Raw genomic sequence first — 72,089 nt, 5'->3', positions numbered from 1 at the left:
GTTTTTGAAATGGTGGGAAAACGCTCTTAGTTGGGGGGGGGGGAATACTAATGAAAATTTCATCATCAGTTTTGTACATTAAGCAATACTGCTGTAGAGGTTTCGAAATCCCATATATAAAAAGGTTGAATTTTTTTTTTCGAGAAGAAAGATTTTGGATCCACGTTTATTTGGTTTCTCTCGTGTTTATTTTCAAGGGTTATTATTTCTAACCAAAAGTTGTTGAAAATCAGGAGAAGGTTCACTCAAACGAAAATAAAATAAATTCTACTACTCCATTTAAGTAGCCAAAACTATGGTGCCTTAGAAAAGTGGTGCTATCTGCCACTTTGTGGCACCGAACTACAGTGTTAACTCAAAGAGGACAAAAGTTGCTATTGGTTTTAAATTTTGAGATAGGCAATCGACTTAACCCTACTCCATTTAAAAACAGTTAATATTAATAATGGCCAAGTTGATTCACGCGCTGTCTGATAAACCTATGACAGTGATCTATAATTTTGTATCAGTTATTGTAGAAGAGGGCGTAGGGGGTGGGGGGTTGCTTGATGTTTTGAACAGTATAACTGATATATAGATTTTCCAACTTTCCATAAATGTTAAGGTATATATAGAAGATAGTCTAGAGGAGGAAGTGGATATAATCCTCCATTTATTAAGCATGAACATAGTTGTTGGGGGGTGTTTATTCCCTCCTTATTACAGAAACGTATATTCTTTGTAATATAAAAGATTATATTCATATCCTTACCGGTACGCAAGATGGAGAGGCAGAGGGGCAGTGTTGTCGGGGAGGGGCAATGTTGTTGAGTGTTGTCGGGGATTTTTTTTAGGAGGGGGAGGCATGTGTTATTTTGACGGTTTTTTATTGACAATAAAAACTGTTTAATTGGGAATACTAGGTTGTGAGCTTATTACTAACATATTAAATATTTTTGTATCAAAGAGCTGTTATTAAGGTGCAACTCGAGCGTCTAGTAACCAAAACTTTATAACAGGTTTTGATAGAAAAATATAAATGTAATAATATCAAATGTATAGTGTTCGTTAAGATTAAAGTCACCCAATAAAAGCTACGAGCCTGAAATATTAGACACTTTTGCAACTATTTTCTTTCATTCGCAAATTGGCCTCAATTTCAAATTCCTCTTAGCTAATATACTGCCATATAGTGCATTCAAATGCTTTAGTTACTTCATTGATTAAAACAAAGTTTTTCTACTGGAAGTTAGAAGTACCATTAGGACTTAATACAAACGAAAGTTATTCCGTATATGTGGGTGTTGCCCACTCATAAATCTCTCGCTCGTTGCACTAAAGCTTTTTAGTGTTTTTAAAAGCTCCTTATTCTAACAAAAAGAGAAGTGTTTCAACTGAAAGTAAGGAGTGACATTAAAACTGAAAACGAACAGAAATTATTCCGTATATGAAAAGGATTGTCCCCTCCTCAACGCCTCGCTCTTTACGCTAAAGTTTTTATTGTTTTAAAAAGTAGAGCTGTGACAAAGAGTGAAACTTTAATGTAAAGAAAAAGGCGCTGAGGAGGGGACATCCCCTTTCATATAGGCTACGGAACATTTTCTGTTCGTTTTAAGTTCTAATGTTGCTCCTTACTTTCAGTTAAACTTGTTTTTTATTTAGTTTCTGAACCTTTTTCAATTAATGCAGGTTCGAATTTGGCTCACCGTACATGAAAAATTAAAACAAAAGGTGTATATTAATTAGGCAGATTTATTCCATATATGAAGGTTGCCCCCTCCTCAACACCTTCATCTATACACTAAAGCTGTTAGCACTTTTAAAAAAGCTTCCTATTCTAGTGAAACGACCCTGTGTTTCAGTAGCCGATCTTAAAAATTTGGGACAAAAGTCAAACTTTAGCGTAGAGAGCAAGGTATAAAAGGGGTGAACCCTTCATATATGGAATTATTTCTGTTCGTTTTTCAAATAATGCTGGTAAATCCGGCTCACTCTTTATGATATATACCCCTCCCCCTCACGGTAATCTCCTCCATGGAAATTTCATCCAACGTAAAGTGTATCCCCCCGTCAAATCCCCTCCAGATAGTTCCATCCTCGCTGAGAATCCCCCCTATCTGTAAAATTGCTTGCAGACGATTCAGCCTAAAAAATTCTCCTTAGCATTCTTTCATTTGAATCATACTTTAATCTCTAATTATCTTCTCAATCAATCCAGAAGGGCCCCTTCCTTGGAAACTATTTCCCGGAAATCAAAACAAGCGACAAATATCCCCCAGATAATTCCCCTGGAACATCTTCACATGCAAAATTTGCCAAAGAGAATGTAAGACAATTCAAAAGAATTTCGTATAGTAATTCTGTCGAATTCCTCCTGTTTAACACTTCCCCTGGAAAATTCACTCCTAAGAAATGTCTCTCCCGAAGGTTCTACCTATAGAAATTCACCCCAAGCACAACCCCCCTCCCCGCGAAAAATGTCTGTATACTTACCAATAACAAATACTATACGCAAACGATTGGCGAGCTCCATAACTTACAGGCCTCTCTCCACGGACCGTGGGTGGTCTTTTACACCTAAGGACACAGTTTTTTGATCTTTCAACTATACTGAACAAAATGGCTATCTAAAAAGGTTTATCAGATATTTTAGGTGAAAGAATGGGCATGAGAAGGGGCCCAATACACCTTCAATATTTTTGGGCACTTAAAAAGGGCACTAGAACTTTTAATTTTCCGTTCGAATGCACCCCCTCTCGAGCTTCTTGGACCATTGTTTCAATACGATTACCCCTGGGGATGGAAAAAACAACAAAACAACAAATAAATACGCTCCGTGATGTCTTCTGGCAAAATAGGAAAAATTCTGCATTTTTGCAGATAGGAGCTTTTAACTTCTACACACAGTTCATATATAATCCTGTATGATCATTCTCTATCTCACCCATTATAAAAACCCGGACCGGGGTGCGAGTGCTCCGGAGAACGTTTTTGCAGATGTAAACATAGGCGAAGTCAGATTAGCGGGAATGCAGGTTAGTCTGTTTCCGTCTGTTTCCATCAAAGTGCAATGTAACAATCGGAATCAGACTAACCCGAATTCCCGCTAATGCAGAAATAAGTGGAAGGAGCTTTTTGTTCGCAACGAGAACGAAGACCAGAAATGATCTGCGATAAGCTTACTGGTATATTCTGTCTACTGTGCTTCTACAGTAGGGTTCTCTGGTACATTGAATATGATGGCGTGATTTTCATTAAGATTCCTTAAATCTTAGGGTTCTTTTACCCCCTTTATAAAATCAGACATATTTTCTCAGGCTCGTAAACTCTTGATGGGTAACGCTAAACTTGATGAATTTTAAATATCTGGAATATTATAATAAGTTGATTATTTTGTTGTGTATATTGATGTTTAAATTCCGCTTTTTGAAGTTACGGTTACTTTTGAGCCGAGTCGCTCCTTACTTAGAGTTCGGTATCACGAACTTTTTGATTAAACTTTGGTTTAAACTTTACTGTTTGGTGAAACTTTAGCGTAAAGAGAAATTACCCTCCCCTTAAACTTCCCTCGGAAAATTTCCGCCTCGCAGATAATCCTCTTCAGGAGAACATCCAACCCCGTAGAAAATTCCCCGTGAAAAATTTCTGTTTATTTCTCAATAACAAATGCTTGTCAGAGTATTTATCGGCAGAGGCATAGTTATACTAAATCTTTAATTTATGCTGAACCCAATGACTATTTGAAATTTTTTCCAAATAGTCATTGTAGAGATCGAATGTATTTGGGAAATAGGGGACCTGGGAAAGGGGTCTAGTTGCTGTCTAATCTGTTTGGTCACTGAAAAAGGACACTAGAACTCTTCATTTCTATTCGCATGAACTCTCTCCGAATATTCTAGCATAAATAAAAAGAAATAAGTTTTTTCAGCTAAACATAAGGAACAACATTAAAACTTAAAGCGAACAGAAATTATTACGTATATGAGCGGGGTCGCTCTTCCTCGACGCCTCACTTTTTCTGCCATTAATTTAAACAAAAAAACTTTTTCTGAGGGAAGTAAAGAGCTAAGTTGAAACTTAAAACGAACAAAAATTATTGCTTCACAGAGTATCTAACATATATCAATAAAACAAGTGCAAATAAATCAACTGGTGATATTTTCATATGTTTGTCGGAATACAGAAAACTAGCGCTTTACTGAAAACACAAAACAATTTAAGAGTTTTGAAATAAACATTTAAGGGCACTTTACACAGTACAAAAGTATAGCATTTTTGATTGTTGCTTTATTTAATTATTTTTTCGTTTAATTTGGTATCACTTCTGCACAGTGAGCTCAGTTCAATGATCAGTCATTTTGGATCTGAAAAAGACATTTCATGATTATTTTTTAGACGAGTTCGAAGTGAAGGAATCTTTAAGATAAGATAAGGGTTTATTCTAAAAACAACACAACACAAAAAAAACAAATGACCTTCCATAAGCTAACGCTTGTTCGGAAGTATTAACCCTCTTAAAATTAACACTTATAATAACATACTAAAAAAAAAGAGAAAAAGAAGAAAGAAAGAAAAAGAAAAAAAAGAAGAAAAAATGAAAATCTTACGCTCACTCGACTCCTGGTCGCAATAACCAAAAATCAATGCTTCCCATACTCCAAAACTTCCCGCTGCCATCCCATAAATAATAAATAAACAAAAAAAAAAAAAATAAATAAAAATATATAGGAAAAACGGGTTCCGGGCTAACCTGAGAGTGACTCAACTATACCACCCTTTAAACAAATTCATACCTATGGAGACAAAGGGTTTTAAGGGCCCGACGGAATTCACATAGATTCGCTGACCTTTTTAAAGAAACAGGCAAATTATTCCAGACAACTGGCCCCACATGACGTATTGAAAATAGCGATCTAGTACTAGTAATTTGAGGTGGCCGTATATCTCTAGTATGACGAGTAGAATAATTGTGTACATCATCACCAGAAATAAATAAATTTAAAAAATTTGAAAAACAATTGGGAACCAAATTAGAAAAATATTTAAACGTAAATAACCCATGGTAAAATTATCCAAGACCTGACACAGGGATAATATTTAACTGTACATATTGGGATCTCACCGAGGTTCTCCGATTATCTCCGGACAACACTCGCAGTGCCATATTTTGTATCACATGTAACTGCTGCAAATGCACTGAAAATGTGCTAGACCATATACTCACGCAATATACTAAATACGGGTGAACTAACGAAAAATAAATCAATCTCAAAACAGAATCCTGGAAAATATTTTTTAACTTTCTTATCATTCCAACATTTCTTGCAATCTTACTACTAATAAAAGAAACATTATTTTTAAAACTAAGGCATTCATCCACAATAACACCAAGGTATCGTATATTATTTGTACGCTTAATTACATAATTCTCCATTTGCAAATCCACAGCCCAAGGGTAAAAATCGGATGATCTACCATATATAATAAAACCTGATTTACTATGGTTTAACAAAAGCTTATTCACTCTCATCCACTTATATATACCTAACATACCTCTTCTAATTATCTCTATTAAATCAGATTCAGTCTTTGCTGCGGCAGTAAAATGGGCATCATCTACAAAACTAGGAATAATCACCATACAATTAGAATTTGCACTATCTAACAAATCCAAAATAGAAAATCGTAAGTCGTTAATATAAACCAAGAATAAAAGCAGACCTAAAACAGAACCCTGTGGAACACCATAATCAACCATTCTTTCACCAAACTTCACATTAGAAATTTCAACGCACTGGGTCCTACCTCTCAAAAAAGTTTCAAATAACTTCAGTGCATTTCCTCTAATTCCACAATTTTCTAGCTTCATAATTAAAATTTCATGGTCAACTGAATCGAACGCTTTAACAATATCTAAAAAAATAGACGCCACCTTAAAACCTTGGTCCAAAGCATCATGCACAAACATCGTTATTAGCATTAAGACTACAGACTCGCTTGAAAATTTGTATCACAACTTGAAATTCGCCGTTTTATAGAGAGAAATAACTGGATCTCCAGAGTTCATAGTATGGTTGATATGTTCTTCATTTCGAGTAATACTAGGTGGGACCAAAATGTTACCCGATATTTCAATCCATTATTTTTTATGCTGTTTAATGACTGTAAACTTATTATTTTTATTCCTGAGTTTTTAAAATAATTGTTGTTGCATACTAAAAGTTACTGAAATCACAGCTCCTGTAAGACTACGAAAAGTGTTATAGACTAGTTTGTTGTTGTGAGGCCACGTATTTACTTTTCACTCCCAAATCAATATTCTTGTTTGTACACTCGGTTTTTGTGTTTTCAGTAAAGCGCTAGTTTTCCGTAATCCTACAAACATAGGGAAACGTCACCAGTTGATTTATTTGCACTAGTTTTATTAATGTATGTTAGATAGGCTGTGAAGTAATAATGTTTGTTCGTTTTAAGTTTCAACTTCGCTCTTTACTTCCCTCGGAAAAAAAACTTTGTTTTTTTTAAATTAATCTTTGTTCGTTTTTTACTAAAATTTAATAGAGAAACAACACAGCTATGACCTCTTTTATTTAAACTTATTTTTTTTATGTAATTCCTAATTACCTCCAATCTAGGGGAGATAAGACATCTCAACCATTATTAAGGAGCAGAACTAAGAAGCCATACAAGAATTGCTGATCTTCACAACGATCATGATTATACAACGCTGCCATGACCATTTTTATTTATTAAATAAAAAAAAACAAGTTTTTTAAACTGAAAGTAAGGAGCGACATTGAAACTTAAAACGAACAGAAATTATTCCGTATATGAAAGGCTGTCCTCCTCAACGCCTCGCTCTTTACGCTAAAGTTTTTTATTGTTTTAAAAAATAAAGTTGTGAGACAGAGTCAAACTTTAGCGTAAAGATTGAGGCGTTGAGGAGGGAACAGCCCCTTTTATATACGGAATAATTTCTGTGCGTTTTAAGTTTTAATGTCGCTCCTTACTTTCAGTTTAAAAAACTTGTTTTTTTTAATTTAATTTCTGATCGTTTTTTAGTTAATACAGCTTTTATTTGCATAAAAATTTTACTTTTCTTTTGCTAAATGGATGTCTACAAATTAACTTACGTAACTAACTTTTATATTCGTATATTTTTCTTCTGGCAAAAAATACAAATTTGCAGATTTTTTCAGATATGAGCTTGAAACCTATGTAATAGGGTCTCGTGATACGTTGAATCTGACGGTGTGATTTTCATTGAAATTCTTTCATTTGTAGGGGATGTTTCCCACCTCTTTAAAAAATCGAGTAAATTTTCTCAGGCTCGTAGCCTTTGATGAGTAATACTAAACTTAATAAAATTTATATATTTAGGATCAGCATTATAAACACATTCTTTTGATACATTTATTGACATCAAAATTTCGTTTTTAAAAGTTTCGACTACTATTGAGCCGTATCGCTTGTTTTTTTATTGTTTTTTTTATTACGTATATGTTATTACTTATATGAAGGGGTTCTCCCCTTAGTCAATACCACGCTCTTTAAGTTAAAATTTAAAAAAATTTTGATACACAAACCCCTGAATCACAATGGCAGTTTAATTCTAATATATAGATATTTTGAAATAAATAAAAAAAAAACTGTATAGTAACGCTCTTGTTTTTGACTTGGGGGAGAACCCACTCACATACGTTATAGTTTCTCTTCGTTTTAAGTTCTAATATTCCTTCTTACATTTCAGTTGAAAAAACTTGTGTTTTTTTATTTAATTTCTGATCGTTTCTTAAATAATGCTTGGAAATCCGGCGCCCCCTTCATAGAAATGTCCCTTACCCCAAAGAAACATCCTCCACGGAAATATTCTCCAGAGTAACCCTCTCCTCTAGCCCCCTCTGGAAAAAATCCTTCCTGAAAATGGTTGTATACTTCCCAATAACCAATAAATAATGCTGGCAAGTCCGGCGCCCCCTTCATGGCAATTTCCCTTCCCCCATGAAAACTTCCTTCATGGAAAGATCCTTCCATATAGCCCCGGACCCTCTCCTTCAAAAACCTACCAGAAAAAATCTCCTCTGAAAAAGTCTGTATACTTCCCAATAACCAATACTATATGTTAACATTGAGTAAAGTTCATAACTTTCAGCCCTCCCCCTGGGGACTTTGGGGGATCAAGTCATCCTAAAAGACATTTTTATCATATTTTCGACCATGTTGAACAAAATGGCTATCTCAAAATTTTGATAGCGAGACTTTGGAAAAAAAATGAGTGTGGGAGGGGACCTAGTTGCCCTCCATTTTTTTTGGTCACTTAAAAAGGGAACTAGAACTTTTAATTTCCGTTCCAATGAGTCCTCTCACGATATTCTAGGACCACTGGGTCGATACGATCACCCTTGGGAAAAAAAAAAAAAAAAAACAAATAAACACGCATCCGTGATCTTTCTTCTGGCAAAAAATGCAAAATTCCACATTTTTGTATATAGGAGCTTGAAACTTCTACAGTAGTGTTTTCGGATACGCTGAATATGATGGTGTGATTTACGTTAAGGTTCTATAACTTTTAGGGGGTCGTTCTCCCTTTTTTCGAAAATCAGCCAAATTTTCTCAGGCGCGTCACTTTTGATTGGTAGCACTAAACTTGATGAAAGTTATATATTTGAAATCAGCATTGAAATCTGATTCTTTTGATATATCTATTGGTATCAAAAACCCGTTTTTTAGAGTTTCGGTTACCATTGAACCGGGTCGCTCCTTACTTACAGTTCGTTACCACGAACTGTTTGATATTTATAAGGAATAATGTATGTTCGTTTTAAGTTTTATTGTCACTCTTTAGTTTCAGTTGAAACTTATTTTTAGTATAATTTCTAATTATCACCGATGTAGGAGAGATAAGAAAACCTAGAAAATACTGCAAACAACCTTGACAGCTACGTTTAATGTTCAGTCTATAACATAAAGTTCATTATCCATACTTTGCAAAACAATACATGTTTTTCAGGACCTTTTGTTTTTTGATTAGCAAAAAGCTGTTTTTACTCTGCCGACTTCGCCTGAAAAAGCCATAATAAAGACAGGGCTTTATAAATCATCTACTGAATAGCTGAAACTAGAAGAATACCGTAACAAAAGAGAGCTGTATAAGGGCTAATTTAAAAGCTTATATTTATACCTAATCACTTTTTATAAATTTGGATTGATAGCACATTCCCATAAAGTGCGCTTTCGGTTGTTTCCCCAATTTTTGTAAATGAAAAAAGTGCCTTTTCTAATGAAATGACCAAAAAATAGTGTTTTTAAAGACCTAAGCCGGAGCAAAAACTTAAGAGGCAAGGAGGTCCCTTCCCCTCAATTACCGCCGTTAGAGCTAGCAAACAGGCTCCATCGCAGAGTGAAGTTTGAAGGTTCAATTCAAAACTGTTGATCATTCAAACTTAATTTTTGGTAGATTTTCAGTTAAAAAGTTTTAGTTTTAGTTATTTTTTTTTTCGCAATAATTTTTTAATTTTAAGATAAGTAAGCTATTTATGAAACTTACTAAGAGGGTCTGGATGGAGAGTATATATAAGGGGTTATATAAACCTCCAGTTAAGGGGCTTTGAACCATAATTATTGCAATGGTTCCGTTCTAGGTTGCAGCTACCGCTGCAACCATGATCTTTGCTCGTTTTTTATTAAAATGAATTAAAAAAACTTTTTTCACAAAATAAGTTTTTCAAAGAAAAGTAAAGAGCTCCATTAAACCAAAAATGAGCAAAAATAAAATTAAATAATCTACCAAGCGTGAAACTACCACAAATCAGCATGGATAAATAAATGAAACCCAATACGAACAGAAATTACAATAAATAACCGAGTCAAACTCAAAACGAGCAGAAATTAACATGAGTAGGGCTCAAAACCCCTATGCCTTCCCAAGGTCAGAACATAATTTGCACACTTTACTGAAAAAATATAGATATTTTTACTTTTATAAATTTAATAAATCGAATAATATTGATATTTCCATTCATAAATATCTGTATATGTGTATTAAACTGACAATGCACATTTATTTGTATTTTTTCAGTAAAGTGCAAATTATTTATTTAATTCAATAAAGGAGGAAGCCATAGGCTTGTCACATATAATAAAGTTCTGGCGTTGGGAGGGCATTGGGGTTTTGAGCCCTACTCATGTTAATTTCTGCTCGTTTTGTGTTTGACTCGGTTATTTATTGTAATTTCTGACACTCCTTGGATACGAAGTGCCCTGGTCTTAAAAAAAAAAAAAAAAAAAAAAAAAAAAAAAAAAATGTATATATTGTACCCACATCGCTCTTTACTATAAAAATACCAAGCCTTCCACTCACTTTCGACTATTAAAAGGGCACTATTCCTTTAAATTTCCAATCGAATGAGCACTTTTTGAGTTTCTACGTCAACGCTTTCTATAAACACCTTTTATGCCCCCAGGGCATAAATTAAGACCCTTGCCCTGAGGGCTGTGAGGGGTTTATCATCCTAAAAGACCTAACTTTCAGAACGTTCAACTACGTTAAACAAAATGGTTATCTCAAAATTTTGATTGGATGTGTTTGGGGAAATGGTGAGCGTGAGAGGGGCGTTTGTTGCTCTCCAATCACTTTCAACTATTAAAAAAGGCACTAACCCTTTCAATTTCTAATCAAATAAGCCCTTTTGAAGTTTCAACGACTATGCTTTCTATAAAAACATTATAAGCTACCAAGGCACAACTTACAACCCTTGCCCTGGAGGGGGGGTATCATCCTCAAAAATCTAATTTCCAGAACATTCAACTACGTTGAACAAAATTGCTATCTTAAAATTTTGATTGGATCTGTTTGGGGAAATGGTAGGGCGTGAGAGGGGGGTTTGTTGCCCTCCAATCACTTCTGACTATTAAAAAGGCCACTAGCCCTTTCAATTTCCAATTGAATGAGCCCCTTTTGAAGTTTCTACGACAACACTTTCTTTAAAAACATTGTCCCCAGGGCATAACTTACAACTTAATCTTCAAAGATCTAATTTCCTGAACTTTCAATTACGTTGAACAAAATGGCTGACTCAACATTTTGATTGGATGTGTGTTGGGGAAATGGAGAGCGTAAGAGGAGAATTAGTTATCCTCCAAATACTTTCGACTATTAAAAAGGGCACTAGCCCTTTCAATTTCCAACTGAATGAGACCTTTTTGAAGTTTCTACGACAGCGCCTTCTATAAAAACCTCATATAGCCGACTCCAAGGGCAAAACTTCCAACCCTTGCCCTGAGGGCTGTGGGAGGTGAGTCATCCTCAAAGACATAATTTCCGGACCTGTTAACTACGTTGTACAAAATGACTATCTCAAAATTTTGATTGGGTGTTTTTGAGGAAATGGTGGGCGTGAGAGGGGGATTACCTGCCCTCCAATCGCTTTCGACTGTTAAAAAGGGCACTAGCCCTTTCAATTTACAATCGAATGAGCCCTTTTTGAAATTTCTACGACAACGCTTTCTATAAAAAAAAATCTTATATACCCCAGGGCATAACTTACAACCCTTGCCCTGAGGGTTGTGGGGGGAGTGTCATCCTCAAAAATATAATTTTCGGACTTTTTAACTACTTTGAACAAAATAGCTATTTCAAAATTTTGATTGGATGTTTTTGAGGAAATTGTGGGTGTGATAGGGGGGCTACCTGCCCTCCAATAACTTTTGACTATTAGAAAGGGCACTAGCCCTTTGAATTTCCAATCGAATGAGTACTTTTTGAAGTTTCTAAGAGAACGCTTTCTATAAAAAAATCTTCATTTGCCACCAGAGCCTACCTCCCAACCCTTGCCATCAGGACTGTGGGGGAGTGCCATCCCCAAAAACAGAATTTTCGGATTTTCTAACTGAGTCAAACAAAATAGCAGTCTCAGACTTTGGATTGGATGTGTTTGCGGAAATGATGGGTTCGAGAGGGGTGTTAGTTATCCTCCAATAAATTTCGACTATTAAAAAAGGCAGAATCCGTTCTAATTTCCAATCAAATGAGCCCTTTTTGAAGTTTCTACAACATCTCTATCTATAAAAACCTTATATACCCCCGGGGCATAACTTACGACCCTTGCCCTGAGGGCTCTGGGGAGGTTATCATCCTCAAAGACCTATTTTCTAAAACTTTTAACTACGTTGAACAGAATGGCTATCTAAAAATTTCGATTGGATATGTTTGGGGAATAGGTCTGCGTGAGAGGGGGGTTAGTTACCCTCCAATCACTTTCGATTATAAAAAAGGGCCCTAGCCCTTTGAAGTTCCAATCGAATAAGCCATTTTTGAAGTCTGTACGACAAAGCTTTCAATAAAAACCTTATATGCCCCCAGAGCATAACTTAAAACCTTTACCCTGAGTGCTCTAGGGGGAGTGTCATCTTCAAAGATTTTATTTCCGGACCTTTCAACTACTTTGAACAAAATGGCAATCTCAAAAATTTGATTGGATGTGTCTGGATAAATGGTGGGCGTGTAAGGGGTATTAATTGCCTTCCAATCCCTTTCGACTATTAAAAAGGACACTAGCCATTCCAATTTCCAATCGAATGAGCCGTTTTCGAAGTTAATATGACAACTCCTGCGATACGAAGTGCCCTGAAATGGAAGAAAAATTCGATGCGAAGTCTCCCAAAAATATTTGGGGGAATGGTGAACGTGAGGAGGTTATTTGCCTTCCAATTACTTCCAACTATTAAAAAGGGCACTAGCCCTTTGAATTTCCAATCGAAAGAGCCCTTTTTTAAGTATTTACGACAACACTTTCTATAAAAACCCTATATGCCCCAGGGCATAACTAAAACCCTTGCCCTGAAGACTGTGGGGAGAGTTTCAGCTCAAAGGTACAATTTCCGGCGTTGAATAAAATGGCAATGTCAAATTTTTAACTGGATGTGTTTTGGGGAAATGGTGGGCGTGGAAGAGGTGCTAGTTGCCCTCCAATCACTTTCGACTATTAAAAAGGGCACTAGCCATTTTAATATCCAATCGAATGAGCCCTTTTTGAAGTTTCTACGACAACGATTTCTCTAAAAACCTTATATGCCACCAGGGCATAACTTACACCCCTTGCCCTGAGGGTTGGGGGGGGGAGGGGATGTCATCCTCTAAGACTTAGTTTCCAAAACTTTCAACTATGTGAACAAAATGGGTATCTCAAAATTTGGATTAGATGTGTTTGAGGAAAAGGTAGGCTTGAAGGGGGGAGGGGGGCTAATTGCCCTTCAATCACTTTCGACTATTTAAAAGGGCACTAGCCCTTTGAATTTCCAGTCGAATGAGCCTTTTTTGAAGTTTCTACGATAACGCTTTCTATAAATATCTTATATTTCCCCAGGGTATAACTTATAACCCTTGTCCTGGGGGCTGTAGGGGAGTGTCCTCCTCAAAAACCTAATTTCTATTTGGAAATCAACTACGCTGAACAAAATGGCTATCTCAAATTTTGATTGGGTGTGTTTCGGGAAATGGTGGGCGTGGAAGGGGTGTTAGTTGCCTTCCGATCACTTTCGACTATTAAAAAGGGCACTAGCCGTTCCAATTTCTAATCGAATGAGCCCTTTTCCGGGTTTCTAACACAACTCCTTCGATACGAAGTGCCCTGGTATGGAAAAAATAATACATTCTGCCAACATCGTTCTTTACTTAGGCAGCGCGATTGCGCTGCCTATGATGTAATGTAGAAACAACACTGGCATGATCTTTCTTATACACACGAATTAATTTCTGTTCGTTTTAAGTTTTAATGTATCTCCTTACTTTCAGTTGAAAACTTGTTTTTTTTTTTGCATAATTTCTAATCATCACCGATCTAGGGGAAATAAGACACCTCAGCGAATACCGCCGACAATCTCGACAGCTACGAAAAACTTTCAGTTTACAACAAAAAGTATATTATGCATACTGTATACAAAACAATGCATGTTTAGGCACAGAAAACAGAAATGCAGTTGCAGGTAAAATTACACAGCGGTCTTGGCCATGATGGAATTGTCTTCTCGTTGTTTATTCATTAATTATCAATTAGTTACTTTTTATAGTATGTTTTTCTACAACAAAATACAACCATTTCACGTCGTAATTACTTTTTTTAAGGAAAATAGAAGATCAGAGCCTCCAAATACTCGAACTATTTATAAAAGTAGATATAAGTCTTTGATAAGATATTAAAGCTTTTTAGGTAGCTTTACGAGAGAAACTGTCAGTTTTATTTCGTCCAAATTTTAGTCTCCACAAATGCAAAAGAAACTCCCTTCATCTTATCCAGATCTACTAGTCACTGAATAGTTAAACTGCTACCAAATGCTAAGACAAAGCAAAAGGAAGAAAAAGGGGTTGGTCAAAGATTGCATATAACGTACACTTTGACCAGTTTGTCATAAATTGTCAGATTGTTTCGAGAATTTCAATATACTGGAATTCTTCTGCATGGCTGGCCTGAAATGACATAAGGTTAATATGTGTAATAATTAGCAAAAAAAAAAATTATAGCAACGTGTTAAATAGCATTTCAACTACCTAGGAGCATTTCTCAATAACTAAGAAAGTGATACCTGAGAAGTCAATATCAGTTTGGCTTACCATTCTTATTTCTTCATCGTTGCACAAGCACCAGCTTCCTTCTAGCGTCCTTCGATAAACGTAACAATGACCACTATTAAACTGAGATCAACTATGAATGACAACAGAACATGCACGATAGTGTTCTGATGACATAAATAGATCAAAATATTGACGTTGACTCAGATTACGCTCATCGGTGTTCCTCAGGTGTACGTTGTCTGGACAAAAATCTACTATTCTTTTATTTATTTTACCTAAAAATGCTTTTTCGGCCAGAAATACAGCAAAAAATTTAGGAGTGTGGGTGAATGTGGTCTGAAGCCGACATTCGTGGCCATTTGGACATACACCTCCTGGTGGAAACAGGTAGAGTACTCTGGAAAATCTTAGGTCTGTCGTATATATGATCTCTTGGTCGACACGTGCTTGAGGATTGAGGACTGCAGGTGCAAGACAGTAGTATACTTCTGTATCATCTAAAGTTGTTGAATCAATTTGAATCCATTGACAAACCCAACAAGTTAAGTATTTCTTAGCTTTGTAACGGAATAAATCACGCAGGGGGCTCTTGGTGTCATTTGTAGCATTTTTATTATTTATAGTCGTTAAAGGTATTCCCAAAACTCACAAAGTGACTGCTGTTGCTGTTCTGAGAATCCATATTGGACAGGTAGTAAATTCCTCAAATCTTTTGCTCTTTCACATTGCCTTAGCGACGAAAAAGCAATGCGCTTTACCTCTTCTGCAAAATCTCCTTGTAATCTTTTCGAAAATCTGAAAAAATGTACTATGTAGACTAAAAAGGCACTGAAGTGCCAAATTGCCATAGCACGAAACTCCATCATCGTTCTTTAACCCTTTTCTACCAGCACCAATACCACTTTTGTAATAAGCATTTGCCAAAACATCCACTTGAGTCCGCTTACAATGGGCTCTTATCTCTGTTTCAGTAGTAATGTCTTACTTGCCTTCATCATTTTCATCAGCTAACGAATCAGCCTTCATCGTCCTTTTCACTGATAAATCTGTTTCGAATCCTTGTTCTCTCTTTCCAAAAACAATCTTTGGAGCCCTGACTCTCTTTATAGTCGGCTTAGATTTGTGCATTTTTGTGAAAATATACGATGTTTTTTTCTTTCAAACTTGGTGGCTTTTCTGGTAGAACACTTTCCAATAGAATTCTTGGAATGACATTCAATTTTGGTAAGCAGAGATGCCTCAACTGGCAAGTTCCTCAAATCTGTTCCTGGGACTTGAAATAATGGAAAATCTGGTCTATAAATTTTTCTCAGATGGTTTTATTCCAATAAAGCATCTAAATCCGGTACAATTTTTGTTGCGTCGAGTTGCACTAAATGTAGACCTTCACTACTAGTTACAAATGACAAAGACACGTAGATCATACCTGGACCAAAGCAACAACTACACATTGTAAACTTAGTCCTTGTGACTTGTGTATTGTAATGGCAAAGGCAAGTTGAAGCGGAAATTGTCTTCTTATGTAATACACTTGCTTCAATGCTTCAAATTGCACAGTTTCTCGGCCAATTTCATATGGCAGTTCCTGTGCATCAAATTTCACTAGGACACTGCCTATTTCACCAGTTGGAAATATCTTGAAGCCACATACATAGCCTATTGATCCATTGACAAGCCCTTATAAACAGAAATATTTCTGTGGAGCATTACGCGTGCACCAACTGCAAGTATCAGGTTCGTCAAAGCACCTGCAGTTCTTTTCTTGTCGCTGGCAAAGTTTGCAACGCTCTTTGCTGCTTCTTGTCCAATTCGTATGTCTTTAACTACTGATAACAGTCGGTCAGCAGCAACAAGTTTAATGTAGTCTGAGCTGGTTTTCTGAAGAAGCAGCTCGTTAACGATCATACAATTTTTGTTGGTTGGCATCAATATAACAGAAGTGTTTTCCTCTGTGGCTAACTTTATGTAGAGATTTACAATTTCATCAGATGTAGCTCTGCAAGAGTTTTCGATTTTTGTCTTGTTGAGATAATTCAGATTTTCACTTGTGATAACACCAAGTCGAATACCAGAAAGTGTATCAACATAACTCATATCGGTCTTCTGTCTCATATTTATCGTTAGTTCATCGTATTCAAACTCTTGCCATAGGTTGGATGCAGCCATTGATCCAATTCTACTTTTGATTTCAAGACGTGTCAAAGGTATATATGGGGGATTAGCAGGTAGTGGTCTTAACTGAAAAAAAAATTCTCCAAACAGCAGGCAGTTGGCATTAAAACAACTGACATAATTTCACTCAGCCTCAAGTGAACATACATCAACAAAAGTGAGGAAACCATGCTAACTTCATCAATAATAAAAAGTCGGGTTTTCGCAAGTGTCTTTCTCAAAGTTAGAAGCTGTTCAGTGGAGAGAGGTGTGTATTTTGCCGTTGTTTGCTGATCAACAGGTAAACTGAAGCAGCGATTAATTGTTACACCGGTTATACTATGAGCAGCAAGACCTGTAGGGGTCAATTCTACAACAAGACAGTCCTCTTTATTCAAGTGTTTAGAAAGTAGTCTTCTAACGGCACTAATGACCCTAGATTGTCCTGTACCACCGAAGCCTGATACGACCCTTTTCAATGATGTAACACGATCTCTTTTGATAACTAATTCCACAATTCTGTCAACAACTCTCTTTTGATCAGTGTTCAGTGACTCATAGTCATTGTTAATATACCTTCCTTGTCACCATTCAATATCTTTCTATTTGCGTTTACCAAATCATCCAGAGCATCAGCAACTCTGTCAATAACACCTCCCGGACTTGCATTTTTTGGGTTGTCATCTTCATTGTCCGCTATGTCCTCTTCCATTTTTTCAATGTTGTGAATTTCTGTCGCCCGTTCTCGAATTCTTTTCTCACATTCTTTATCACTTTTTGCTTTAGCGACAAATTTCTCATGGTAAGCGACCATATCTGGATGGTTTGCACTTTCAAGACAGTACGTCTCGTAACTGCTCATTCTACTGATCAGTATAACTTTTTCATTTCATCATGGTTTAAACATCGTTAAAAGCATTCCATAAAAATCTCTTTCTTCTCATCAGACTCGAGTGGGTTTATCTTCTTATGCTGAATGATGTATGGTTTAACAGTTCTTTTTCTGAGGTAAAAAGAGCCGTCATTCAAAAGCATGTTCTCATCAGCACCTTTACGTTCTCACTCATACCAAGAAAGCAGGGGATAAGGACTGACGCTCTCCATACGTTCAGGCCATTTGGGGTAGACATCAGGAACCCTGTTGGCAACATACAAGTCACAACTTTGTGGGTCCTCTTTTGCTAGCTTTTCAAGCTCTTGATATTTCTATAGCGTCCTCTTAACTTCGATTATTTTTCCAAGATCAACATATCTAAATTGCCTGGAAACACTGTACAGCTTTGTGCCTAGAAGCCTGTCTGCAGCTTCAACAGCTCGGATGCACTGTTCACTTCCTCCCACATGTGATCAATTTCGGCACTTTCCGGTTTTGTCATGTAATCGGCGATGAATATGTCAATTTGGAACCCAATTTCTTCCTGAAAAAGGTCCTCGCTTTCACCTCTTAGCTTCTTAAGCTGAAACTGGTCGATATCAAGATCTTTTTTATTCTTAAAATCATCCATAAGGTCCTTAGAAACTGCTGTATTAAGTGGTTGCATAGAAAAATGTTCAACCAATTCAGCTTTTGCATTACTTGCCAGTTTTTCAAGAATAGCACCGTCCGGTATTTCAGGTGATGTATCGACACCGACTGCTCTTTCAGCCAAACGAGTTTCAAGGATCTCATCCTCTAAGGTGTATGCGAGTTTTGTTTTTAAAGACTGTTATTCTCTTTTAACCATAGTAATGCTTCATTCACTTTTCTCAAATCAATTAATGCTGTCCAAACTTTCTTACTGTAAGTTGGATGACCATTAACAAGAATTACAAAACTGTTGATGTTTCGGTTTCAACGTCTGCATAAGCTTGCACATCAACAGGTAAGTATACTATTTTTACTTTAAGAACCTCGGTAAGTTCCGTTCTAGGTCGTTCTTAGAAACTGCTGTATTAAGTGGCTGCAAAGAAAAATGTTCAACCAATTTAGATTTTGCACTACTTGCCAGTTTTTCAAGAATAGCACCGTCCGGTATTTCAGGTGATGTATCGACACCGACTGCTCTTTCAGCCAAACGAGTTTCAAGGATCTCATCCTCTAAGGTGTATGCGAGTTTTGTTTTTAAAGACTGTTATTCTCTTTTAACCATAGTAATGCTTCATTCACTTTTCTCAAATCAATTAATGCTGTCCAAACATTCTTACTTTAAGTTGGCTGACCATTAACAAGAATTACAAAACTGTTGATGTTTCGGTTTCAACGTCTGCATAAGCTTGCACATCAACAGGTAAGTATACTATTTTTACTTTAAGAACCTCGGTAAGTTCCGTTCTAGGTCGTTCTTAGAAACTGCTGTATTAAGTGGCTGCAAAGAAAAATGTTCAACCAATTTAGATTTTGCACTACTTGCCAGTTTTTCAAGAATAGCACCGTCCGGTATTTCAGGTGATGTATCGACACCGACTGCTCTTTCAGCCAAACGAGTTTCAAGGATCTCATTTAGATCCTCTAAGGTGTATGCGAGTATTGATTTATAAAGACTGTTATTCTCTTTTAACCATAGTAATGCTTCAATCACTTTTCTCAAATCAATTAATGCTGTCCAAACTTTCTTACTGTAAGTTGGATGACCATTAAAAAGAATTACAAAACTGTCGATGTTTATTGGTTTTTCGGTTTCAACGTCTGCATTTGCTTGCACATCAACAGGTAAGTATACTATTCTTACTTTAAGAACGTCAGTAAGTTTCGTTCTAGGTCTCTTCAACGTAGTTACTCTCCCAAGTCTAATAATAGTAAGACATCCCATCACAAATCGTATCATCGCCAATTGAAACTTGTTCAGATGACATGCATTCTGGGGTGTTCTGTACTTGGAGATTATTCAGTGCGGTTTGGACATTTTTCCTGGCTTTTCATCATTCTAGTAGCACAATAATCGAAGATTTTGAATGAATCTTTAGCATCCGCTATCCATCCAGTACAATCCATAAGCTCTTCTCTGTCATCTTCTGGAATCACCTGCTGGACCTGTTTCAGTACTGGGTTCAACATCACATCGAATCCTTTCCTTTTCGAAAGCGATCTTAGAGGTTTTACTTGGTCTTGATCTTTACCTGCTCGCAAGAATCACAATGCATTATCAGGCATTCATTTCAGATCTCAGTCACCTTGTCCAGGCTCCTACCAAACTGGCTGATTATCATGTTTTCATCAGCAGATACCCTTGCGTGATCTTGATCGTAATTGACGCTTTGTCTCTCAGCATCGAGTCTGTTAGACATTTTTCCAAATATTCTGTCAATTCAGTGAATGTACCTTCAACTTTGAGTCTATTTATTTCTCTAATAATTTTGCATTTCGATGTTGTCTTGTATACATCATTAAGAAAGGTGGGCAACACAGGGAAATGTGGAGCTAGTGCCCTTAAGGACCGCAAGAAGCTATGACATCCGTTGTCAGGACCGCAGTACAATGAGTGCCCATATTTTCTTACGTACTTATAACTGTTTTGACACTGATCCTTACTATCAAGGTAGTACTTCACAATTGTACCTGTCGGCATCTGGACTTCTATAGTTTTACTAAGGTTTTCAAAAAGAATTTGGCAAACTTCAATATCAATCACATGTAGCTTGCATATGTTGGGGTGGCAGCGCCAGGTTATTGGCTCTGTATAATTTTTGTTAGGACGTTTACCCAAATTATTGAAGCTGACTTCGCTCGCTTCTGTCATCAAAATCTCCTCGTTAGATACAGCGTCGATCTCTGTTTGAATAAATTTCTGGGACTCTTCAGTACATCTTGTCCTGAGAGATAAGAAATCGTTCGGCAAATGTTCAGCTGTGCTAGCAGAAGTTCTACTCGCGTCTCCATGTCCGCAGTTGCTTGAATCAATAGTAGAGATGCTTGTGTCTTGAGAAGTCATTCCAGAAATATGGACTGTATCAAAATGATCTTCAGTCTGATACCTACATTTATTAAGGACTCTAAAAACCTCATTTTGGCCATAATTGAAAAATATCGCTTTTCCACTGCTGTCCATAGGCATTGCCGTATAGATATCGCTGTTGCCATCAAAGCAACTGCAATTTCTTCTGTCGGAATTAACGTATCTGGTTTCGTAAAAATATGCCTCTTTGTATTGACAATGCTGTGTCAAATTGTCGATTGTATGTGTAAACTGTTCCACTGTTGCCGATCCGGAGCTCGGGAGCTTTTCGTTAAAATTATAACATTTCTTCTTATTGTTACTGAGGAGTTCAGCCAATGAATTGCGAGCCAAGTTTATAACAGCATCTGCTCTTTCAAAGAAAAGCTTGATCTCCGGTTTTGAATATTTCTTATGCTCACCATGATGTATGTTTAAAAGGTTTCTCAGTTTATCCAGATCAGCTTGCATTTTTGCCATTTTCTTGGACTTCTGGAAAAATCTCTGACTAAGTTTTTTTTCGTTTGATTGTACGTCTATGCAAACTATGATTTTCCATCCCAAATTGAACAAGATTCCTGAAAAGTTTATTTTGACCATGCTTGATTGGCTGACAAGCCTCGTCAATTGTTGCTGGAAGTTTCTGACTAAAGCTTCGCAACGCTGACCTTCTTGCGTTTTTGTAAGATTTTACTCTCATATTTGTTTCTCTCTTACTCTTTAATATTATCTCTATAGGTTTTTTGATACAACTTTGCAGATTCTTGGTAGCTTTCATCATTGCACAATCTATTCAATATTCTGCTAGCTACTATTTTGCTATATTTATTCCGGTAGCTTTCATTTTTTCTGTATTTTTCTAAAATTCTTTTTCTCATTGTCATATGGTAACCCTCGCCATTACTATAACGCGCTTTTGATTTTGTCCATAGTTGCTTTTCTGTAATCCTTGTCATTACGATAATGTTCCTTGATTTCACCTGTCTTTCCTTTTCGATAGTTTTCATCCGTTATATATCTTTTTTTTCTCTCTGTCTTTAGTAGCTTGGCTGTTCCTATTCTTAACATCTGCATCAGAAGCCAACTTTGTTACCATTTTTATATGCGCTCTGATTCTGTTCATATTCTTAAAATCTGCATCAGAAGCCAATTTTGCTACCGTTCTTATATGTGCTCTGGTTCTGTTTCTCTCAGCAGTTTTCCCATTTTTTTTAAAGAGTTTTTAACATTTTCCAGTATACTATCTTTTTTCTTTAGATAATACTGTTTTTTTTGGTGCTGGATATTTCAGCAGCTCGACGTTGATTATATTCTTGATTTTTCTTCTTTATAGCTCCGTCTTTCGTCACAATAATGCTTGCTTATCTGTAAATTTTAGTTAGCCAACGGATTCTTAGAACTAAATATTATATTTTGTAGTCTCTATTTTATGGATTGTGTCTATTGCTCAGGACAATGTCAATCTTTTTATTAATTGAACACAGACAACTGATTAGCCTGTGAATCAGCCGAAAGCTATAAAAGAAAAACAAATGAATAGCCTACCCTGTATCATATCTGTGCATTATTTCTTTGCATTATTTTTCCATTACAAGCTTAGCCATGCTATCTGGAACGGCTATTTCATTTCTTGGTGATATTAAATTAAAAAAACAAGTTTTTTAACTGAAAGTAATGAGCAACATCAAAACTTAAAAAGAACAGACATTATTCCGTATATTAAAGGGGCTGTACCCTTCTCAACGCCTTGCTCTTACGCTAAAGTTTGACTCTGTCTCACAACTTTATTTTTAAAACAATTAAAAACTTTAGCGTAGAAACCAAGGCGTTGAGGAGCAGACAGCTCCTTTCATACACGGAATAATTTTGTTCGTTTTAAGTTTTAATGTTGCTCCATACTTTCAGTTAAAAAAACTTGTTTTTTAATTTAATTTCTGGACGTTTTTAAAATAATGCTGCTTTGATTTTGGCTCACCGTACATGAATAATTAAATGAAATTTGCATATTAAGTTTACTTTTTTTGGCTAAATGGCTTTCTCGAAATTTTGATCTGACGTAACTTACGAAATAACTTCTATATTCGTATGTTTTTATTACGTAAATGAGGGGTTCTCCCCCTAGTCAATTCCTCGGTCCTTACGCTAAAGTTTGATTTTGTTCAAATTCCTTAGGAATGAACCCTGAGTCACAAAGACATTTTAATTAGAATAAATAGCCTTTTTGAAAGTACTAAACAAACTTTAGCGTAAAGAGCGAGGTATTGACTAGGAGGAGAACCTCTCACATACGTAATAATTTCTGTTCGTTTTAAGTTTTAATGTTGCTCCTTAATTACAGTTGAAAAAAACTTTTTTTTCTATTAAATTTCTGATCGTTTTTTATACAATACTGGGAAATCCGACGCCCCCTCATAGAAATGTCCCTTCCCCCATGACAATATCCTCCATGGAGAGATCCTACGACGTAGCCCCCTCCTTTGACCCCTCCCCACCACATAAAATCCCTCCTGAAAACATTGGCATACTTCAAAATAACAAATACCATCATAGGCAGCGCAATAGCGCTGCCTTAGTAAAGAAGGCTGTTGGCACAATGTCTTATTTGTTTTTTTTTTGGTTCTTTCTCTTAGACCAGGGATCTTCGTACCGAAGGAGTTGTCGTAGATACTTAGAAAAGGGCTTATAAGATTGAAAATTGGTGTGGCTTGTGCCCTTTTTAATAGTCGAAAGTGATTGGAAGGCAACTAACAACCCTTCCACACCCACCATTTCCTCAAACACGTCCAACCAAAATTTTTGATAGCCATTTTGTTCATCATAGTGGATTTCCACGAAGGAATTATGTTTTTGAGGAGGACACGTCCTCCAAGTCTTTGGCGTAAGTGTTGTAGGTTATGCACTGGGAGCAGATAAGGTTTTGTTTATAGAAAGTGTTGTCGTAGAAACGTTAAAAAATGCTCGTTCGACTGGAAATTCAATTGGCTAGTGCCCTATTTAATAGTCGAAAGTGATTGGAGGGCAACTAACCTCCCTCTCATGCCCACTTTTCCCCCAAACACATCCAATCAAAATTTTGAGATTGCCGTTTTGTTCAACGTAGTTGAAAGTTCTAGAAATTAGGTCTTTGAGGGTGACAACCCCCCCCCCCAAACATCCCTCAGGGCAAGGGGTGTAAGTTATGCCCGGGGGGCATATAAGGTTTTTTTTTATAGAAAGCATTGTCGTAGCAACTTCAAAAAGGGCTCATTTGATTGGAAATTGATATGGCTAGCGCCCTTTTTAATAGTTGAAAGTGATTGGACGGCAACTAAAACCCCTTGCGCGCCCACCATTTATCCAAACACATCCAATCAAAATTTTGAGATAGCCATTTCATTCAAAGTAGTTGAAAGGTCTGGAAATTTTATCCTTGAGGATGACACTCCTCCCACAGCCCTCAGGGTAAGGGTTGTAAGTTTTGCCCTGGGGGCAATCAAAATTTTGAGACAGACATTTTGTTCGACGTAGTTTGTTTTTGAGGATGACACTCCCCCCAGAGCCCTCAGGGCAAGGGTTATAAGTTATGCCCTTGGGGCATATAAAGTTTTTTTATTATAGAAAGTGTTGTCATAGAAACTTCAAAAAGGAATCATTCGATTGGAAATTGAAACGGCTAGTGCCCTTTTTAATAGTCGAAAGTAATTGGATGGCAAGTAACCCCCCTCTCACGCCCACCAATTCCCCAAACACATCAAATCAAATATTTGAGTTAGCCATTTTGTTCAACGTAGTTGAAAATAATTTCTAAGACCACACTGGCTAATCATGATAAAACGAAACAATAGTAAAAAAAAAGAGAAAAACGAGGATTATACAAGCCAGTGAAACATATGGACTATAATGCAAATATTTCGGTGAAGACCTCCGCTTGACCGTCCTCAGTGCGGGATAATAACATTAAAATTAGTAATAAAAATCCATGGATACTATAAAAAAAAAAAAAAAAATTCAAACCTTGAAACGAAGCGCAACTAAAATTTGAAAACCCTCTCCATGTAACGGTGAAAGGGTAACTGAATGAAAAAATACAGTACTGAATGGGAATTCAATTTTTTAATTTATACAGAAAATTTTTAAAAGCTAAATACTTTTCAGGTAAAACATCGTCACAGATTAGATTAGGATACAAAATGTGAATTTTTTTATTTAATTAAGATCTATCAGAATTAATTCATTCATTATAAATGTGGCTTAATTAGGTTTCCTCCATGTCTCTGTTCCAAGCAACCTTTCGGTGAATATACTTTTTTATCTCAACTGCCTCCCTGAAAACTTGGATGAGACCTTTAACAGGGGCAATAATGGAGGTGTTATCGAATAAAACGAATTGGTGCGAGTTGTCATACACATGCTGAGCCAAGGCGGAATCAAAAGTCTAGAGGCTTTGGCATAGCTCCATAGATTTGTCGATTGAGGACCTATGTTCTAGCAATCTCTCCTCCAAGTTCTTATGGGTTCTTCCAACATAGAAACAGCCACAAGAACATGGAGCCCTATAAACACCACTGCTCAAAATAGGGCTTGTTTTATCTCTACCACAGTTAAAATAGTCCTAGATTTTATTATAATTTTTGAAGGTGACATTTAAGTTATGTTTTTTAAGAATTCTTTGCAATTTGTCACCTAATTTGGGAAAATAGGGCAAAACAGTAACACCCACTAAAGGGATGATATCCGTTGGAGGTTGTGGAGATGATAAATCTTTTTCTGCCTTTTTTTGTCTTTATTCTATGATGGATTTCAGTAACTTGACGGGATATCCATTGCAAAACGAAATGTCCTTCAGAAAATTTAATTATGGGATTATATGAGCCATTGAACAAATTCTTATGACGCGATCAACTAAAGATATAACTACTCCTCTTTTTACACAAAGAGGGTGGTTGGAAGAGAAATGCAAGAGAAATTAACAGCGGGGCAGCAGGGCATTTAAATATGCCCCTAGGGGCATATTTAAAGTTTTTATTGAAAGTGTTGTCATAGAAACTTCAAAAGGGTTCATTTAATTGGAAATTAAAGGGCTAGTGCCCTTTTTAATAGTTGAAAGTGATTGGAGAGCAACTAACGCCCCTCTCACGCCCACCTTTTCCCCAAAAAGTTTTGTGATAGTCATTTTGTTTAACGTAGTTGAAAGTTCTAGAAATTAGGTCTTTGAGGATGACAACCCCCTCACAACCCTCAGGGCAAGGGTTGTAATTTATGCCCTTGGGGCATAAAAGGTGTTTATAGAAAGGATTGTCGTAGAAACTCAAAAACGGCTCATTTGATTGGAAGTTGAACGGCCTAGTGCCCTTTATAATAGTCGAGTTATTGGAAGACTTGACATTTTTATAGTAAACACCGATGTGGGCATAATGTATTATTTTCTTTTTTCTTTTTTTTTGTTTAGAACAGGGTACTTCGTATCGAAGGGGTTGCGTTAGGAACTTAGAAAAGAGCTCATTCGATTGAAAATAGAAAGGGCTAATAGTCGAAAGTGATAGGCGGGCAACTAATCCCCCTTCCACGCCCACCCTCCCATTTGCCTATAATGTTTAAAAACTAAATGTTGCCTTAAGATTAAATCAAAATGCTCTGTATTAATGCTAATTCTCAATAAGGCATCTCATCAGTATCCCAAGAACGAATGAGGATATTATGTTCAAACTTTCGGGGCTACTTCTGCTCTTAAAATTTAGCCAAATTAAAATAGCTTAAGTGTATCCAATCTATCAAAGAAAGTAAACAGATTTTTTTTTTGCGAATGGTATCAAGTTTTCTATTCCAGGTCAACTAGAGAAGGTATGAAACTAAATTAAACGCTACTATTTGTGTCCAAATTTGTAAAAGGGTGTATGTTGCTAAAAATTACTGAAAATTTTTCTCCAGCATACAAATAGCAGGCCAAACTATAAAGTCTTAAAAAAACAAAAGATTAAAAAATTATTTTCTTTTTCCCTGAAAAGACTGTGTCAATATAAAACGATCAGAAATTAATTAAAATATCTTTTTCCATAAAATAAGTTTTTCAAAGAAAAGTAAGGAAAATGAAAAATCAAAACTGAGCAAAAAATAAAATAATATAATCTAAGCGTGAAACTACCACAAATCAGCATCGATAAATAAATGAAACCCAAAACGAACAGAAATTACAATGAATAACCGAGTCAAACTCAAAACGAGCAGAAATTATCATGAGTAGGGGCCAGAACATAATTTGCATTTTACTGAAAAAAATGCAAATGAATGTGCATTGTCAGTTTATTATGCATATACTGATATTTAGTAATCAAAATGTTAATAATATTTGATTTGTTAAAGGTATAAAAATAAAAACCTTTATATTTTTTTTAGTAAAGTGCAAATTATGATCTGGCCTTGGGAAGGCATAGGGGGTTTTGATCCCTACTCATGTTAATTCTGCTCGTTTTGAGTTGGACTCGGTTATTTATTGTAATTTCTGTTCGTTTTGGGTTTCATTTATTTATCGATATCTAATTTGTGGTAGTTTCACGTTGGGCAGATTATTTTATTTTATTTTTGCTCATTTTTGGTACAATGGAGTTCTTTACTTGTCTTTGAAAAACTTATTTTATGATTTTTTTTTTTTTAATTAATTAAAATAAATAACAGAGTTAAACTCAAAACTAGCAGAAATTTAATATGAGTAGGGTTCTAATCCCCTATGCTTTCTGAAAGTCAGACTATAATTTGTACTTTAATGAGAAAATTCAAATAAATTTACTGAAAAAAATGTGCATTGTCAGTTTAATATACAGATGCTGATACTTATTTCTTAGAATCCTAATTAATTTTTGATTTCTTAAAGTTATAAAGTGAAAACCTTTCAAAGAATTTTTTTAGTAAAGTACAAATTATCTTCTGGCTTTTAGAAAGGGCTTTAGAACCCAACAACAGTGTTTTTGCTGTTTTTTTATCTATGTTTTTTTTTTTCAGTTGAGATGCTTTTCTTTTTCGTGTGTTCTTGCTTTGTTTTTCTTTTTCAGTACTGTAAGGAAAGTTCGGGTTTGCACAAATTTCAAAGTGGTCTGTGGCTCTTCTCAAAGGTACAATCATTGCCTCTCCTCAGGATGTTGGTAAATAATGAAGTTTTGTTCTAACCCCTCCCCCCCCAGGGGACGCTTCCTCATCAACTAGCCAAAGTTATGCTAGATTAACAGAGCTAGAAGAGCAAAATTTGGATTTGGAAAAAAAAAATATTTTGAAAATGATAATGAATCAGATTCCCCATTATTTGATAAGGGTAAATTTCCTAGAAGCCGATATCAAGAAGTGTAAATTTAAGTAGGGGACGCTCTGACTCTCAGCTTACTGTTCTACAACTGAACTGTCAAGGGTTATGCTCTTCGTTCTCTGATCTAATGATTTTCTGCCAACAGTTACAGCAAGACGTAATCGGACTTTGCGAAACATTTCTAACAGGACCAACAGATACCCTTTTGGAAATACCTGGATACGCTTCCCATTTTTTGCACAGATCGATTATGAGTAGGAGAGGTTTTGCTATTTACACACCGCAAGACTACACAGTGTGTATTAGTAAGGAAATAACCCGGAACGTCAAAGGTGTTTATGAATCCCTTTTCCTTGAAATATCCTTACCTTCACAGAAGAAAATAACAGTTGGATAAGTATACCGTCCACCGGCCGGATCCGTCTCTGCATTACTGGAAAATTTAAGCCAAATAACGGGTAATCGGGAGAACCAAGGGAACGAATCCATCTTACTTGGAAACTTCAACATCAATCTAACTCTTTCTCTGTCCTCCGGCTCGGCAGATCTGCTTAGTACAATGTCAGCCTCGAATATATACCCCTCACGACGATACCTACCCGAGTAACTGCCACTTCACACTCATTGATTGACAACATTTTTTCGACGCTGCAACCAGTATCAGCCTCAGTTCTGCTATCTGACACTTCTGATCATTACTTAGGATTTTCAACATACAGCACCAGCATCCTAAGCCTAATGGTCTGATTAAGCAGGGATTTACAACTTGGAATTTGAATGATAAGAACTTGGAAACCCTAAACAAAATATAGATAGCACTTCTTGGGAAAGTGTTATGAGCACAGATGACGTTAATAGAGGATTCGAGAAACTTCATGATATTTTAATGAGAGCATATACAGACTGTTGCTGCGAAAAGCGTACAAAAATTACTGGACGGAAAAATCAACCTATCAGCCTTTGGATTAGTCACGGACTACTCCAGTCTGTTAATAAGAAAAATAAACTATGGATTGATCACATAAATGACCCATGCATTGCGACACTTGAGAAATATGAGAATTATAATAAATTTCATCGATCAATTCTACGAAAAGTCAAGAGAGAAATTTTTTTAGAGGTAGGCAAAACAGCAGCAGATCCTGTTGGAAAGCCCAGCAAGATTTTTAAAGATTACCTTGGTTCGGCATGCTTCAAGTCAATGTCACGTGTACCTGTATCTTCATCTGAAATCCTGTTAATCACACGAAATCTACAAGGTAGTTCGGCTTCTGGACTTGACGGAGTACACACAAAAGTTATAAAAGTAGTTGCTCCGTCTATCATTAATCCCCTTACTTACTTAATAAATTTTTCGTTGCAAAAGGGTATTTTCTCAGAACTAGCAAAGAAAGCTAGAATAATTCCGCTGCGCAAAGGAGGTTCTCGACTTGACCCGGCTAATTACAGACCTATTTCTATTCTTTCAGTATTTTTAAAAGTTTTTGAAAAACCTATGCTGAGCAGCTACTCCTGTTTCTGAAGAAGAAAGGGCTTCTTAGTGATCACCAGTTTGGGTTCAGACCAGGGCACTCCACCCAAGATGCACTAGCAGATTTAAGCGTATGGATAAACAAAGCTCTCGACTCTGGCCTACTACCGTCAGCAGTTCTACTTGATATCAGAAAAGCATTTGATAGTGTGTACCACAGAATTCTCCTTGGGAAACTGGAACACCTAGGAATACGAGGCGAAGCTCTGCATTGGTTCAGATCTTATCTTAGGGACATCAGGATTTATATGGGAGAAGATCCAAGGAACGATGTACTCGTCAACTGTGGTGTCCCCTAGGGCTGAATCTTAGGCCCGCTGCGGTTCCTGATCACCATTAATGATCTAAGTCGAGTACTTAACCCCGCACACTAATCTTCGCTGCTGTAACCTATGTCACGATGGAGATTTTTCAGTCCAAAAATGATGACGATGAGCTCGTGCCTTTGCTGATGATTCGACGCTTGGCTGTTGTGTAAAGGATAAGACAATGCTCATGTATAAGCTGAGGGATGTTCTAGAGGATACATGTCTCTGGATGGATGCCAACCGACTAGTCATTTACGTTGGTAATTCTTGCGTTTTATTTCTTTCCCGGGTCGGAGGTGTCCATCTGGAAATATGCGGTATCCAAACTTCCAGAGGTCTGATTAGTCGGCCAGAAAAGCGCTTCACGAAATACCTCGAAATTCTCGTTGATGAGAACCTGTCATTCCTGTATCACATCCAGTAGAGCTGAAGCTATCCCGGAATCTTAGAATAATAAAAAAACTTAAGCTCACCTCGCCACAGAATATACTTGTCCCTCAGTTCAACGCCCTCAGAAAGCCCCATTTACAGTACTGTGCAATGATCTGGCATTCAACTTTCAAATCTCATCGGCAAACACTAAATTCTATTCATAGACAATGCCTCATTTGAATTGAAAAAAAAAATGAAGAGTGCTTGTTACTAGAGTCACTGCATCAACTGTCATGCGTGACCTTTGTGTTTAAGTTCTTAGCTGCTGAGCTGCCATTTTCATTTAAAGCCTTATTCCTGCCTATTTCGGACCATCACAATTTACTTACTCGAACGTCATCGAACCTGCACATACCCTTCACCCAGACTGTACGATCAGATTTTGCTCCAAATATAACAAGCGTAAAGATATGGAATCTGATCCCAGAAAAGCTAAGAGGTAGGAGCTCCCTAGCGTCATTTAAAAAAGAGTAAAAAATCATTTAATACAAAAGAAAATTTAAAGTAGAGTGTGATAAATAACGTAAAGTATGATAATTAAAAATTTAAGATTAAAATATAAATAACTAAAGTATGATTTTTTTTATTTATGATGGGGTGGCTTCCCCTGGGGAAAGAGGCAGGAAGGTAATGGTTATTTTTTTTTTTATTATTGAGAGGCAATGTTGTGTCTGGGATTATAAGCAGTGACCTCTCTGCGTATCATGTTGAAAGTATATGGATTATGATTCTCGGCGTCCAGAAATGGAGTGTGTATATTGTATTATATGCGATTTATTTTTTGTCTTTGTAAATAAACCCATTAAATTAAAAAAAAATTATTCATTTCTTCTCGTTTTGAGTTTGACTCTGTTATTTATTTTAATTTCTCTTTGTTCTGGGCTTCATTTATTTATTGATACTAATTTGGGCTTGTTTTATGATTGGTAGATTATTTAATTCTTTTTTCTGTTCATTTTTGGTTTAATGGAGTTCTTTACTTTTTATTGAAAAACTGATTTTGTGGAAAAATCGTTTTTCATTAATTTCTGTTCGTGTAATATTGACTAAGTCGTTTTCAGGGAGAAAGACTGGGCCATCTCTAAATTCGAACAACCATACCTTCCATAAAAACCTTAAATGCCCCTAGGTATACCTTAAAACCCTTGCCCTTAATCTCTGGGGTTTGTTTCAACCCCAAAAGCCTTGTTATATGACATTTAGACTATTTTGAATAGAATGGCAGTATCAAAATTTATATTAGATGCATTTCGGGACAATACGAAGTGCGTGTGTGTGGGGAGTCTGCCCTCCGATTACTTTGACTCTTAAAAAGAACACTAGAGTGACTGATTACCAATCCAATAAGCCCCTTCTGAAGTTTATATGACCATGCTTTCTAAAAAAAACCTTATATGTCCCCAGGGCATAACTTACAACCCTTTCCTTGAGGGCTGGGGGATTTTTTATGCTCAAAGACATAATTTCGAGACCTTTCTGACACGTTGAACAAAATGATTATCTGAAAATTTGATTGGAAGTGTTTTGGGAAATGGTTGGGGTGGGGGGTGGGCACTTGACCTCTGGTCACTTTAGACTAATAAAAAAGGCACTAGTTCTCTTAATTTCCAATCGAATGAGCCTTTTTGAAGCTTCTAAGACAAAAATTCCTATTAAATCTTATATGCCCCAAGGATATAACTTACAGGCCTTGTCCTGCGGGCTATGGGGAGAGGGTTGTCATCGTCAATGACATAATATCCTGACCTTGTCAGCTACGTTGAACAAAATGCCATATCAAAATGTTGATCGGAAATTTTTCGGGAAATGATGGGCGTGGTGGGGGATTCTACCCCCCCCCCCCAACGTGAAGTTTTTATGAAGTTTTTACGACAATGCTTTCTATAAAAACATTATATGCTACCAGGGCATAACAAACAACCTTAGCCCTGAGGACTGTGGGCGGTTGTCATATTCAAAAACATACTTTCCGGACCCTTCAAATACTTTCAACAAAATAACTATCTCAAAATTTTGATTGAATATGCTCGGGGAAATGGTGGGCATAAGAGGGGGGTTAGTTACCCTCCAATTACTTTCGAATATTAAAAAGGGCACTAACCATTTCAATTTCCAACCGAATGAGCTCTTTTTGAAGTTTCTATAGTAACACTTTCTATAAAACCTTATATGCCCCCAGGGCAAAACCTACAACCTTTGTTCTGGGGGCTCTTGGGGTTTTGTCATCCTCAAAGACATAATTTTCAGACCTTTCAACTACGTTTAACAAAATGGATATCTCAAAATTTTTATTGAATATTCTCAGGGAAATGGTGGGCGGGAGAGGGGGGCTAGTTCCCCTCTAATCAATTTCTACTATTAAAAAGGGCACTAGCCTATTCAGTTTATAATTTAATGAGCCCTTTTTGAACTTTCTATGAAAAACCTTTCTATTAAAACCTTATAATCTCCAGGGGATAACTTACAACCCTTACCCTGAGGGCTGTGGGGAGTGGCTGTCAGTATGGGAAGGGTTTATAGCACTGGCCTAACAACAGGGCTATCAAGATCACATTCCTCTTTCTAAGCCAATCAAGGGTTAGAAATACTTGGCTAACAAGGTGACATCACCAGACTCCCAGAAAATTTCAGCAATGAATTTACGTAACTGTTATATCACAATTCCACCTTGAGACTGTTTATATTGATCACGCGAATACTGGGCTAACAATGTGACATCATCAGACTTCTGAAATTTCAGCAATGAATTTACGTAACTGTTATATCACAATTCCACCTTGAGACTTAGTTTAAACTGTTCGCGCCTTGAGGCGAAGATATTAGTTTACTTCTCGGCTGTGGTCGATATAATAGACACGTACACAATATGGAATGTGGACGATATAAATTTACTTCTCGACTGTGTTCTGTATAATACACAAGAACCATTTAAGCAGCGTTGTCAATATAAAATATTCTTTAACATTCTAGTCAAACAGTTCGTGGTAACGAACTGTAAGTAAGGAGCGACCCGGCTCAATGGTAACCGAAACTCTAGAAAAAACTCTAGAAGGGACTGTTCCCTCTTCAATGCCTCGCTCTTTACGCTAATGTTTGACTCTGTCTCACAACTTTTTTTTTTAAACAATAAAAAACTTTAGCGTAAAGAGCGAGGCTTTGAGGAGGGGACAGTCCCTTTCATATACGGAATAATTTCTGTTCGTTTTAAGTTTTAATGTCGCTCCTTACTTTCAGTTTAAAAAACTGTTTTTTTTTATTTAATATACTAAAAAGTTGATACTAATAAAGGAATTCAGAACAATCCATAGAAATCCTTAGAAATCAACTAGTGAGACGATTATGGATTTGAACCATCGAGGACCGCAAGCACAAATGATCTCAACCTCCAAGGGTTTCCTCTCCCCAACCTCCTAGGGGCCCCCTCCCATCCAACTTTTTTTTCGAGAAAATCCCCCCCCCCATTTTAAATATAAAGGCTCCATTAAGAGTTATGAATGTGTAAGAAAAAAGTTATCAGAACATTATTTCTGACCTCATCTTTCGGGACTTAGACAAGCGGATTCCTTGAACATCCAATTCTGAAACTTTTTTGCATAGCATTATGAAATATGACAATTTAGACTGATATCCTTCTAAAAGTCCCCCCGTGGCCTAAAAAGTTTCCTCATTATGACTTCTCTATTTACTAACCTTAGGTACTTCAGCTATTCATGCAAACATCCAGCAATAAAACAACTATTAAAAGAAGTTATCGTCACTATAAAAATTAAGACACATCGAAAAATCTATTTTCAAAGCATATTTTCTGATCGACTAATTTAAAGGCGGACAGTTACAGTTTGAAAATCGTTTACGAAACGTTGAATTGTTATTTGTTCCCTAATGTCTCTAATAAAATTTACTTGATCTGTGATGTAAAAATCAGAGCAAATGTTTAGGGAATGATCGACAAGAGATGTAACAACACCTCCTTTAACTTGTGGGGGGATGATTGGATTTAAATGTAGATATCAATTATTTTTTGTGGATTTTCTGTAAATTGTAAAATCCAGTTTATCAATGCTACGAATAATTAATACATCCAGAAACGGTAATTTATTTGCATTTTCAATTTCTTAGGTATATGTACGATTTTTTGGATTAAAACAAAGGTTTGAATGCTATACATAACCACTTTCCAAACTTTGGAAGCATGGGGCTTTCGTACATGCTACACTTGACTTTAAGGGAATACCTTGCTTATGTAATTTCGGTAAACCATAAAACTTTGGACAAAAGCTACCTAGGCGTGCCTCTTAGGTTACCCTCCCACCTTCAACCATTTTCTCAACTGACATAAAATATGCTTGCGGCTGTACTCGTTCACTTTAAGCCTTTTTTTCATATTCTTTTATTATTTTTATGGGTCGAGTTCAGAAAGACATTTGAGGTGAAGTTCTATTTTTATGATGAGTTTGAAAAATAAATAAATAGAGTTATTAATTGAAATGAAGGCAGATAGTTTGTCACTGTGTCAAAGAAGAAAGTTTATCGGGAGAGGAGGTCAGCATAGGGGTATTAAAAAAAGGGGTATCACCTGGGGGTTGAGTTGGAGTAAGATCCTCCTAGACCGACTTTTTGTTTACTGTTAAAGCACCGAGGACAGTGGAAATAAAATCTGTTGTACGAATGGGTTAAAGTAATGTTTGAATTTAGTATGCTAATGGGTTATTGAATTGGCTTTTAGCTATCCTTGAAAAAGTAACATTGCCTTTTAGGTTACCCCCTCCAACTTTTTCTAAAAATGACATGAAATATGCTTGCGACTGCACCAATCATGTTGGGTTTTAATTTTCAGAAATAAGAACATCCATGTTTAAAATACATCTGATTTTATTAATAATATTTGATTTCCTTTAATAATTAGGTACATTTTTGTATATTTAAAAAAAAATGAAGAAAGGTTTTAGTTTTCAGAAATATGAACATCAAAATTTAAAATACATCTGATTTCATAAATAATATTTTCTTAGCTAGGTTTCTTAACCTTTCGTATGTGTATGTCTGGTTTTATTAATGATATATGATTTTCTAATAAAGTTTAGTTTTAAATTTCAGGAATAAGAGCATTTTTGAATAAAGTTTGGTTTTAGTTTTCGGAACTATGAATACCCCAGTTTAAAATACATCTGATTTTATTAATTACAATTCCTTAGCTAGGTTTCTTAACCTTTCGTAGATGTGTGTTGCATGAAACTCATGATTTGGGATGTATAGTTTGCTATTTTGGACTTTTCTGAGCCATATTTCCTAACCTTTCGTAGGTGTATGTCTGGTTTTATTAATAATATTTGATTTTCTAATAAAGTTGGGTTTTAATTTTCTGAAATAAGAACATCCATTTTTAAAATACATCTGACTTTATTAATAGTATTTGATTTCCTTTAATAATTGGGTACATTTTTGCATTTTTTTTTAAATAGAATTGGGTTTTAGTTTTCAGAAATATGAACAACCCAGTTTAAAATACATTTGATTTTAGTAATAATATTTCTTAGCTAGGTTTCTGAACCTTTCGTAGATGTGTGTTGCATGAAACTCATGATTTGGGATGTCTAGTTTGCTATTTTGAATTTTTCTGAGCTAGATTTCCTAACCTTCCGTAGGTGTATGTCTGGTTTTATTAATAGTATTTGATTTTCCAGTCAAGTTGGGTTTTAATTATCAGAAATAAGAACATCCATGTTTAAAATACACTTGATTTTATTAATAATATTTGGTTTCTTCTAATAATTGGGTACATTTTTGCATATTTTTAAATTAAAGTTGGGTTTTAGTTTTTAGAAATATGAACATCCCAGTTTAAAATAAATCTGATTTTATTAATAATATTTTCTTAGCTAGTATTCTTAACTTTTCGTGGATGGGTTTTACATGAAACTCATGATTTGGGAATGTCTAGTTTGCTATTTTGGACTTGTCTGAGCTAGATTTCCTAACCTTTCGTAGGTGTATGTCTGGTTTTATTAATAATATTTGATTTTCTAATAAAGTTGGGTTTTAATTTTCAGAAATAAGAACATCCATGTTTAAAATACATCTGATTTTGATAATAATAATTGTTTTCTTTAATAATTGGGTACATTTTTGCATTTTTTTTATTTCAGAAATATGAACATCCCAATAATACACCTGACTTTATGAATAACATTTTCTTAGCTAGGTTTCTTAACCTTTGGTAGGTGTATGTCTGATTTTATTCATAACATTTTCTTAGCTAGGTTTTTTAACCTTTCATAGGTGTATGTATGGTTTTATTAATAATATTTTATTTTCTCATAAAGTTGGGTTTTAATTTTCAGAATTAAGAACATCCATGTTTAAAGTACATCTGATTTTATATTAATAATATTTGTTTTCTTTTAATAATTGGGTACATTTTGCAAATTTTTTTATAAAGTCAGGTGTTAGTTTTCAGAAATATGAACATCCCAGTTTAAAATACATCAAATTTTATTAATAATATTTTCATAGCTAGGTTTCTTAACCTTTCTTAGATGTGTGTTGCATGAAACTCATGATTTGGAATGTCTATTTTGCTATTTTGGACTTTTCTGAGCTAGATTTCCTAACCTTGTTTAGGTTTTATTAATAATATTTGATTTTCTAATAAGGTTGGGTTTTAATTTTCGGAAATAAGAACATGACTCCTCCCCACAATGAATTCTATGGGTTTATGACTCATCTTCACAATGAATTCAGATGGTTTTAGGACTCCTCCCCCTAGTCATAAGTCTTTCTAACCTTGAGAAAAGATATAAAAGTTTGATAAAGCATTTCTCTGCTCAAATATTACATTAATAGCTTCCAGAATGATGGGACTATGTAACAAAGAATTTTTTGGTTTGAAAAAATCATCTTGTGGTGTTTTATTTGAATCTGCATTTTTATTATTGTCAATGGAACTCGAAGAAATTGACTGTTGTCATTGGATGGTGAAGTATAATATGTTTGATTATGACAAATGCTTATGGAGCACAACATTACGCCGTTTAGACAGACTAGGATTCTACGATAGAGTGATTAAACCTTATAATAAAAGTGGTCAGAAACTGAAAAATGTTCAGGAAGAAGTCTGTGAAATTTGCAGCTTTTTCGGGGTTGAAGCACTATATGTAACGGGTAATGTACCTACAGATAAAGTTTTAATTCGAAACTGGGACCCCAGGATTCAACTGTTCAATTTAGAAGAATTTAAGTGTCCTAAATTTGAAGGGGCTTATCACAGTCCTGAAGAAGAGGTTAGGTTTTTCGCGCAGTGGTTACCAACGGACATACCTGATCGTGGTAAGTGCATGGGACACGGTAAAAAGTATTTTATATCATGGGATCCTCGTTTGTGGATGTTTAACAGTGAACTTTAAGTATTATTTTTATGTAAATATGTGTTTTTTCAAAATCTTTTAATAAGTATAAGCAATAAATATCTTAAACCTTACCCGTCTTTATTCTTCAGGATAGTTCATCGCCATGAAAATTATACTTTCAGATTCAGCATGTCAAGGAACACACTTTCAGGTTAAGCATGTTGGAGAACCCTAAATGGTCATCCTAAAAAGGTAAGTTACCCTAAAAGGTTACAGAATCTCTATGAAATTACACTTTCAAATTCATCATGTCGGAGAAATCCAACATTACTTTTCTACTTTATATATATCCCAACACCAAATTTTCTCAATGAAAAAGAAATAAGTTACTGATCAATTCTAATATTTTCCATAGAAAATAAAAAGGTTACACTTCAGTTCTGATTTTTCTCAAAGAGCTGAAAAATTTTAAGTTCTGTTCCAAATTTTTCATGAAAGATAGAACAAATTATACTTCTGATTGTGAATATTCGCCATGAAGATAAAGAGTTCGACTTCAATTCTGAGTTTTCTCAATAAAGTGAAGAAAAGTTCAAGTTTCCTTCTGAATTTTCTCAAAGAAAAAATAAGTTACAGATCAATTCTATTTTTTTTCAAGAGAAAATAAAAAGGTTACAAAAATCAAATATTATTAATAAAATCACATGTGTTTTAAACGTGGGTGTTCTCTTATTTCTGAAAACTAAAACCCAACTTTATTAAAAAAATCAAATATTACTAAAAAAATCACATCAGATGTTTACAGTTTTTCATAATTTCATGAATGAAACTTCCATGCTGTGTATCCAAGAGGCAAATTCAAGAAAGAGTTTTTTACTTACTTACAATTTTCTCATAATTTCCTGGATGGAATTTCTGCGTTGTGTGTCCAAGAGGTAAATTCAAGAAAGAGTTTGTTACTTACTTACAATTTTTTATAATTTCTTGAATGAAATTTCTGTATTGTGTATGCGAGAGGCGAATTCAAGAAAGAGTTTGTTAAGTTTGTTATGACTTTATTAAAAACACATACTATTAATAAAATCAGTTGTATTTCAAACGTGGATATTCCAGTTTCTGAAAACTGAAAACTCTCTCTGTCTGTGCGTCTGGACGGGTGTTGCCTGTCAGTGGAGATTTTCAAGTTAGAAAATTCGGTTCATTTCTCTCTCTTAGACTTTGGTAAAAGTCCTTTTAGCCTATCTCATTTTCTAATATATCCGCTATGAGCCTGTTAGTAGTAGCAGTATCTATATTTCTGAAGTTCCTTTTCATACATCTCCAACATCTTTAATTGATTTTCTAAACGTTTGACGTTCTAGCATACCCTAGAAAATAATGGGGATATGTCAAAGTAATGCATAAAATGTTTATTGAAATAATGACATGTAGAATATTAACATAAAAAAATATGTTGCATATATTATTATACATTATTATTGTCATTGAACAACTTTGGACATTATGGATCTGTTCCATAAAATACTTAATCATGTTCTCTCATGATGGTGTAGCTATTGTCTTCTCCTAGTTCGTAATCAGTAGAATAATCATTAATCCATTTTGTGTCATACACTATTTTTACTGGGGTGTCACCTAAACGTTCAATATACATTTCATCTTTGCTACTATTAGGTTCATTGACTATATGATCAATAGTAGTAATAACGTTTGGTGGCACTTTGTTTTTGATCGATCCATCTTTACATTCCTTGGTGATTAATTCTGCCCATGCCCTTTTTATTTTTCCAGTAATTTCATTGTCTATTACCACATTATTTTTACACAGTTGACAGTTCCTGCACGTAGATAAGATATGGTTTATGATATTAGTAGAAGAGTATGCCTGTCTTCTTTTGATCTTGCGTTGAATGCTAATACCCGAATGCTGACGATGGGGTGTAACACTGGGTAACATGTTACCACAAGCACTAGCAAGAAGATGCCCCTCTTCATCAACAATTAATTTTATGTTGGCATTCTCTTTGAGTGCAATCATCTCCGGAGATCTCACATATCCATCATCATGAGAGTTGAATTTTTTTGGTGCTCCAAAGAAATTTAATTCCTTACTTTCATGACAGTGCACGCATATATTTCCAATAGGGCTATCAATTGTACTTGTTTCATAGTTCAAATACTTCTCCTTGTCAGCATTCAATGCTACAATAACACAATCATGTGAACCCACTTTCTTAAAATGCTCCATCTTCACTTTTTAAAGATACGACTTATGTTTTTATCCTTCTACTGTACAAAGATTAATGACCTATAAACATGCAATAAACAAAGTATTGTCGATAATCTGCCATAAAGTACTACTGGGAAAGCCACATCATGTCTATGAACAAGCATAGAGTACGATTGGTACGGCCGCAAGCATATTTCATGTCATTTTAAGATTCATAAGAAATTCCAAGTAAAAAAAAGTAATGTTGGGAGGCGAAAAAGATGTGTACTCCAACTTGAAAAATGGTTTTTAAAGGTTAATTTAGACTAGGTTAGGTGCGCGCATGTAAATCCAATCACCCCCTCCCCCCACAAGTTAAAGGAGGTATTGTTACATCTCTTGTCGATCATTCCCTAAACATTTGCTCTGATTCTTAAATCACAGATGAACTAAATTTTATTAGAGACATTAGGGAACAAAGAACAATTCAACGTTTCGTCAGCGATTTTCAAACTGTAATTATCCACCTTTAAATTAGTCGATCTGAAAATATGCTTTGAAAATAGATTTTTATATGTGTCTTAATTTTTATAGTGATGATAACTTCCTTTAATAGTGATTTTATTGCTGGATGTTTGTATGGATAGCTGAAGTACCTAAGGTTAGTAAATAGAAAAGTCATAATGAGGAAACATTTTAGGCCACGTGGGGACTTTTAGAAGGATATCATTCTAAATTGTCATATTTCATAATGCTATGCAAAAAAGTTTCAGAATTTGATATTCTAAGCATCCGCTTGTCTAAGTCCCGAAAGATGAGGTCAGAAATGACGTTCTGATAACTTTTTTCTTACACATTCATTTCTCTTAATGTAGCCTCTATCTAGAAAATTGAGGGGTTGTCCTCAGAAAAAGAAGTTGGAAGGGAGGGGGCCCCTAGGAGGTTGGGGAGAGGGGACCCTTGGAGTTTGAGGTCATTGGTGCTTGCGGTCCTTGATGGTTCAAATCCATAATCGTCTCACTAGTTGATTTCTAAGGATTTCTAAGGATTGTTCTTAATTTCTTTATTAGTATCAACGTTTTAGTATACTAGAATGTAAAAGCACTTTTTATATTGACAACGCTGCGTAAATGGTACTTGTGTATTATACAGAACACAGTCGAGAAGTAAAGTTTTATCGTCCATATCCCATATTGTGTACGTGTCTATTATATCGACCACAGCCGAGAAGTAAACTGTTATCTTAGCCTCGAAGTGCGAAAAATATAAACAAAGTCTCAAGGTGGAATTGTGGTATAACAGTTACGTAAATTCATTGCTGAAATATCAGAAGTCTCATGATGTCACCATGTTAGCCCAGTATTCACGTGATCAATATAAGCAGTCTCAAAGGTGGAACTGTGATATAACATTTACGTAAATTCAATGCTGAGATTTCCTGGGAGTCTGGTGATGTCACCTTGTTAGCCCAGTATTTCTAACTCCTTGATTAGCTTAGAAAGAGGCATGTAATCTTGTTAGCCCTGTTGTTAGCCCAGTGCTATAAACCCTTCCCCTACTGCTGTCATACTCAAAGACCTAATTACCGGAACTTTAAACTACGCTGAACATAATGGCTATCTCAAAATTTTGATTGGATGTGTTTGGGGAAATGTCAGTAGCCCTCCAATCAATTTCGACTATTAAAAAGGGCACTAGCGCTTTCGATTTCCAATTGAATGAGCCTTTTTTGAAGTTTCTACGACAACACTTTTTATATAAAAAACAACAAATATGCCCCAGGGCATAACTTAAAACCCTTGCCCTGAGGGCTGCCAGGGGATTGTCATCTTCAAAGACATAATTTCCGGACTTTTCAACTACGCCGAACAAAATGACTATCTAAAATTTTGATTGGATGTGTTTTGGGAAATGGTGGGCTTGGGAGTGGTGTTAGTTTTCCTGCAAACACTTTCTACTATTAAAAAGGGCACTAGCTTTCAATTTCCAACTGATTGAGCCCTTTTTAAAGTTTCTATGACAATATTTTCTATAGAAACATTTTATGCCCCCAGTGCATGACTTACAACCCTTTCCCAGAGGGGTGTGGGGGTTTCTCGTCCTCAAAGACATAATTTCCAAAACTTTCAACTACGTTGAACAAAATGACTATCTCAAATTTTGAATGGATGTGTTTGGAGAAATGGTGGGCATGAGAAGGGGGTTAGTTGCCGTCCAGTCGCTTTACACTATTAAAAAGGGCACCAGCACTTTCAATTTCCAATAAGTGAGCCCTTTTTGAAGTTTCTATGACAATGATTTCTATAAAAAACTTATTTGCCTCACGGGCATATCTTACAACCCTTGCCCTTGGGCTCTGAGGCTGTTATCATCCTCAAATACCTAATTTCCAGAACTTTAAACTACGTTGAACAAAATAGCTATCTCAAAATTTTTATTGAATTTGTTTGAGGAAATGGCTGGCGTGAAAGGGGGGGGGGGTGGAGTAGTTGCCCTCCAATCACTTTCAACTATTAAAAAGGGTACTAGTACTTTCAATTTCTAATCGAATGAGCCCTTTTTGAAGTTCCTACCACAACGCTTTCAATAAAAAACCTTATATGCCCCCAGAGCATAGCTTACAACCGTTGCCCTGAGGGTTAAGGGGAGTTGCCCTGAGGGCTGAGGTCTGTGGGGGGGGATGGTTCTTCTCCGATCTTTTTCGGCTTAAAATGGGCACTAGAGCTTTCAATTTCCAATCCAATTATCCCCCTCCAGAGTTTATGCAAACCAATCTTTCCATAAAAGCAACATATGCCCAAGGGCCTTGATTTGCAATTCTTACCCTGAGGGCTCTGGGGAGGGAAGGAGGTTGTAATCTTCAAATAAATAATTGCTGGACCTTTTAACAACGCTGAACAAAATGGCTATCTCAAAATTTATATTGGAAGTATTTGGAGAAATGCCAGTTGTGGGGGGGGACTGGTTGCCTTCCAATCACATTTGACTATTAGAAAGGGTAATATAATTTTAATATCCAATCGAATGAGCCCCGTTCGAGGACCGTAAGGAAACTCTTTCTATACAAAGTGCCCTGGTCTATAAAAACTAAAAATAATAGATACAATAACAAATAAATAAATATTACATAGTGTCTACAGTGTTCTTTACTTTAGCAGCGCTATTGCGCTGCCTATGATCTTTGGACTATTTTCTTAACAAATGCCCTTTTTTTTTACGAGTAGTTGTTTTAGAAATAGTAGTTAAAAAAGTAGCAGTAGTAGTGGCAGTGGTAGTGGTAGCGGCAGTGGTAGTGGTAATAATATTAGTAGTACTGTGCACATATTAACTTTGGGTCAATTGTTCTTTCCCTTTAAGTATTCTTGGAAATTTCCAAACTTAATACCAACATCCATTATTGAGATACGCTCTTTTGACAATTGGTATGTACATAGAGTCATTTTGATTTAGTTATTAGTTTTCCTTAATATTTCAAATTTAGCTAGTGTAGTAGTAGCAGTAGTAATAGTGGCAGTAGTAGTAGTGGTAGTAGTTGTAGTAGTAGTAGCATACACATATTACCTTTTTGGTCCATTGGTCATCTCCCTTGTCATCTCCTGAAAGTTCCAAATTAATTGACGAAAAAGTTCAATTTTTGGACCTTTCAAAAATGCTGAAGAAAATTAATGTCTAAAAATTTTGATTGAATGGTTGTTTAGGGAGATGATGAGCACGGGTGGGGGGTAGGGGCTTATTACCCTAAAATTATTTTTGATTCTTAAAAAGGACACAATAACTTCTAATTTCCAGTGAAATGTCTCATCCAAAGTTTATATGACCACCCATCCCATTAAAACCATTACATGCCCCCAGGGCATAACTTGCAGCCTTTGCCCCAGGGATCTGGCGGGTTGTATCAACCCTGGGTTGCGTTGTGTTCCCTCCATCAATTTCGACTCTTAAAAGGGAGCTAGAACTGTTTAATTTCGAATTAAAAGAGCCTCCTCTAAAGTTTGTAGAACCACCCTTCCATAAAAACCTCATATGTTCCCGTGGGATAACTTACAACCTTGCCTTGAGGGCTTTGGGGGTTTGTGTCGACCTCAAAGTTTTGTTATTGGATTTTTTAACTATTTGTGACAAAATAGCTATCTCAATTTTTTTTTATCGGATTAGTTTGGAGAGAAATGGGCGTGGGGGACTAGTGGACCTCCGATCTCTTTTAACCCTTAAAAAAGGAACGAGAACTTTCAAGCTCCTATCAAATGAGCCCCCTCTGAGGTTTATACGAACAACCCTTCCATAAGAATCATATATGCCCCCAGGTCAATAACTTAAAACACCGGTCCCCAGGCTCTGGGGGTTATGTCAACCCCGGAGTTTTTGTCATCAGAAGTTTGAACTTATTTTGAACAGAATGGCTATCTCACAACTTTTGTCAGATGGATTGGGAAAAAAGGTCATGGGGAGTCTAGTTGCCCTCCGATATCTTTTGACTCTTAAAAGTGAAGAAGAACTTTCAATTTCCTATAAAATAAGCCCCCTTCTGAAGTTTGTACGAACACCCCTTCCACAAGAACCATACATACCCCAAGGGTATAACTCATAACGCCTGTCCCCAGGCTCTGGGGGGTTGTGCCGACCCTCGGAGTTTTTTTTTGTCTGATCTTTGAACTATTTCTAACAAAACAGATATCTCAAAATTTTTGTCAGATAAATTTGAGGAAAAAAGGGTGTGGGGCAGTGGCGGATCCAGGGAATGAGGGGGGCGCGCGCCCCCTAACGTAGTCTAAGTAGTGTAATTCCCTTAATTAACGCAAGTTTGCGCTACTTAAACTTGCTCCTAACGCCAGTTTATCGGATCAACTTATTTTGACCCCCCCCCCCAAAAAAACAAAAATCCTGGATCTACCCTTGGCGTGGGGTCGCTAGTTTCACTCGCATCACTTTTGACCCTGAAAAAGGGCACTAGAAATCCCAATTTTCAATCAAATGAGGCCCTCCAAACTGTTTACGATCACCCCTTCATATATGAAGTGCCTCTGGGAAAAAATAAATAATAATGATAAAACATTGAAGACATTGAATTTGTTCTCTATACCAAGATTGTTCAGTTTTGTTAAATTAGTAGCCCTTGCTTTAGGGTTAAAAATTAACTTCGGCATTTGATTGAAATTACATATACAAATTGATCTTCTTCTTTATCTTTTGTAGTTATTAAACAAAAATGTAAAAAACAAAAAAACTGTTCTTTACCTTTTGGAGAAGCTTTAGCTTTGACTTCTGTTTTTTGCATTTTGAGGGTTACTAAAAAAAATAACGTGGCACTACCGAGATAGGATATTTCTAAACTTACTCGGATTTTTGTTTCTCTAGAATATGCTTTATCAGTTTAATGCAAGGTCTTGAGACTTACCCAATTTTCAATCTACCTTTGGCAAAATGGCTTTAAAAATTTGCTCTAATTAGAGCAGATAAGAGGTAGTAAACTTAGCTACTCCCATAATCTTTTTCTTTTCTCTCCTCCATTGTAGATGACTCCATTGTATCATTAGTTTAAGGGAGAAGAATGATATCTTTAAATCAAGTTTGTTGAAACTAAGGTATCCCTATTGCGTGCCGAAAAGGATCATTGTTTAATCGTAAACAACAGTTTCTTCGTGCTTTGATCAAGGAGATTACAAACTCTTTTCAATAATGAGGTTCTTCAGCGCAGCACCTATTGTTCAGTCTACAAAGCAGAGTATAACCTTTGTATAGTTTTCAAATGACAGTGGGAGAATGTCTCTTTGCCCCTTCTTGTTCAGAGAGTTCTTTTGTGTAACCAATAGATCATTGTTGAATGTTGGATAACCAAGTTAGTTGTGGCTTCTACATTCTAAATTAAATAAAAAAAAGCAAGTTTTTTTTTACTGAAATTAAGGAGCAGCATTAACACTTAAAACGAACACAAACTATTTCATGTATTAGGGGGGGGGGTATTCCCTCCTCAATACCCCGCTCTTCATTTTAGTACGTTTAAATAACCTTGTGATTCTAATTGAACAGCCTTTGAGTTTCAGTAGTCGTTCTCAAAGAATTAGGACAAAAGGTTGAATTTTGGTATTTTAAGAAATTAATGAAAAAAAAACCTTTCCGAAAAAGAAGTTTTTCAAAGAAATGTAAAAGTTATTTTAAACTTAACATCAGCAGATAATAATACCTGTTAAAATTAAAACTCAAAATGACCAAAAATTGTTGTAGAAACGTCAAAAATGGCTCATTCGATTTAAAATTTAAATGACGAGTGCCCTTTTTAATAGTTGAAACTGATTGGAAAGAAACTAACACCCGTTCCATGCCCACGATTTCCCCAAACATATCCAATCAAAATTTTGAGATAGCCATTTTGTTCAACGTAGTTGAAAGTTCTGTAAATTATGTCTTTGAGCAGGACACTCCCCCCACAGTCTTCAGGGCAAGGGTTATAAGTTATGCCCTTGGGACATATATGGTTCTTATGGAAGGAATGCTCGTATAAACTTCAGAGATGGCTCATTTGATTGGAAGTTCAAAGTTCTAGTTCACTGTTTAAGCGTCAAAAGATATCGGAGGATAACAAGAGGATAACAACCCCACGCCCTTTTTTCCCAGATGCATCCGACAAAAAAATTTGAGACAGCTATTTTGTTAAGAATAGGTCAAAGATCATATAACAAAAACTCCGGTGTCGACACAACCCCCAAAGGCCCGGGACAGGCGTTGTAAGTTATGCTCTGGGGGTATATATATGGTACTTATGGAAGGGATGCTCGTATAAACTTCAAAGAGGGTTCAATTGATTGGCAATTGAAAGTTCTCGTTCACTATTAAAGAATCAAAAGAGATTGGAGGGCACCTACCCCCCCCCCTCCCCGCGTTTTCCCCTCAAACCCATTGTATGGGGCGCCACAGCCCCCCTGGGCTCGAGGGCAGGCGTTGTAAGTTATACCCTGGGGTAATATATGGTTTTTATGGAAGGAATGCTCGTAAAAACTTAAGAGAAGGCTCATTTGATTGGAAATTGAAAGTTCTAGTCCAATTTTTGAGATTTAAGAGAGCTTGAAGGCCAACCAGACCCCAACGTCCTATTTTCCCCAAATGTATCCGATAAAAACTTTGAGATAGCCATTAAGTTAAAAATTGTTGAAAAGTCAGATAACAAAAACTCATGTGTCGACACAATCCCCCAGGGTCCGAGGGCAGGCGTTGTAAGTTATGCTCTGGGGTATATATGGTTCTTATGAAATAGAGGCTCATATAAACCTCAGAGAGGACGCATTTAATTAGAAATTGAAAGTTCAAGATCACTTTTTAATAGTCAAAAGAGATCCGAGGGCAACTAGCCCCCCCCCCCCACGTCTTGTTTTTCCAAATCCATCTGATAAAAATTTTGAGACAAATATTTTGTTAAAATTACTTCAAAGGTCTGATAAGAAAAACTGCAGTGTCATTACAACCCACCAGGGCCCGGGGGAAGGCGTTCTAAATTATGCCCTAAAGGCTTGTATAGTTCTTATGAAAGGGATGCTCGTATAAACTTAATAAAGGGCTCATTTGATTGGAATTTGAAGTTTTAGTTCACTTTATAAGAGTCAAGAGATTTAAGGGTAAGTAACCCCTCCCATACGCCCTTTTTTCCCAAACCCATCCGTTACGAATTTTGAGATAGCCCGTTTTTTCCCAAAATTGTTCAAAAATTAGATAACACAAACTCCGGTGTCGACACAACTCCTCTGGGCCCGGCGGATGGCGTTGTAAGTGACGTCCTGGGGGAGTATATGGTCGTTATGAAAGGGATGCTCGCATAAACCTCAGATCGCATAAACCTCGTTCACCTTTTAAGAGTCAAAAGATATCCGAGGGCAAATAGCCCCCCCCACACCCTTTTGTCCCCAAGCCCATCCGATAAAATTTTTAAAATAGTCATTTCATTAAAAATATTTCAAAGGTCCGATAAGCCCATTCATAGTTCTTATGGAAGGGATGGTCGTATAAACTTCGGAGATGGCTCATTTATAAACTTTGGAGAGGTCACCGTCTAAAAATCAGAGGGGGCTCATTCGATTGGAAATCGAGAGTTCTAGTGCCTTTTTAATAGTCAAAAGTGTTAGGAGGGCAACTAACCCAAGCCCTTTTTCCCAAAATACATCTGATAAAAAATTTGAGGTAGCCATTTTGTTAAAAATAGTTCCAAATCGTGCAACAAAACTCCTTTACGTATGGCCATTTCGTTAAAAATAGTTCAAAGGTTAGATAAGAAAAATGCCTGTGTCAACCTAACCTCCCAGGGCCCATACATAGTTCTTATGGAAAGGATGATCGTATAAACTTCGGAGAGGGCTCATTGGATTGGAAATGGAAAGTTCATGTTTGCTTTTTAAGAATCAAAAGAGATAGGAGGGCAACTAGCCCCCCCCCCTCCACGCCCTAAATGCATCAGATAAAAATTTTGAGGCAGACATTTTGTTAAAAATAGTTCAAAGTTCAGATAACAAAAACTCCGGTGTCGACACAGCCCCCCATGTCCCGAGGGTAGGCGTTGTATGTTATGCCCTGGGGGCGTATATGGTTGTTATGGATGGGATACTCGTATAAACTTCATAGGGGGCTCATTCAATAGAAAATTGAAAGTTGAAATTCACTTTTTAAGAGTCAAAAACGATCGAAGGGCAGCTAGCCTCCCCCCATACTCCATTAATTTTTCTCCCAGAGGCATTTCATATAGAAAGGGTCAACGTATAAAGTTCAAAGGGGGATCATTCGATTGGAAATCGAGAGTTCTAGTGCACTTTTTAATAGTCAAAAGTGATCGGAGGGCAACTAACCCCCCCCCCCAAACCTTTTTCCCCAAATACATCTGATAAAAAATTCGAGGTAGTCATTTTGTTAGAAATAGCTCGAAGATCATATAACAAAACTCCTTGACTTATGGCCATGTTGTTAAATATAATTTAAAGGTCAGATACGAAAAACTCCTGTGTCGACGCAGCCCCCCAGAGCCCGGGGCGGGCGTTGTAAGTATTACTCTGGGGGCATATATAGTTATTCTGGAAGGTATGCTCGTATAAACTTCGGAGAGTGTTCATAAGATTGGAAATTGAAAGTTCTCGTTCACTTTTTTAGAGTCAAAAGAGATCTGAGGGCAACTAGCCTCCCTCTCCACGCCTTGTTGCCCTCAAACCCATCAGATAAGAACTTTGAGAGAGCCATTTTTTCAAAATGGTTCAAAGATCATAGAACGACAACTCCGGGGTCGACACAATCCTTCAGGGCCCGGGGTAGACATCGTAAGTTATGCTTGGGGGGCATATATAGCTGTTTGGGAAGGGATGCTCGTATAAAATTCAGAGAGGGATCATTTGATTGGAAATTGAAAGTTCTAGTTCAGTTAAAAGAGATCAGAGGGCAACTATCCCCCAACACTCCTTTTCCCCTAAATGCATCCGATAAAATTTTAAGATAACCATTTTGTTAGAAATAGTTCAAAGGTCAGATAAAAAAAAAACTCTGAAGTCGACACAACAACCCAGGGCCTAGGGTCAGATGTTGCAAGTTATACCCTGGGGGCATATATGGTTCCTATTGAAGGGATGCTCGTATAAACTTCAGATAGGAATGATTTGAATGGAAATTGAAAGTTCAAGTTCAGTCAAAAGAGATCAGATGGCAACTATCCCCCAACGCTCCTTTCCCCCCAAATGGTTCCGATAAAATTTTGAAGTAGCCATTTTGTTAAAAATAGTTCAAAGCTCAGATTAAAAAAACTCTGAAGTCGACACAACCACCGAGGGCCCAGGGGCAGGTGTTGCAAGTTATGCCCTGGAGGCATATATGGTTCTTATTGAAGGGATGCTCGTATAAACTTCAGATAGGGCTGATTTGAATGAAAATGTAAAGTTCCAATTCAATTTTTAAGAGTCAAAAGAGATCGGAGGGCCCCTAGCCCCCCCCTTACGCCGTTTTTTCCCAAATCCATCCGATACAAATTTTGAGATAGCCATTTTTTAAAATAGTTCAAAGGTCAGATAAAAAAACACCGGTGTTGACATAACCACCCAGGGCCCGGGAGAGGGGGTAGGCACTGTAAGCCATATCCTGGGGCCGTATATGGTTCTTATGAAAGGGAAGCTCGTATAAACTTCAGAGAGGGTTCATTTGAATGGAAATTAAAAGCTGTAGTTTATTTTCTCAGAGTAAAAAAAGATCGGAGGGTAACTAGCCCCTCCCGCCCTACACTATCACTTGTTGTATGTTTTTGCTATGATTGTTTTTTAAAATACTGTTCGTTCTGGGTTTCATTTATTCTTTAATAGCAATTTCTGGTCGTTTGAGTTTGAATTTTAACAGCTATTTTTATATACTGAGCTTAAGTTTAAAATGAACTTTACTTTTCATTGAAAAACTTATTTTTCGGAAAGTGTTTTAATTAATTAAGGAAAGGGGCAGTATTCAAACTCTTGTTTGTATTGAAACTATATTGGTCTTGAACAATCTTAGAAAGAACTAATAAATTAAACTGAATATCTGATGTATAATGATATTAATTCCTGAAAGCTCATCAATTCAAAAACTTACTGTAGCTTTAATGTAAGTACAAAAGAAAATATTAGTAATATAATTCGTTTTCACTAAAGCCCCAATGACGCAGTAGATTTTAGGCTTTTACAATGAGAGAAGGAGGTGATACCCAAACTCTTGTTTGCAATGATTTTTGTTCGTTTCAAGCCTGCTTTGCATATTCAATTTAAGTTTCACTCGTTTTAAGATTTATTTATGCATTTATATTAGTATCTATTGCATGTTTGTTTGCAGTGATTGTTTATTTAATTTCTCTTCGTTTTGGGTTTCATTTATACTTCAATAGCAAAATATTGATCTTCGTTTTATGCTTGATCTGCTTATTCAATTTAAGCATTACTCGATTTAAGATTTATTCATTTATTTATATTATTACTTGTATATTTTTTTGCTATGGTTGTTTATTTAATTTATGTTCGTTTTGGGTTTCATTTATTCTTTAATAGTACTTTCTGGTCATTTTGAGTTTGAATTTTAAGTCTTAAGTCTGATTTTGAGTCTGCTGATCTTAAGTTTAAAATGTTTTTTATTTTTCTTTGAAAACTTCTTTTTCGGAAAGTTTTTTTTTTAATTATTTTTGTTCGTTCTTGATTGCAAAAAGTTTCAATTTTTTAAAAATCTCTTATCACAAAATCCAAATTTTTTCAACGTTAAATGTTCATCAAATTATCAAAACTACTATCAAAGTAACAATATCAAATTAAAAAAAAAACAAAGTAAAGATAGCATCAAAGTAACAAGGTATCGAAGTAACAATAAGAAACTTGAATAACTTACAGTCCTTGCACTGTAAATCGAAGTTGCCAAGTAAATCACTACATCCAAGTGTTAAATTAAACGAAATGTCAAAGTAACAATATTCAAGTTCCATAACTTGGAACCATTTCCCCGGGGTTGGGGGGTTCAAACCCGGAAGTATAATTTTTGGCCTTTGAACTTTTTGAACAAAATGGCAGTCTCAAAGTTTTTACCGGACACCCTTTGAAAAAGTAGGGCATGGGCTAGTTGCCCATTGATCACTTTTTCACTCTTAAAAAATGACTAGAGGTTTCCTTTTTCCGATCAAATGAGCCCCCTCCAAAATTATTATGACGACCCCTTCCACAAAAACCTTATATTCTAATAATAGGCAACTTGCATAAGTTACAATCCTTGCCCAAGAGGTTATGGAGGATTTCTCAAATTATAGTAATTTGAATTTTGGACTATTTTGAACAAAATGGTTATTCCAAATTTGGATAGGATAAATTTGGGAGGAAAGGCAAAAGTGGGGGGGGGGTTAATTCTAAGGGGTGGATAGGTTTGGCTGTGCACAACCTTCCCGTGATGACTCTGTTTTCACTAATCTTAATGCACAATTAAAAAAACAATAAGAAATCGAAACATTATTTCTTTTATAACCTTTAGATTTCTATTGTCAAAAACTTAGTAGCAGAATAGAATTAATTTAAAAACTAAAATAACTTTACACAAGAGATAACCATTCATAAGCAGTAAATAGAGTTATCCTTCTATTTGCACTGCAAATAGGAGGATATTAGGGGGTTGGGTTTAATGCTAAGGGATGGGCGGGGCTGGCTGCGCACAACCTTCCCGTGGTGGCCCTGTTTTCACTAATCTTAATTCGCACCTTGTTAAAAAATTTATAATTGCAGACCCAACAGCAGCTATAGTTAAACAAATTAAACTGTACAACGAAAAAGTTTATTCCCTCCTTTGTTACCGTTTCCTAACACAGTAACTCGCTATCTTTTTAGTTTTCTTCGTACAGCTCTTGTCATATTTAGTCTTTTTACCGTCTCTTGTCATATTTAGACTAGCTGATTGAGTCCGTTGATTATGAATTGTAGTTATCAAGTATTTAACTGTAGGTTAGGTTAGTTGAATTGAAGTTATCAATCATATTGCTTATGTTTCTTCAGTACTTGGGAGTTTAAAAAGTAAAATTTCTTACGTACCTGCAGTGCAGGGTATAATTGAGTTTTTGTTTCTCGTCTTTGTAATTTGTTCGATTATGTGTAATGTGTTGTAATTTGTTTTTTTTGTGGGTTTTTTTCTTTTTTAGTGATACTCCGTCTTTTGTACCTTTTTTTTGACGGGTAATAAATAAATAAATAAATAAAAATAAATAAAACATCGAAAACTTATTGCCTTTATGACCTTTAGTCTTCTATTGTCTAAAAATTAGTAACAAAAAAAAAATTAATTACGAAAACCTAAAATAACCTTACATAATAGATAACCACTCACAAGCAATAGGCTATATAGAGCTATCCTCCCCTTTGCGCTGCAAAAGTGAGGATATTAGGGGGTCAGATTTAATGCTAGGGAGCGTGTCATTTGAGCCCCCTTCAAAGTTAATACGACCACCTCTTCCATAAAAAACTTATATGCCCCCGCAGCATAAGTTAAATCCTTTCCCCCGGACTCTGGGGATGGGGGGGGTGTTATGCTGCCCCCCAGTTTTTCTTATCTGATCGTTGCCCTCCGATCTATTTTGACTCTGAAAACCTGAACTAAAACTTTTAATTTCCAATCAAATGAGCCCTCTCCGAAGTTTATAAGAGCGTCCCTTATAAAAGAACCATAGTTGCCCCCAGGGCATAACTTAGAACGCCTGACCCTGGCCCCTGAGGCGTTTTGTCGACTCCGAAGTTTTTGTTATATGATCTTTGAACTATTTTTAACAAAATGACTACCTCGAAATTTTTATCTTATGTATTTGGGGGAAAAGGGCGTGGGAGGGGGAGATGAAAGCTGCCCTTGATCACTTTGACTCTTAAAAAGTGAAATAGAACTTTAAATTTGCAATCAAATGAACCCTATCTGAAGTTTATACGAGCATTTCTTCCATAAGAACCTTACATCCCCCAGAGCAAAACTTTCAACGCCTACCCCAGGGCCCTGGGCAGTTGTGTCATCATCGGAGTTTTGTTATCTGACCTTTAAACTATTTTAACAAAATATCCATCTCAAAATTTTTATTTGATGCATTTTGGGAAAATAGGGCGTGTGGGGGATTGGGGCTATTTGCCTTCTGATCTCTTTTGACTCTTAAAAAGTGAACTAGAACTTTTAATCTACAACCAATTGAGCCCTCCCTGAAGTTTATACATGCATCTCTTCTATAAGAACGATATTTGCCTCACGGACATAACTTACAACGCCTGCCCCCGGACCCTGGGGGGGTGTGTTGACCCCAGAGTTTTTGTTTTATGATCTTTGAACTATCTTTAACATATTGGCTACCTCAAAATTTTTATCCGAAATATTAATAAAAAAAAGGACAGGGGGGGGGGCTAGTCGCCCTCCCATCACTTTCAAGTCTTAATAAGGAAACTAAAACTTTCAATTTCCAATCAAATGAGCCCTCATTTGATTGGCTACCTAACATAATGGCTACCTCAAAATTTGTATCGGATGTATTTGGGGGGAAAAGGGTGTGGGAGGGAGGGGGCCTTAGCTGCCCTTCGATCACTTTTGACTTTTCGAAGTGAAATAGAACTTTCAATTTCCAATCAAATGAGCCCTCTTTGAAGTTTGTACGAGCATTCCTTTCATAAGAACCATATATGCCCCAAAGGCATAAACTACAACGACTACCCCCAGGCCCTGAGGGATGTGTCAGCACCGGAGTTTTTGTTATCAGACTTGAACTATTTAAAAAAATATATATCTAAAATCTTTTATCTGACGCATTGGGGGAAAAAAGGGCGGGAGGGGGCTATCTGCCTTCCGATCACTTTTTACTTTTAAAATATGAACTAGAACTTTCAGTTCCCAATCAAATGATCCCTCTCTGAAGTTTATACGAGTATCTATTCCGTAAGGACCTTTAATGACCCCAGGGCATAACCTTTAACGCTTGCCGCCAGGCTTTGGGAGGTTGTGTCGACATCGGAGTTTTGTTACCTGACCTTTGAGCTATTTTTAGCAAAATGACAATTTCAAAATTTTTATTCAATATATTTGGGGGAAAAGGGCATAAGAAGGGGGGGAGCTAGTTGCCTTCAAATCTCTTTCGACTCTGACAAAATAAACAAGAACTTTTAATTTCTAATCAAATGAGCCCTCTCTAAAGTTTATGTGAGCATCCCTTCTATAAGAACCATATTCATCCCCAGGGCATAACTTACAACGCTTGCCTCCAGTCCCTGTGAGGTTTTGCCGATCCTGGCGTTTTTCTTGTATGACCTTTGAACTTTTTTTTAAGAAAATGTCTATCTGTGGTGACGCTGTCTAATTAAGTCAAAATGGGATTTTAGTAAAAAAATTAAGACGCAAATACAAAGTTTCGAAATACCACTTTTGATTAAGATAAAGAGCACATCCTGATAAGTGCTTACTGAATAGGAAATTGAGAAATCACCACTACCTTGCTATGTGCGTCAGTGAGCCCGATAAGATGTGGTTGATGCTATGTATAAAAGATACATTTTATGGAAACGGGGAGCCTGATACTAATTTTACATCGTACTGAGCTCTGGTCAGTTTCTCTTAGAAATACCTTGGATTATATGTCAAATATTGTAAGTGTTTTCATAGTATTCTTATAATTGTTGATTCCCTGGGACAACTAGTCACAGCGGCTTATATATTGTCAGACCCTGTATCGTTGTGTCTTGGATAAATAAAAGCATTATGTAATAGCCAACCTCTCTACAATCTTATTTTAGACACTTTAATAAGTCCAGCTGGTACGCCAAATTAGTCAGGTCAGGCCTAAGGCACGCTACCAAAGTTTATTTACCTTAGGACCGTAATTATCTCTCCAATAAAGGGAGTAATAAAGGTATCAACTACAAACTCACCCTAATACCTTAAAATCACTTTACGAAATATCTCAAAATTTGTTTCTGATACATTTGGGGAAAAGAGGGCGTGGGGGGGGGGGGTAGTTACCCTCCGACCTCTGTTGACTCTGAAAAAGTGAACTAGAGCTTTCAATTTCCAATCAAATGAGCCCTCTCTGAATATTTTACAAGCATCCCTTCTATAAGAACCGTATTTGCCCCAGGGCATAACCTACAACGCCTGCCCCCAGGCCCTAGGTGGGTTGTGTCGGCACAGGAGTTTTTGCGTGATCTTTGAACTATTTTTAAAAAAATAGCTATCTAAAAATTTTTATCGGATGTATTTGGAGAAAAGTGCTTGGGGGGACTAGTTGCCCTCAGATCCTTCTTGACTATTAAAAATGGCACTAGCACTCCCTATTTCCCATCGAATGAGACCTTTCTGAAGTTAAGGCGACGACTCCTTCCATATGAAGAGCCTCTGGGAAAAAAATGACGAATAAATAAATAAATTCGTGGTAACGATTTGCAGCCAAAAAGTGGCTCATAAGGTAACATGGTATTCACGTGATGGTAGGAAAGCAAACCTTATTGATTATGTTATAGTAAACCGAAGACTGGCCAGATCAATACAAGATACTAGGGTATATAGGAGTTCTGTTGTTGATATTAAAAGTAAAGATCACAATCTAGTAGTGTCAAGGTTAATTTAAAGCTGAAATTTCGGAAGGGTAGCTGCCTCCCAGGAAGTTGTGATGCTGGTAGACTCCAGGATGAGAATTTGATAGAAAATTTCCAGGACCAGTTGAATACTAATTTTGAGAGTTTAAAATTTGATAATATGGAAGATGGTTGGAATAATTTTAGAAAAATAATTTGTGAAGTTGCTGAAGGAGTCTTAGGGAAGAAAGCCAGGACTGCAGCTAAGGATATTAGTAAAAAAGCTTTATGCTTAATAAAAATAAGAAAGGACTTGTACAAGAATTAGGCTATCTGAGTGATAGATAATATGAAATAAAAAGGAATGTAAAGAGAGTTGAGAAAGCAGTAAAATATGAACTAAAGAGGTGTGAAGTGGAAGCCATGGATAAAATTACCGAGGATCTGGAAGATGCAGCTAGACGGCATAATAGTAAAATATTGTACTGGCATGTTATTAAATTGAGAGGGAGTAGTTAATCCGGTCTTGTCCCAGTTAAAGATAGGAATGGGGCCACAATTAGCGATAAGGAAATAATTAAAAAGAGATAGGCAGAAGACTGTGAGAATTGCCGGAACACTGTGAGAAGAGTTGCAGGTAAGTGAAAAAGTTTGAAAAAGTTTGTGATACCTTGGATGCGAAGGAAGATTTGTTTTGTGAGGTAGAATTAGCGACAGTACTAAAAGGATTAAAAAGTAATAAGACTCCAGGTGCTGATAGGGTGGTAAATGAGTTTCTTAAATATGGTGTCTCTGAGGTTTGAAATAAGTTACTGAAGATAATGAATATGATCTTTGAAAAAGGGGAAGTACCTAAAGATTTTTGGAAAACCTTATTTTAGCCACTTTATAAGAAAGGTGATAAAAGTGAGTGTGGTAATTATCAAGGCATTAGTCTGGTCTCTGTAGGTAGCAAATTACTTAGTAATATGATACTTTTTAGACAGAGAGATGCTGTAGACAAAGTTTTAAGAGAAGAATATAGCGTTTTTTGGAAGGGTAGACGATGTGTCGACCAAATTTTCACTCTTAGGTTAATAATTGAGAAGTACCTGAGTTGTCAAACCCATTTAGTCCTCAGTTTTATAGATTATGAGCAAGCGTTCGATTCTGTTAATTGAAGAAATTTATTAAAGGTTTGATCCTTGTATGGTATACCAGACAAATACATTTAAGTGATTAGTGCTATGTACGAGAATAACACTGCCGCGGTTGAGGTAGCAAATGAGGTTAGTATACTTAGTTTGCACTAAATCAAGAGTTAAACAGGGCTGTGCTCTATCCCCCCTTATATTATGGATTATTTTGATGGACTTTGTCTTAAGGAGCAGAGGAAAGGCAATGGGAGACCACAGAATCAAATGGGGAGGAAATAGTCTCCTGGACGTAGATTATGCTGACGATTTAATCACGCTAGATTAAAGTGTGAGCAAAATGAATGAATTTTTAGAGGTTATTCGAGTTCAGGGTGCTAGAATAGGTCTGAAAATTAACTTTAAGAAGACTAAGTCCCTAAGGCTAGGAATAAGTGAAGATGAAAAGGTGACGTTGGGTAATGAAAACATTGATCAGGTGGGCAGCTTCACTTACCTTGGTAGTATTATGAGTAAAAACGATGGTAGCGGTGAAGGTGGTGAAATTAGAATAGCCAGGACTCAGGGCATTTTTTCACAGTTAAAAAAAAGTTTGGAAGAATAGGAAGATAAGTCTGTAAACCAAGATTAGAATATTAGAAGCCACAGTGATGAGGGTGGCCAAATATGGCTCTGAAGCATGGGCACTCCGAAAAGCGGATGAAGACTTGCTTGATGTATTCCAGAGAAATTGCTTAAGGATTGTTCTAGGTACCGGCTAACTGACCGTATTTCAAATAGGCTGTACGAAAAATGTGGTTCAATACCGCTCTCTAGGGCTATAATGAAAGAAAGGTTGAGGTGGCTAGGGCACGTTTTGCGGATGAAAAATGACAGCTTGCCGAAGATTGTCTTTTTGGCCAACCCTCTAGGGCTAAACGGAAAGCAGGTCGTCCTCGTCGGGGGTGGGAGGACGTCAAAAAGAAAGATTTAAAGGAAATGGGAATCTTTGTGGGAGGGCGTAAAAAGGGAGGCTTTGAATAAATTGGGACGGAGGAGGAGTGTGCGTGGCTGTGTTGGCCTCATGCGGCTTGGTGCTGTGGTGAGTTGTTAGTAGCAGTAGTAGTATAAGTAATGAATTGCAAGTAAGGAGTGACCCGGCTCAGTAACAACCGAAACCCTAAAAAACGGAACTTTGATACCAATATATACATCACAAGAATCAAATTTTTATGCTGATTTCAAATATATAAATGTCATCAACTTTAGTCTTATCACATCAAAAGTTACGCGCCTGAGAAATTTTGCCATGTTTTTAAAAAAAGGGGTAAACACCCCCTAAAAGACATAGAACCTTCACACCATCAGATTCAGTGTATTAGAGAACCCGAAAATAGAGGTTTCAAGCTCCCATCTGCAAATATGTGGAATTTTGTATTTTGTGCCAGAAGAAAGATCACGGATGCGTGTTTATTTGTTTTTTTTTCTTTTTCTTCTAGGTGATTGTATCGACCCAGTGGTCCTAGAATATCGCGGCAGGGCTCATTCAAACGGAAATTGAAAATTCTAGTGCCCTTTTTAAGTGACCAAAAAAATAGAGGGCAACTAGGCCCCCTCCCCCGCTCACTTTTTCCCAAAGTCATCCGATAAAAATTTCGAGATATCCATTTTGTTCAGCATGGTCGAAAAATATAATAACTATGTCTTTGAGGTTGATTAATCCCTCACAGTCCCCCGGGGGAGGGCTGCAAGTTATGATTTTTGCTCAATGTTTATATATAGTATTGGTTCTTGGGAAGTATACAGACGTTTTCAGGGGGGAATTTTTTTCTGGTAGTGGGGGAGGGGTGGGTCGAGGGTTACGTGGGAGGATCTTTGCATGGAGGAAGCTTTCATGGGGGAAGGGAAATTACTATGAAGGGGCACTGGATTTCCCAGCATTATTTAAAAAACGATCAGAAATAAAATAAAATATTCAAGTTTTTCAACTAAAAGTAAGGAGCAACATCAAAACTTAAAATGAACAGAAACTATTACGTATATGATTGGGTTTGCCCCCCCCCCCCTAGTCAAAACCTCGCTCTTTACGCTAAAGTTTTTTTTAGTACTTTCATAAGAACTATTTATTCTAATTAACGGCCTTTGTGATTAAGGGTCATTCTTAAAGAATTGGAACAAAATTTGAACTTTAGCGTAAAGAGCGAGGTATTGCCTAGGGGCGAACCTCCTAATACACGTAATAAAAATATACAAATATAGAAATTTGTTGCGTCAGTTAATTCGTAAGTTACGTATATTTATTACTAATAAAAACGTTCGTAAATAAAATTAAGCAGCTTTCAAGAAAGCCATTTAACCAAAAAAATGGAAAAATCAAAACCTGCATTAATTCAAAAACGTTCAGAAATAAAATTAAAAAAACAATGTTTTTTACTGAAAGTAAGGAGCGACAATAAAATTTAAAACGAACAGAAATTATTCCATAAATGAAATGAGCTGTCTCCTCCTCAATGCCTCGCTCTTTACGCTAAAGTTTGACTCTGTCTCACAACTTTATTTTTTTAAACAATAAAAAACTTTAGCGTAAAGACCGAGGCACTGAGGAGGGGACAGCTCCTTTCATATACGGATTAATTCAGTTATAAAAACTTGTTTTTTTTTATTATTTAATAAAACATTGGATCCGTATGGCCTTTACTATAGAGGCAACGCTAGAGTTGCCTCTGACTAAGAAAAAATGTTTTTTTCTTATTTTTCTGTTCGTCTTTCAAATAATCTCTGAAAATCTACCGCCCCCTCCATGAAAAATTCTCCCCCCCCCACCAACAAAAGTTCCTCCATGGGAATATCCTCATCCATAGAATCCTTCCCCCAAGGAGAATCCCCACGGTTAATTCCATACTCACTGAAAATTCCCCCTCCCTCAGAAAATTTCTTCTGCCTAAAAAACGATTCTGCCTAAAAAACCCTCGTTAGCATATTTTATTTTGAAAAACACTGTTTTCATTTAATTTTTGATCGTTTTGTAGGATATGGCGGAATCCCCTCTACGTGGAAAATATTCCCGGAAATCCTTGCTCCCCACAATAGAAAGTTCCTCTCGTGGAAAATTTCCAGTTGGAGAATTACTCTTGAAGAAAACCCCCCTTCCACATAAAACTACACCGAGAATTCCAACTTTGCCAAAACTTTCCCTTGGAAAACTTCCACAGGCTAAATATAGTTACCAATGAAAAAGCAAGACAAATGAAATGAATTTCATGCATGAATTCTGGAAAATTCCCCCTTGTAAAATTATCCCTATAAAGCTCATCCATGAAACCTTCCTTTTAATGGAAAAAATCAAAATGTAGAAAATCGATCTCCAGGAAATACCCCCCACCCCCCAACAAAAAATTTCTTTGTGCTTTCCAATAAAAAATACTCAATGCAAACAATGGGCAAATTTCATAACTTGCAACTCTTCCCCTGGAGCCTGGGGCGGGGGGTTATATCATCTCAAAGGCATAATTATTGGACCTGTCAACTATACTGAACAAAATGATTTTGACTTACTGGACTTGAGACTCCTTTCACAGGATATACAGGGTAAAGAGCATAGCAACTTTGCTTCTCCATGTGGACCAATCTGCTGTTATAAGGGTGGTCCTCGACAGAAGCAATGTCAGCTATGTTGAGGAAATTCTGATGGCTGTCCTTTCATCTGGTCTAAGGTCTATCCCTCGAGTTTAAACAACCATGAGAGGTGGGGTCAAGGTCGTATATAGTTCAAGCACGGGCTTTCCAAAGGAGATACCCAAACCGATTGACAGTTAGCGGGGCAATTTGTGTTGAGATTGGAACTTGCTGAGTGAGGGCAAGGAACCTTTTATTACTCACAAAAATGTCCCATCGGAGCCCCTCGAATGGCAAAGTTGTTTCTTCTGGCAAGTGTCAATCGTGATCAAGATGGTAGATTTATGAGGTCCTGTCTCAGTTGCGTAGGGATTGGCTGAGCTATTTGCACATCTTCGTGCGTCTAGAAATATAGGGTGATATCCAGATGACATTGAGTCGTCCGACGACAAAAGAAGCTTTCGCAATTTAGCTGCCCAGTTTCGTGTTCACTCAAGCATCATTGAAAATTGCGAAGCCAAATCAGGTGAAGTTAGCAATAACTTCAGCGTGGGCTCCACAAACTGTAATGCATTTCGGGGGCTTAACTAGGACTGGTGGTTCGACTGCCATTAGTTTTTTTTTTCAATTTACTTTAAGCCCGACTTTTGAAGCATTCTTCCTGCAGGACATACAGAGAATCTATTAGCTGTTATATAATGTCAAACAATGTGGCTATCTCCGAATTTTTATCGGCCGACTTTGGGAGAAAAAGGTGTCAGAAGGGGCTAATTGTCTCCCACTTTTTTTAAACCTGTTTAAAAGGGGACTACAAGTTTTGATTTCCGTCCTGTTGAGCCTTCTCTCGATTTTCGAGGACCATTAGTTCGACACAATCACCCCTTGAAGAATAAAAAAAAAAAATAATAATAAAACAAAATGATAAACACGCATCTGCGATCTTTCTTTTGGCAAAAATTTCAAAATTCCCTATTTTTTCAGATGGGAGCTTGAAACCACTACTTTAGGGATCTCTTATATTCTGAATCTGATGGTAGAATTTTAAGGACCCATGATTTTTGAAGGTTCAAAAGTCTTTTTCAAAAGTCAGGAGTGTTTTCTCAGGCTCGTAGCTTTTGTTGGGCAACATTAAACTTAATGAATTTTATATATTTAGAATTAGAGTCAGTAGATAGTACTCGATTTTTTTTTCAATAAGCCACAGAGTCTAGATAACTAAAATGAGGAACTGAGATGTTCCTTTGAGGTTTTATCCTGTTATGGTGCAGTGGATCTGATCTCTGCTTGGTAACACGTGACCCAGAGATGGAAGCTAGCTGTAGAGACAAACTGCAGGGCCTGGACTTCGATTCCAGTGACGAGATTATGCAAAAGCGTCTCCATATTAATCCGAAGAAAAAGAAAATGGAACTGAAAAGATGGGGCAATAAAGCTATAGATAGGGCAATAAAGATAGGGCAATAAAGATAGGGCAAAAAATAAAGATAGGCTTGTTTTTGAAAAAAAAAAAAAAAATTAAAGAGCTTCACCTACTGGTGTACATTAAATTTAGATTAGCTTAATTTAGATTAAATTAAATGGTTAAATAATAATTTAGAGTAAATTTAGATTAAATAATAATTATGTAGAATAAATAATAATTAGATTAAATTAAATAATAATTAAATTAGATTAAATAAATTTAGATTAAATTTAGATTGAAAATCATTTAAATATACTAGTTCTGTGTTTTTATTTTTAGTTTTATCCTCCTTGTATTTATATTAGGCAACGGTAAAAGAATTTGCTGCCAAACATTTGTCTCGGAACAGCATAAATGCATGAATAACTTTATTTACTTATAATTTATTTTTCTATTCATCTTCTTTCTTTCTAAAATAACGATTCACTAGGATAGCTGCTCTTCATCGTTCGAATCATTTCTAATATTCTATCCTTAGAAATCATTTGAAGCAAAAATAATCATTTCATCATTTTAAGCAAAAAGCTTTCTTAAGTCTAGCATATTTTTATAGCTACTCTCTTGAACTTGTCAAGAGGCCACCATTCTAACCCCCAACCCGCTTAAAATATGTGACATGCACATAGACTTATATAATAGATAAATTTTATGCTCTAAATTTTTACGTTCGTTAAGAACTAAAAATGTAATGAAAACCTGAAAGCCTAAAAGAAAACGTTCCATAACCATTTTTTTATCTCTTCAGGTTTACTTTTAAAGTTGATAATCTTTTGTACGGCTAAACGAATATTTGCTAATAATTTGTCATTCTACTCATCATCTTTTTTCAAAAATATTATTCCATTAGAAGTTTGTTGGAGATCTTTGTTGACGTGATCAAATTGTGTTTTGGGCAACAATGCTCTGGGGATGGATAGGATTGCCAGGCCAATATCTTGGGATGGATAGTGGTTCTAATGAAGTTTCTTTGTTAAAAAGTTGCAAAGCAATTTCATTTTTTCCCTTCTTTTGCTATTTTAGTATTCTTGCCGCAACCTGAAATAGATGAAAATGCTTTTTGTGCTGTTTAACAGTTCAGAATTTTTCATTTAAATCAATAATTGCAAACAGAATTCACAATATCACAAATATATTTCCTCATTTCTTAAAGTTTATTCTTTTTCTGAGTTTAGTATGTCATTTCAATAACAATTATTTTCATCTTGATGCTTTACTATGATTTATTCAGTGCTAAGTCTTTTTTGCAGGGCATAGGAGAGGGGAGTTGGGCAATGATAGGCAGCGCAATCGCGCTGCATAGGTAAAGAACGATGTTGGCACAATGTATTATTATTATTATTATTTTTTTATTGTTCCATACCAGGGCACTTCGTAACGAAGGAGTTGTCGTAGAAACTTTGAAAAGGGATAATTCGATTGGAAATTGGAGTGGCTAGTGCCCTTTTTAATAGTCGAAAGTGATTGGAGGGCAACTAGCCCTCCCCCCTCCCACGCCTATCATTCCCCCAAACACATCCAATCAAAATTTTGAGATAGCTATTTTGTTCAGCGTAGTAGATTTCCAGATAGAAAATATATTATTGAGGAGGACACTCCTCCAAAACCCTCAGGGCAAGGGTTTTAAGTTATGCCCTGGGGTATATAAGAATGATGTTGGTACAATGTATTATTTATTATTTTTTTTCCTTTAGAGCAGTATCGAAGAAATTGTCATAGAAACTTCGAAAAGGGCTCATTCAATTAGAATTTGGAGTGGCTTGTGGCCTTTTTAATAGTCGAAATTGATTGGAAGGCGACTAACATCCCTTCCACGCCCACGATTTCACGAAACGCATCCAACAAAATTTTAAGATTGCCATTTTGTTCAGCGTATTTGAATTCCAGATATACATTATGTTTTTGAGGAGGACGCTCCCCCACAGCCCTCGGAGCAAGTGTTGTAAGTTATGCCCTGGGGGCACATAAGGTTTTTATAGAAGGCGTTATCGTAGAAACTTCAGAAAAGGCTCATTCGATTGGAAATTCGAAGAACTAGTGTCCTTTTTAATAGTCGAAAGCGATTGGAGGGAAACTAGCCCCCCTCTCAAGCCCACCTTTTCGCCAAACACATCCAATCAAAATTTTGAGATAACCATTTTATTCAATGTAGTTATAAGTTCTGGAAATTAGGTCTTTGAGGAGAACAACCCCCCCCCCCCCACAGCCCGCAGGGCAAGGGTTGTAAATTATGCCCTGGGGGCATATAAAGTTTTTTATAGAACGTGTTGTCGTAGAAACTTCAAAAAGAGCTCATTCGATTGGAAATTTAAATGGCTAGTGCCCTCTTTAATAGTCGAAAGTGATGGGAAGGCAACTAACACCCCTTACACGCCCAAATTTCCCCAGACACATCCAATAAAAATTTTGAGATAGCCAATTTTTCCGACGACATTCAAATTTCAGGAAATTATACCTTTGAGATGGAAACTCCCCCCCCCCCCACAGTCTTCAGGGCAAGGCTTATAAGCTCATTTGATTTGAAATTCAAAGGGCTAGTGCTCTTTTTCATAGTCGAAAGTCATTTGAGGGCAACTAACCTCCCTCTCGCGCCCACCTTTTCCCAAAACACATCCAAAAAAAATTTTTAGATAGCCATTTTGTTCAGCGTAGTTGATTTCCAAATAGAAATTATGATTTTGAGGAGGACACTCTCCCACAGCCCTCGGGGCAAGGGTTGTAAGTTATACCATGGGGGCATATAAGGTTTTTATAGAAGCGTTGTCGTAGAAACTTCAAAAAAGGCTCGTTTGATTGAAAAAAAGGGCTAGTGCCCTTTTTAATAGTCGAAAGTGACTGGAGGCAACTAATCCCCCTCTCAGGCCCACCTTTTTCCCAAACACATCCAATCAAAATTTTGAGACAGCCATTTTGTTGAACGTAGTTGAAAGTTCTGGAAACTAGGTCATTGAGGGTGACAACCCCTCAAGAGTCCTCAGGGCAAGGGTTATAAGTTATGCCCTGGGGGCAAATAAGGTTCTCAAAGAAAGCGTTGTCGTAGAAACTTCAAAAAGGGCTCATCTGATTGGAAATTGAAATGCCTAGTGCTCTTTTTAATAGTCAGAAGTGATTAGAAGGCAACTAACACCCCTTCCACGCCCAAAATTTATCCAAACACATCCAATCAAAGTTATGAGATAGCCATTTTGCTCAAAGTAGTCGAAAGATCCCGAATTTATATCTAAGAGGATAACACTCCCCAACAGCCCTCAGGGTAAGGGTTGTAAATTATGCCTTGAGGGCATATAAGGCTTTTATAGAAAGCTTTGTCGTAGGAACTTGAATAGTCGCAAGTGATTGGAAAGCTTGACATTTTTATAGTAAAGATCGATGTGGGTATAATGTATTATTTTTTGTTGTTGTTGTTGTTGCTTAGACCAGGGCACTTCGTATCGAAGGAGTTGTCGTAGGAACTTCGAAAGGGGTCTCATTCGATTGAAAATAGAAAGGGCTGATGCCCTTTTTAATAGTCGAAAGTGATTGGAGGGAAACTAATCCCCTTCCCACGCCCACCCTCCCGTTTCCCTTTATGCTTAAAAACTAAATGTTGCCTTAAGATTAAATCAAAATGCACTGTGTTACTGCTAATTCCCAATAAGGTATCTCAGCAGTATCCCAAGAAGGACTGAGGGTATTATGTTCAAACTTTCGGGGCTACTTCTGCTCCTAAAATTTAACTGAATCAAAATAGCGTAAGTGTATCAAAGCTAACAAAGAAAGTAAACAGATTTTTTTACGAATGGTATCAAGTTTTCCATTTCAGGTCAACTAGAGGAGGTATGAAACTAAATTAAACAGTACTATTTGTGTCCAGATTTTTAAAAGGGTGTATGTTGTTAAAAATGACTGAAAATTTTTTCCAGCATACAAATAGCAGGCCAGACTATAAATTCTTAAAAAAAGAAAAGATTTAAAGTATTATTTTCCCCCCCCCTGAAACACTATGTTAATATAAACCTAACAGAAGTTAATTAAAAACAACTTTTTCCACAAAATAAGTTTTTCAAAGAAAAGTAAATAACTCCATTAAACAAAAAATGAGCAAAAACAAAATCAAATAATCTACCAAGCGTGAAACTACCACAAATCAACATCGATAAATAATTGAAACCCAAAACAAACAGAAATCAAACAGTTCGTGGTATTTAACTGTTAGTAAGGAGGGACCCGGCTCAATGGTAACCGAAACTCTAGAAAACGGGATTTTGATACCAACAGATGCATCAAAAGAATGAGACTTTAATGCTGATTTCAAATATATAAGTTTCATCGAGTTTAGTCCTACCCATCAAAAGTTACGCGCCTGAGAAAATTTAGCTGTTTTTCGAAAAAAGGGGGAAAGACACCCTAAAAGTTATACAACCTTAATGAAAATCACACATTCAAATTCAGCGTATCAGAGAACTCTACTGTAGAGGTTTCGAGCTCCTATCTACAAAAATGTGGAATTTTGCATTTTTTGCCAGAAAAAAGATCACGGATGCGTGTTTATTTGTTTTTGTTTTTTCCCAGGGGTGATCGTATCGACACAGTGGTCCTAGAATATCAAGGGTGGGCTCACTGGAACGGAACTTAAAAGTTCTAGTGCCCTTTTTAAGTGACCAAAAAAATGGAGGGCAACTAGGCCCCCTCTAACTCACATTTTTTCCCAAAGTCACCCGATCAAAATTTTGAGATATCCATTTGTTCAGCATGGTCGAAAATATGATAACTATGTACTTTAGGATTACTTAATTCCTCAAAGACCCCTGGAGGAGGGCTGAAAGTTGTGAACTTTACCCAGTGTTAACATATGTTTATGGTTATTAGGAAGTATAAAGACGTTTTCAGGGGGGATTTTTTCTGGTAGTGGGGGGAGGGGGGTGGGTTGGGGGTTATGTGAGAGGATTTTTCCTTAAAAGAAGTTTCATGGGAGAAGGGACATTGCTATGAAGGGGGCGCCAGATTTACCAGCATTATTTGAAAAAAAAACCAGAAATTAAATAAAAAAAAATAAGTTTTTCAACTGAAAGTAAGGAGCAACATCACAAGTTAAAACGAACAGAAAATATTACGTATATCATTGGGTTCACCCCCTAGTCAATATCTCGCTCTTTAAGCCAAAAATGTTTTATTACTTTCATAAGAGCTATTTATTCTAATTAACGGCCTTTGTGATTAAGGGTTATTTTTAAAGAATTGGAACAAAATTCGAAATTTAGCTTAAAGAGCAAGGTATTGACTAGGGGCCGAACCCCCTAATATACATATTAAGAATATATGAATATAGAAGTTCGTTACGTAAGTTAATTCGTAAGTTACGTATATTTATTACTAATAAAAACGTTCGTAAATAAAATTAAACAAGTTTCGAGAAAGCCATTTAGCCAAATAAAAGTAAAATTAATATGCAAATTTTGTTGTAATTATTCATGTACGGTGAGCCAAAATCAAAACCTTCATTAATTCAAAAACGTTCAAAAATTAAATAAAAAAAAAACAAGTTTTTTTAACTGAAAGTAAGGAACGACGTTAAAACTTAAAACGAACAGAAATTATTCCGTATATGAAAGGGGTTGTCCCCTCTTCAACGCCTCTCTCTTTGCGTTAAAGTTTGACTTTCTCACAACTCTTTTTTTTAAACAATAAAAAAATTTAGCGTAAAGAGCGAGGCGTTGAGGAGGGTGCAGCCCCTTTCATATACGGAATAATTTCTGTATTGGTATTTCTGTATAGTATTGGTTTTGGTTTATTGGAAAGCCATTTAGCACAAGAAAAGTAAAATTAATATGCAAATATTGTTTTACTTATTCAATGACGGTGAGCGAAAATAAAAGCTGCTTTAACTAAAAACCGATCAGAATTTAAATTAAAAAAAATAAGGTTTTTTAACTGAAAGTAAGGAGCGACATTAAAACTTAAAACGAACAGAAATTATTCCATATATGAAAGGGGCTCGTACATATACTGATATTTAGTAATCAAAATGTTAATATTACTTGATTTATTAAAGTTATAGAAGTAAAAAAATTTATATTGTTTTCAGAAAAGTGCAAATTATGTTCTGGTCTTGGGAAGGCATAGGGGTTTTGAGCCCAACTTATGTTAATTTCTGCTCGTTTTGAGTTTGACTCGGTTATTTAATATAATTTCTGTTCGTTTTGGATTTTATTTATTTATCGATGCTGATTTGCGGTAGTTTCACGCTTGGTAGATTATTTGATTTTATTTTTGCTCATTTTTTGTTTAATGGAGTTCTTTACTTTTCTTTGAAAAACTTATTTTGCGGAAATTTTTTTTTAATTAATAAAAAAAAGATTAAATTGTGTGAGCATATTGAGAAATAAGAAGGTGTCGTTTAATTAATTTGAAATTTATTGCAAGAAAAATAGCCATACTTTGTAAAAATGAACAGTTATAGTATTGTATTGAAGGTAGTCAAGTATTATTTTCTGATTTTATAGCGCAACGAATAATGCTTCTTTTTAAAGATTAACGAAATTTTCTCCAGAATTTGAAGAACGGTGTATTCGAAGCTATGAGATCTTTAACTTCTATTTTCTACTACAGAAACAGGATATTTTCTACTATCTGTCGCTGGTTATTTGGTTTAAACAGGGTTCAGTGGTGTCACCCTCTAAGTTCAGCCAGAGTCGACCCAACCCTAAATAGTTACATGGAGAAATCTGGGGAAGGTGAACAGCATCCCAGAAATCTGGGATGCGTTCAGAAACACAGTATGGCTACCCCACCCCCTCCCCCAAATGCCCTTCCAGGATGAAGTTCCATGAATTAATGATCAGCACCACCGCTAGCAATTGTAAAATCGAATGCCGTATTGCTCCTAAAATTTGTAAGATTTCAAACCAAACTGGCCTGCCGTGACAAAACTACAGAAGTAAATATTGAATACAACAGGTATACTACTACTGCAGAAAAAAACAAAAAAAGCGAATATATCTCCTGAATCACTAACATGCTGTCCTCAGCGTTGAAAAACAGTAATAAGAGAAAGGTTGTTAACACAAACAGAAAGGTTTAACAGATACCCAAGAAAGGGAAATAACCTGATTAAAAATAGAAGAATCTGAGAAGGGAAAGAATCTCTTTGTATAAAATAGAAAGAGAATAAAGCAAAAAACAAAGAAAAAATATATAATCAATAAGGTGCTCCCAAGACACACAAAACTAACAAAAAATGAGGTAACGAAAAGTGAAAATGTCAGTGTTCTTATGAGAAATTAAATACAAAAGACAAGTTTTTTCTATTGAAAATAAGGAGCAACATTAAAACATAAAATTAACAGAAATTAATCAGTATCTGGGGCTGCCATGTGCTCAGTACCCCTTCCTTCACGCTAAAGTTTCTCAGTACTTTTAAAAAGGTTGTAATTAAACGGCCTTTGTATTTCAAGAATCGTTCTTAAAGAATTGGGACAAATGGTCGAAATTAAGCATAAAGAGCGGGGTATCAAGGATGGGGAAGCCCTCCTAATATACGAATAGTTTCTTGGTTTTTAACGTTGATCCTTATTTTTAGTATAAGAAAGTAATTTTTTATGTTTAATTCCTGGCCGTTTTTCAAATAATCGTAGGAAATCTACCTCCTCCTCCTCTATGGAAAATCCTCCCCATAAAAAATCCTCCATAGAAAGTTCCTTTCACTCAAAATACTCTCCCCTAGGAGATTATCCCCGGATAATTCCATGCTTGCTGCGAATCCCCCCCCCCAAAAAAGTTTCTTGCGGACGATTCCACATGAAAAATACTTCTTAGCATGATTTCATTTGAGAACACTTATTTTTACAAAATACCTGATTGCTTTTCAATTTATGGTGGAATTCCCTCGTATGAAATTATTTCCCTTGGAAATCCACCCTCCCAATTGAAATTTTCTCCCGTTAAAAATTTCCCCCGTGGAGAATTTCCCCTGGTGATACCCTCCCCCTTCCATGAATAAGTTCTCCCGTGGGAAATGCCTCTCCCCCTGATTCAAAAACCCTCCGAGAATTCCAACTCCTCTGATAATTTTCCAGATCATCTCCACGTGCATAATGGGGTCGCCAATGAGAAAGTAAGAAAAACACAAACATATATTGATTATTAATTATGGTAGATTCCCCCTTGTAAAGTGCCCCCTCAAAAGCTTGTGTCCGGAAATTTCCATCCCAATTGGTAGTTCTCTCCATAGAAAATCCATCCCCTGAAAATTCATCGTCTCCTGAAAAATATTTTATACATCCCATTAAAAAATACTAAACGTAAACAGTAGGCAAATTTTTTAATTTGTTCATTCCCAAAGATATATTCCAAAAAATGGCTATCTCAAAATTTTGATCGGACGACTTTGGAGAAAAAAGGGCTTGGAAAGAGGGCTAGTTCCCCTCCAATTTTTAGGTCAGTTAAAAAAGTCATTAGAAATTTTAATTCCCGTTCAAATGTTATCTTCCAGTCTTCTAGGATCACTGATTCGATACAATAACCCCTGGGTGAGGGTTGGGTCGCAAAAACATAAGCCATTGCATTTAATGCGTGATTTTATGCAAGAAAATATCTGAAAACTGTCTTAAGAATGAAGACGGGGTGCCAGAGGGGCATTAAAAGTATGGCAAGGTGGCTTGAATTGCTTGGAATAACATATTTTACAGCTTAAAGTTAAGGTGGGAGATGTTAAATGATTATTTTTTGGTGAAGGGACTGAAATCTAACATCAAGCCAAAGATACGACACATTTTCACTAAAAGCCCTTCAATAATACCTCTTAATATGGCTTATATTTATCTCTAACGAGGTTATGTGACATTTGAAGAGAGAGTATTATTCAAATGTGTGCCGGTTAAGTGGGGGTGCATAGTCTTGTCCCATTGAAATGCAGCATTTTCGTTAAAAGATCCTAATAGGGATTAAATTTACCTATAACGGTTCATGTGAAATTTGAAGAGAAAATATAAGTTAAATATGCGCTTGTAAACTCGCGATGCATAGTCTTGCCCCAAAGAAACGCGGTATTTTTGTTAAAAGCTATTAATAGGGCTTAAAATTACATCTAGTAGCATCCCTCCCACCCTGGAATTGCCTACTAGGAGCCCCATCTTTCTTTAATTTATGCATGTTTTTGCATATATTTTATCCTATGCAGGCCTTTTCATGTTTCATTTTTTCCATTTGCTGCGTTTTAATTGATTTTTCTGTGATTTCATGATTTTATAGCATTTTTTTTCAATATATTTTGTATTTACAATGGTCGGTGTCTTTTTAGGCTCTGTGTTCCAGGGGAAATATTCAATATGTAAACATTTAAACAATTTAAACGTCTTGTAGCCCCTCTGGCCTTTATTACTAAAAGATACGCTATGAGCAGCCCGCAATATCATCTGGTAACGCTGGTGATAGCAAATAAGGCAATTTCTAGCTATCGATTACCCCCCTCTGCGTGTCAATTATCCCAGTCGTAGGAAACACGCAATTGTCATTTTAGCATGCGCGAAAAAGGGTCTCCTTACGTGGAAAGGTTATTTCTTAGAATGTATTAACCCAACCATAATATTAGAAATACATTGCTGGTACAGGTGTCTAGGGTGCAGCTTCATTGGATGGAAATGGCCTTTCGAGTCCTAATTGGGGATGGAAAATCATTAGAATTCAAAGGCCCCCTGTGAAAAACTCATTGAAAGTAAATTAAATCTCAAAAAGTATTATGTAGTACCTCACGTGTGTGCCGTGCTCAGTTACAAGTGCGATTCCCCCACGAGCTCTAAAGAAACAGGTCACGTGAGAATGCATCATCCGTAAACATTCCCAATAATTTAGGAATTAAAGAAATGTTGAAAAACGTCTTGGAAAAAAGTCTTGTAATGTCTTGAAACATCCTGAAGAAAATATCATAGAAAACGTCTTGAAACGTCTTGAAGCGTCTTGAAACATCTTGACCAGAGATGTCTTGAAATGTCTTCAAACGGCTTGAAAAAAGGTCTTAGAAATATTTTCTTAATAAAATTCCTCTGCTTGGTGCTGTCATTACGTGACGCCCACGTATGTACCGTGCTCAGTTACAAGCGGAAGTCCCTCACGAGTTCTGAAGAAACAGGTTATATTAGAATGTGTCATCCATAAACATTCCCTATTATATAAGAATTAAACAAATG

The sequence above is a fragment of the Artemia sp. Qi Xiang Cuo genome, chromosome 2 (genome assembly GCF_049724085.1).
Source record: "Artemia sp. Qi Xiang Cuo chromosome 2, ASM4972408v1, whole genome shotgun sequence".
Taxonomy (NCBI): domain Eukaryota; kingdom Metazoa; phylum Arthropoda; class Branchiopoda; order Anostraca; family Artemiidae; genus Artemia; species Artemia sp. Qi Xiang Cuo.
Note: the sequence above shows the minus strand (reverse complement) of the source record.